A 68,183-nucleotide genomic window follows, 5' to 3' on the forward strand; every position below is an offset into this window, starting at 1 on the left:
AATGTATACCAACATAGAGATGATGGAAGAGCATGACATGCTGGCATGATTTCTTGGGGCCAATAACAATGATATTGATGAAATAACATGGCATTTAACTATTACAGAATTCTCAAATCATCTTTATAAACTAAAAGATATCCTTATTGAGGTAATAATCTAACAAATGCCCGACTGTTAATAACCTGTATATATTTGGGAAAATGTTCCCATATTCTATGTGTGTGTATGTGTATATGTGTGTGTGTGTGTGTGTATGTTTGTTGAGTATTCTGTTACTTAATTATATAATTACATAACCGTGATGTTTTGAGGATCTTCGGACCTATCTGGAGGACATTCATTCATTCATTCATTCATTCAGCGAGTCTGACCACCTGGTCCCGTTAGTCGTCTCAACGTTTCAGCTGGTGTCCAAAAGCACATTTGTATTAGTTCCGATAACTTCACCCCGCAGATCGTAGTCCAGCGTGTCTTTTGATGATAAGTACATTGTAGAGGAGGAGTGCTGCTACAAGTCTAATACTTTTGCTACATTGTTATCCAAATGTAATGTACAGTATGTTTTGTTGTCAAATGGACATAAACACATACATGTATAAGCGCCGATACCACGCATGGACGCTTTCAACATATTCTACGAGAGCTTCGTAAAGTATTCCCATTGCACCTTTGTATGCGATCAAAAACTCTTAATAAGAGAGCGGAATATGTCGTCACAGTCACCATTGCTTTGTTTATAAACTCTTCATTTAAGTTGTGGAGTTCCTTAATTAACTGGCACATCAGTCTAACAAGAAAGGGCATTTCACTCCAGGCGGTAAATCTCAAGGTACGTTCAGACAGAGCGGCTGAACGAAGTGTATTGGATTGAGTCTAACTGCACAACGGACTAACTGCATTAGACCCAATTGATTAATGCAATCTTGATGAGGCCCTTCCTCTCTGACATCCTGAAGAGAGCGGGGTAGTCCCGTAAGTTCGACCTTTGGGTCGAGGTAAAAATCCTTTGATGTTCGTGTTGTGACATTAGTGTTGTTTTAAGGGATTAAGACACTGGTTTTCTACAAAATGTAAAATGTGTTCACTCAGGCAACGAAATATGAATATGTATACTAGCGGGTTTGACATGTGTACCAGCGGGTCTAGTGAGTGAGTTTAGTTCACTCAGTTCACTAGTAGAGAGTTATTCAATTTCTTACATAAAATTGCATGCTATAAGAATGTTGGAACTGACAGTTTTCATCATCAATCCACAACTTCTCGTGATGGAAGATGTGTAAATGGTTATATGTTCATTGTGAACAAGAGGAAAATGGATCTCGTGGGGATGTATTCAGAAAGGCTGCAGATCATTAGTCTCAACAGTGAACGACATAATTTCCAAAATACCTGGAGACCACAACCACGGAGCTGTACACAGCAGAGGCAATGTACGTCTTTAGACTGTACATAACGATTACATTCATATTTATTAGTCAATGTACGCACGAACAACAACCTGGAGGGTTCGCATTTCAAGACGATTGTGGGAGGTGGCCAAGTTCTTGGCAGATGAACAAAGACTCAACGAGGCAAAGATGCTTCAGTACAATGCCGGCTAAAGACCTGTCCCCAAAAAGAAGTACAAACTTGAGAGACACAGTATTTAAGTCCGATTATATCATTAGATTATGTATGTATGTTATTAATTTACTTATTTTAGTGCTCTAAATCTTAGTGCTATATGTATATATTATGTTTTATGAATGTGTTTTATTTGTTATGTAGACAATAGTACTTACGGTTCCAATAAATGCTTCCATATTTTACAACATTATCCTTGTTCAGTTATTTTCAGGTGACCATTTTAGCAGTAACCATACCGTTGTAAAAACATTGACTGCCTATTGTCTTGAATCACACCGCTATACCACGTCACACACTGCCTCGCGTAGTCACACCGCTATACCACGTCACACATTGCCTCGCGTAGTCACACCGCTATACCACGTCACACATTGCCTCGCGTAGTCACCATACCGTATAAAACATCACACACTGCCTATTGTCTAGAATCACACCGCTATACCACGTCACACACTGCCTCGCGTAGTCACACCGCTATACCACGTCACACATTGCCTCGCGTAGTCACACCGCTATACCACGTCACACACTGCCTCGCGTAGTCACACCGCTATACCACGTCACACATTGCCTCGCGTAGTCACACCGCTATACCACGTCACACACTGCCCGCGTAGTCACCCGCTATACCACGTCACATTGCCTCGCTCACACCGCTATACCACGTCACACATTGCCTCGCGTAGTCACACCGCTATACCACGTCACACATTGCCTCGCGTAGTCACACCGCTATACCACGTCACACACTGCCGCACGGAGTCACCATACCGTTGTACAAACATTGACTGCTATTGTCTAGAATCACACCGCTATACCACGTCACACATTGCCTCGCGTAGTCACACCGCTATACCACGTCACACACTGCCGCACGGAGTCACCATACCGTTGTAAAAACATTGACTGCCTATTGTCTGGAATCATACCGCTATACCACGTCATTGTGAGGTGAAATATTCACACCCTCGCGTAGTCACGCCGCTATACCACGTCACGTGCCGCACGTAGTCACCATACCGTTGCAAACCGCTATTACATGTGCCTATTGTCTGGAATCAGTCACCGGTCTCTAAGACTGCCCGTACCAGTCAAAACATTGACATATGCTTTCGCGTAGTTGTCTAGCTAATCACGTCGGCCTTTAAGACATACCGTTGCAAAACCGTCCAGCGCTCCACAGGTTGGACTTTCGGGACTGCCGCACGGAGTCACCGGCCACCTTAGTAACGCCGTATAGTATTAGCCCACTGAGATACCAATAACGTTTCGTCACACCGCTATCGTTGAAGCATGAAGTTACCTTTCATATGTGTGATAATTCTTAATGTTTTAATGTTATATTTTATACATTTTATGCACATATTGTCTAGTGTGTCTCATTGGCCATCTGGCCTGGTGTTTGTATTTTTCTATGTTCTTTTACCACTGCCATTTTTGACATGTACATTCACGTGACACATAAATAAACTATTTTGTCTGTCTGTCTGTCCTAACCAAGAGAGCGACACTTTACAGCGGACAAGGACAATGACTTGCATGATGCAAGTTACTGAAGCCACTCACCTCACTGACCAACTGTGTCGGTAAAACCTAGTGATGGCACAGCTTCGACGTCATTCCCAAACTGAAATAAAAAAAGAAATCACACACTGTCAACCACGGATTCATTTGTTTCTTTCACTGACAATTCAGCCTGTGGATTGGAGACATTGTTTGTGCGTACAAACAAATGAGTCAGAGAAACGTCTACTAGTACATATGATAATCTATATTAATCTTAAGATTATTCCATATTCACAAATTTACAACTTCATGTATATCAAAAGCCTGTTCATTACTATAGAATCGTGTTGATACCGGGTTACCGCAACAGGTATTATCTATATATCGCATAACCGTACGCCTGTGGATCTGTCAAAACACATGCATGGGCAAGTCAAGTGCTCACCTGAACAAAGACGGGAACATTATGGTACGAGTCAAAATAGCTAATTTCATCACTTTGGTCCATGGGGATTGGAGCTGCCGTAATGTTTCTCGACATTAAGACAACGTGGGCTTTGGAAAGATGACGTTATTTAATACATGTTCTCATTGGTCTCCGTTATTCCACGTTTGGTTGAAAGAAATTGGCTATTCGACCATCAATGAAAGGTGTCAGATAATCGATGTAACCAATGCTTGATTTGAATTCTTGGCCACGTTCCCCTGGTTTTATTTTGCCAATTTTGAATCTTATGCAAAAACATATCAGCAAAGAGAGTAACATAATTGGTGCTCATATGGGTGGCTACTTCTTGCCTAAATGTCTTATGCTCAAATGGTCAGGAAGATATTTTCTATGAAGAAGTCACGAATTCCACACATTGCGACCACTCTCTGCAGGGAAGATTCCACATGTTCAGACCCGGATCTAGAATTATGAATATTTCATCAGATCTGTGACATAAAACGCTTTTAAGATAAAATTTCCATAACTGGACCTAATGAAGCATTAAGTGAAAACTTCTACATTCATTTTAACATTCAATAAAGATTTATTATCCATGCGAATTAGAAGGCACATCTACATAATGACGGCTTTTCTTTCCCTGAAATTCGTAATATCAGTCACATATAGCTTTTATAGTGGTTGCCAAGAGTGCCGTTGCATATGAATATGTCAGTTCCTTTCATTCTGCCAAATGAATATTCAAACTCTACCAAATGTACGGTTACATTTTGGGAATTATACTCGATGTTTCTTGTCCAACTGAGTAGAAGATACAAGGAAATGCCATAATGAAACTATGTGTTGACACTCGTCTTCATGATGCAATGCTCCCCTGAGAGAGTAAGAGACATAGTTTCATGCATTCCTGTGAGTGTGCCATCTCTCGGCATCCGATAAGCTATTCTTCCCACGCTGCACCTCAAACCTTCAGCTCGATCTGCTACGACTGCCGACCCTGACCGATTCGAGATCCAATTCTAGGGTAGTTTTTCTCTTTGTCGAACATCCCTGAATCAGTCGCGTTTTTGATTGGTATGGTTTTGCTATCAATATGATAATATGTATATATATAATTTTATGTTTTTTTTCTTTTCTTGTTTTTTTTCTATTCTCTTCTTTTTTAATTTGGGGGAGTTGGGAGGGTGTGTGTGTATGGTTGAGTAAGTAAAACATATGGTGTGTGTTATTGTATCTCTGATAGCCCAGTACAGTGAGATCGAAACATGACGTAACATCGACGGCAGGGGGGGTCTGTTGCGGCGTTACTTACTCAACCGTTCGTTGGTTTATTTTTGTAAATGGAATTTACATCTGTTATAGCCAGTGTTTAAAATCGGCCTCCATGTAAAATGACTCAGACAGACTATTTGAGACGTTCTTCGAAATGTGTTATGGATTTCTTGTTTACTAAAGATACCAAGATGTTTAAAGGGATTAGAGTTTCAGAAGCATGATAGGCTTTTTCGGTTTTTGGTTTAGTTTTTGTTTGTTTTGTTTTCTTGTTTTTGTTTTGTTTTGGTTTTCTTTTTTGTACATCTATATCTCAATAAAATAAAAACTCTTATCACATGTGTATAATTTGTGAAGCCAATTCTTGGTGCTCCCGCCATGATTCTGCTAATAACGGTGTAAAACCATACTTCCTCTCAAGCATGACAAATGTAATAATATTATACCATAAAGACAGGCGTACAAGAATAAGACGATTCCACAAACAGGAAAAAGACATCTGGGAATATCTCTTGGATTTATTTTCTAACATTATATCCTAGTAACGGGAAACGTTTAGTGATTTTTGCTTCTTAATGGAAAATGACTTCAACACGACGCGGCTTTTGAAACAACCACCTACGCGGCGCAAGAATAGATAATTATCTAGAGAAAGGTATGACAATCACAATGTTCATCCGGAATGAAATTGCAATTTCACATAAAGGACTCTGTCTATTCAATGTGGAAAGTGACTGTACGAATGAGGCCATCTCAGAGTTGGTTCATCGATTGTCAATTAGTTTACTAGTCTTTGGTTCCACATTAACTACGAAGCAATGTCAGGAGTGTAAAACTCCCTCACCTGTTATATTCTTAAGAACCATTATAAGCACCTCACTCAAACATATAATTATGGTTTCTACTTCAACTCTCAGTAATATATTTAATGCTTGTCATTTGCGCTAATTTCTATTTTTGTTTTCTTGATCAATGTTTCGAAACTAAAGATCATATTTTTCATAATTCATAAGTGGTGGGGGTGGGGGTGGGGTCGAACTGGCTTAGGCGCCAGCCAGGCTAGTGATCCAGCGAGGTTGAGGTGTCGGGATTGAGCCCACCTGTGGCCTGTAAACCTGTAAACACCTTCGAGTCAACTTTGTGTGCAGACTCTTTCAGTGTTGTCACAACCCCTAGTGTACAGTACACAACCCTGTGCACTTAAAGGAACCCACGAATCCGTTGGTATATGACCAGATGGTGGCCACATGAATACGTGCAAACACCTAGTTGCGGGTACTGCAACGTGCAGTGAACTTGGACAAAGTACTGTGACTATGTGTCCCAGTCTACCCAGCTGTGAATGGGTACCTCGTTAGAATGAGAAAGCCACAATAACTCGGTGCGCCTAGTGGCTGCAAGAGTTGTATACTCCCCAGGGAGTTGAGATTGATAATACGATGTGCCGTTGAGATTGACATCCAAAGATCGAGGGAAAAATACCAGCGCCTTGAGCATGCACTAGTTGCGTGGATATGTGCGCTATATAAATATCCTATAATAAATAATGACTGTCTGGAAATTTATAGTCATTGATGATCGAACAATATGCATGGAGACTTCAGTGAGCATGATGCATTATAGATTGCTTGTTTGCAAGTGAATTATCTTTTGTGGAAAAAGCCTGAAATACCATATTGGCGTCCCCCTTGAACATGGTCATGGTCTACAGTAACGACGTTTCATTATGATGCCTGACATCAGTTCGCAAATGAAGTTGGAAAGACTTCCACCCGTAACTCCCGCTTATTATTATCATTCTATGCGTAAGAATAGATGGGGGTTTTTTTTATAAAAAGCCTAACCCTAACCCTAAACTCTCAAAATAATTCTAATAAATAGAATACATTTCAAGCGGGGTTTACGGGCGGAACTCTTGCCTTTAAGGTGACCTTAGTTATCAGTGTCGAGATAGTAGACCTACGCTCATCACAACACCGAGTGACCTCACTATCTGGATTATTCCACAGCAGCAAAGAAGTGTCGTGATTTGACTAACAAAGGTAAGCAAACACACCGGCGGAACCTTGGAAAGGGACTGCTTCAGGTCTTCCACAGCCATGGCGTTTCATGAACGTTACAAAGGGACAACACAAGACACCTGGCTAGCTATTCTCGAGGTTTTCGTAGTCCTACGAACTTCTTAAGCCCTTCCTTAACACATTGGCTACGATCAAAGTTAAGAATTCTTAGGGTTACGGACGTTTCAACAATAAGGGCCCAGCTGCCATCACCGAATTCTGTGGTTTCATGTTTATAATGTTCTCAGCTTTTTTGCCTTTCACATGAAATGGATTTTGTTTTCAGAGGCTAATGTTATATTACGAGCGAGTCCACTTTACGATCTCTCTAACTAAGAGAGCACAGCAGTTTAAGAACAGTTCAATACTGGCAGACTAACTATATTTTACATGTGATACAATAATAATATTGAACAAACTTTATGGATAGCAAAGCATTATATGTCATGAGTGCGACAACGGTACAAGAATCTTTATCGAAACGTCGCACTCACAAAATAAAAGAAGTGGTTATCCATGAAGTCTGTTCAATATTGTACTTCCCATCTGCTAAAATGCCAGTCAAAGAAGTTGGTACAAAAATAATAATAATAATAATAAGCAGTAAAAGTTCTTACTTCCTGATTTACTGATAAAATCACCTTCCATGTGCCAACAAGATCCACTGAATATCAACACATAAATTCATCATACGCAATGTGAAGCACAAAGTACTTCATTCACATAATACCAGCATATTCAATTTAAGCTTCATTCCCTGTCGACATTGCAGAGCACATCTTAACATTCAAGACCTGTGAACTGAACACTTTGTGCTCAACGAGCTTGCAAAAGACAAATAGCCAAGCTGCAATTAGGTAACTCCCCTTTGTTGACAGGTTACCACAGCTTAATCATGAACAATGGAAAAGTGTGTCACTGGTAAACAGAGCGTCTGTGTTAATCGCTGACAATCTCCGCACATGTAACATGACATATATAGAGAAAGGGTATATATAACAGATTCTCATTAAAATAGTAATGAGTGAATGAGTGGGTTAAAATTTAACGTCACACAGGCCATATTTCAGCCATATCGTGACGAGAACATATTTGACATTGAAATGGAATATATGTATATCATAAAAAACCTGTCGACGAAAGAGAGTAAAACAACTAGAATATCACAGTTAGAATTAAAATTAGCGTGGAAAGTTAAAACAAATAGCACTATTTGGACAATACAATATAAAAACAGGCTATATAGAACGCCAACAACAGAAGGTAGATCACCATACTAGGGACCATGGGGACTTACGGTACCTTTGCTACCTGCATGGACCCTAGTTTGATTTAGACCATCCCTTCAGCTGCTGGCGATGGTAAGAAATGTTAGCCAAAAATAAATAAACAAGTATGCTACGTTTAAAAATCCTGGTAAGTTTAAATTGACTTTGAAAATTTTGGGACTTACGTACCCTCTCAAAAAAATAGTAATAATCAAGATTGGTTATTGCACTTTTTACATTTCCCACATCCTGAAGACCGTACCGTGTATCAGTTACTATTGATTATGAATATTAGATACCATCTGTCTGCCTCTTGAGAGACTTTCCACAGCGAACGGGAATCTGCCATGTAGGCTGGGCCATCTCATCGTCATTGCAAATGTTCTTTTATTCCCTTTACGAATTTTAATCGAGAACTTTGTCAAAATACAAACAGTAATCCAGAAAGGAAGTCGCCATTTTGAAACTACTGAAAACTGCTTCTTGATTGGCTAATTCCTGCCAAATTGGTCGGTCAAAGTTCGCAAAGGTCGTTTTTTCATGACCTGAAATAAGACGTCCTCATATCTTGACAGATGCTGTTTGAAGACTTTCGATAAGACATGTCCACATCGTTGCCTAGTGGCAAGCGTAGTAACGTGTGTCAAATGTTAACATTCTGATGTTTTTGGCACATCCGTTAAATATCTCCGTCAAACGCCACACAAAAATGCATTTGCGTTTCTTTTCGTGCAGAGCACATTCTTTCGTTAGTTAGCCAAGGTTCATTTTATGAGGGCTTCTCTTACAAACCGAACCCTATCACCGAGTCTTTGTCTGACAAGGTGTTGTGTAGAAATGTATGGCGGTAACCCAAGAGGGTCAACATAGTAGACGTGTCTACAGAAAAGCACAGGACACAGGTTCGTGAACAAAAGCATACATATGGGGAGGGTCATGGAATTATTTACGTAAACTTCAATTTTTCACAACAACAGTAACATGTAATTCTCCCCATAAAGGTAAGTGGTTATAAACAATTATGTATGTAATTGGAGATTGTGGGTTTTATGTTACTCACAAATTGCCATTTCAACCAAACTTCATGAGATAACATAAGTAAAATGTGAATCTTTAAACGTAATTCTCTATTTCCATGTCAATTCTCCCAATAATGGTAGGTTGAAATAAACAATGTATATCCTTAGATGTTGTAGATTTTATGTTAAGCTCAAAGTTCCATTTCAACCAAACTTCATGAGATAACCATCAGTTAAATGTGAATCTTTAAAAGCAATTCTCTATTTCCCATATTGATAAGTACATAGTAAATGCGTTGTCTGTGTAAAGTTCACTGTTATTCTATCCTGGTCTGTGTAACTGTAGAAGTATTGTATTCACACGACTGCAGATTGCACAGTGATAAAAATATAATGACTCACTGAAATCAATACTTTTTCTAGATAACCCACGGCATCAATATGGGGACGTTTTCCGCCTACACCCTTCGTGTTGAATACATGACACGTTTGTACGGATAACAACATCTTTTACTCTTTATACGACGTATCAGAGCTAATTCTTTCTCCTTCATCAGGCTCTCCACCTTGAAGGAGCAATAATTAGCTCTAAACGTCGTATAAAGAACAAGAAGAAGTTGTTATCCATACAAAACGTGTCATGTATTCATGTTCGTCCAACTTCTAAATGCCTTTCAAGAGCTTCACCCTTCGTGTTGACATCCTGTTTATCGTCGATTACCGTTAATAGAAATGTGTCTGTACATGTTGGATGGAGTTGGTATAGACCTTTTGGACATTGTTGTACCCGTGAAGATCCAAGTGGGAACTGATCTTCAGCAGCCTTTTCTTGCCGTACTGAGTTAATCGACGAACACGATGGTTTGCTAAGTCATGCATGTCATAGTATCCCAATTGCGTAGATCGATTCTCCAAGATTTAACTCAATGGAGAATCTGTTCCTTTTATTGAGTTCGGTGTAAAACGACAAACAAATAAAACAAACAAACAAATCTTAACCATTGTAGTATAGTACGTTCACTTTTATCTTCAAATTGTATTCAATGGCATCCTATTCCCGTTCTCATAATTGTCATGGCGTTTATGCTATCTTGCTAGTGACAGTTTCCTTGATGCCCCTTTTCATGCAAAGTCGCCAGTGTTAAAAGTGTCACATTTTAAGCATGTTCTTTAGTTTTCTTTTCTTTTAGTTTTCAAGTCAGTGTTATCATTTATCCTTTATTCCCCTTGCCATCCATACCATCCATACATAATGTCACATGTCATTTTCCTCATCCTTATGAATATTTATATAAAACGTTAATGCCAGAGAATAACCGGTCTCGATTTCCCGCCGACGTTACCGTCTGTAAACATTAGTTTCAGCAACAACAGCAGAACCATCACATTGCAGCAAAACAGAAATCACACACTAGTTCTACAGTATTTATTACCAAACATAATTGAATTCTCTTGGAGACATATATACGGAAAAAAAATATATAATGATTCTATTACAATATCTGTCAGCGCATTTACAGGGGGCGAGTAGAACTGTCTGTAACGTCATCTGGGTTTCTCGAACTCAAGCCAACTCAACTATACCTTGAGATCTATCAAGGTATAATGGATTCGTATGACTGATAAATACCAGCAAAAGAACACCAATTCCATTGTAATGATATTTCAAACAAAAAGCAGATTCTAATATACTATTCTGACTATATAACGTGTCATTGATAAGTAAATAGTTATTCTAATTACAGAGAGGCAGTTCGTAACAAGCCCAAATTACAACTGAGTTAAAAGCCAATGTCACTGTTTCTATATTTCAGTACGTCTATCACTTGCAAAGATATTTTTTAAACTACACTTTCTTATTGTTCCTTACCCCTTTGGGAGGGCTGTCAACTTGGAGGTATCAAAATGTCAACCTTATTGTGAAAATTATTTTAAGTTAGGCCAGTATTATCCGTTGTAACAAATTGAATCCATATACGTCTTAGTGCTGGTTAAAATGGAGTATCTAATAGTTAAAATGCTTGTTTCTCTCTATATTCCTAGTCATTGTCTGTATTCAGTTTCTAACCGCTGCACCATACAAAACAGCCTTTCATTTCAGTTCACCGTTTACAAATCTTATATTCAAAGCAAAATCTTGACATTACTGTGTTTGAATAATGCATTGTATATTTGAAAGGATTTGGTTTCTTATATCTTACAAGAAGGATAGCAAATCGATTTCTTTCCCTGAAATAGGAAAACTAAAACCGTGGGTTTCAGTTTTCATACCATGCTAAACCCTCACCATGGAAAGTGCCTTTTAGTGTTTTCAGATAAAGATTATCTTTTCATTTGTTTTACAGGCAAGGTTTAAAAGGAAATTAGTAAATCGGATTTTCACCGAAAGAGAGATCAAACGACTTATATGTTCTTTGTGCCTGTTGTTTAGCAGACGGATGCCATAGTAATTCAATCAACAGAGAACACAATTAAGTTGTAAATACACATAGAGACGAGACACAAGCATTGTACAGAGAAACAGTAATTGGAAAATACAATAGACGCTAGTAGTGCTCTAAGTTGGAAACTTTAGTTTGTACGTAAATCTCAAAATGATGTTTATGAACAAACGTATCTGTTCGACAATGAAAAGAACTACAAAGAAAAACAACACTTATGATGACGTTGAAAATTTGCAAATACTTGTAGTCTGGTTCATTTAAAGCACTCCAACATAAGAGGATGTACATACTGACGAGAAAGTGTGGGATATATGAGTGGGATAAAAAAATCATATCTAAGTGGCTTCAATGGAAGATAGCCCATGTCACGAGATAACTGTGATGAGACATTTTAAAATGATAAAGAGTTGGGACACATGCAATTAGAACGGATGATGCTTTACTTAGGTATATACGAAGCTCTGGGGATATAAATCACATGTTAATCCCCTGTCAATGTGCCAGTTAGCCCACCCCATCTCTTCACATACGTAGACAGAAATATGAAGGAATGTAACTGTCTATGTGTTCGCACATTAATGAAGATCAGAATATGAATTTTTGTTATCATTTATGGCATTTTTATCTTCACTATGAAAGTTTCTGTTCTGGTGAAACTTATCTGCCTTTGTAGCAGCAATCTGGAATGTTTAATAATACATGGACGGAATATTCCAAGAAAAAAATATCAAAAGCCCCTGATCAATGTGTCTGTTTCGGGTTCAGGATAGTGTTACAAACATAAATGCAAACATTTCGGACAAGCATACAAGTATCAATTGTCCACAGTTATATGTCTGGCAGTCTTCTTCTCATGATCAGCTTGGCAGTCTTGTATTTTGTATAATGTTATAAATGTAAATGCAAACATCATTTTAAGGAAATAACTGTCAACATTCAAGGAAAAACATACATGTTTTTCTTCTACTGTTTATCAGTGTCTCTGTCCTGGCTTTAGAATAGTGTTACAAATATATTGCAAACATTGAGGAAAACAGGAAACAATTTCTCACGCAGAAAGTAAAAATACATACCTGTGTGCGCGCGTGTATGTGTCTTGGTTTCAAAATATTGTTACAACTTCAAATGCTAACAGTGAACAATTTCCTAACCTTAAAGTCTAGTGTAAAGAATTCATAAAAGAGTACAACTTCGACATGGTGATTCTACTCTGGGTTGGTATTTGAATAACACCCGTTAAGATCCGGGTTAGACTTTGTCTTCAGTAACCGATGCTTGCCGTAAGAGGTGACTAACGGGATCGGAGAGGTCATGCTCGCTGACTTAGTTGACATATGTCATCGTATCCCAGTTGTGTAGGACTGTTTAATTTGGTCCAGACTTGATCATTTACAGAGACTTTTGCCATATAGCTGGAATATTGCTGAGTGCGATTTTAAACAACAATATTTGCAATAATATAATGATAAGGATACATACAGTTACAACCATCACGGCATAACGTAATATGTAACATATAAAATTTAACATCAGACGGAAAGGGTACACAATGAAGGGAAATCACTTCCATGTTTTTCCCCAGGAATTGTTTGCTCATGAACAAAAACGCTGTTCATTCGTTACAGATCACAATAAACAATTATTTACAGTTCCTCCACTTCCTGTATTCTTTGGTGCTTCTTCAATGTGCAAAAGGTGTCCGGACACTTCGGATTTCAAGCTTCTAAACGTTATCAATAGTGATACTAAATTCGAATTATCTTTCTGTAATTTACACCAAAATGCTCTTATTTTATCACATTATTCCTTGCAGTAATATATACAATAGTTCAAGTTTCTATCTTCATCTTTATTCACACATCTTCTCATTGTGTGTTCACATTGATAGAATAACAAGTTTTATTTATTAAGGTAAAAATAAATAAACAAATCTTATAGAGAAATATATATCCTGTATGGTTGGTAAATATATCAAGTTGATTAATAATTGATGTGAGTACGTGGCAGTATATCAGTGATGGCAAATAACACATTGACGTCGTCATTATTACATAAGCATATAAACGCAAGTATTTGAGCAAAATAATCAAACATCTCTGAATATAATTGACTCAGGGTCAGATAAAATTTACCAAAATTACTTTTTGTATACTGTGTAAATGCACAATGATGTAGCTTGTGTTTCCATTCATTTCCACAACGATCAACAATTCCATCGATGTCTAAAAAATCATGTATTTGCCACAAGGTTGTAATCAATCCAACACTCTTCCACTGTTTCCCTCATCGCCTTTACGCGTACAACTTAAACCTCATCCTGTTGGCCGAATCGTCAGAGGCGCCACACTTCACCGTGCAGGCCAGAAATCTGTTATCATGGCTTCTTATGCCGGCTCGGATTGTCAGCACCAAACCCTGTTTATGGGTTTCTCCAAATTGGCAAACATCTAACAACAGCATCTCTTCTGGTTTTCTTCCTACATGAAACTGCCAGGGTATAACAGAGATACTGTTCAAAGCGGTGTGAAACCCAGTTCATTCACTCATTCACTTCTTCCAAAAAAGGTAAGTGGTGATTCAATAACATGAATACAAGCTCGGAAAGAAGCCATTGTGTCACGTTATTAGGTTGTAATATGTCCAGTAAAAGGCGTTGAACAACACAAAAGCCAGAGGAAAGCCATGGCGCGAGATTTTATCAATCTTTACTCCAAGGTCTTTAGATCCATCAAGCTTTAAGGAGATGATTGATTTTGACCTTGACCTTGATGCAGGGATACGACCTGTAGTGAACATCTCGTCATTGTCAAATGCATTGTTGAACACACCAGAACTAGTGCTCTGAAAATAAAAAATACCTTAGGTATACATTCTGTTTTCAATGTTTCTTATTGAACATTCCATGTCAAGAAGTTTCCACATGTACACCCAATTGGGCAGATCGATGCTCATGCTGTTGATCACTGGATTGTCTGATCCAGACTAGATATTTACAATTGAGAAATTTGCGGCATAAACTCACTTGTACACAAGTTTCGAGATATTTTGTCTCATAATCTCTACTTGTCTACGGGTTCTTGGATTCAACGGTTATTGATCAATATATTGAACATTATAATAATAATTGCCTATTGATAAATATCGTTTGTTGCATGAGATCCAAACAACACTGATTAGACATCATTAAATGATCAATGAAGCTGTACTTTTCCGTACATCCTGACCATTACACTTATTGACATGTTACGGCTATGTTTTAGGCCCAACAAAATATTTGTATGTTTAATTTGGTATTTTAGGGGTATATCATTCTTGTAATAGTGTACATCTTCATTCATAAGAGTGCATTATATATAGGCTGAGCATTTTCAAACTATGTACGTTATTTGTCATAAGTAGTTTCTTAAAGTTATACATATTCGTTTTGGAGTCACTTGGTAAATATTTACGACATAAGCTATCATATCTAGGACAAATGAAAGTAAAATGGCATTCGTCTTCTAGACCTCCGTAACAGATGACATGTTCTCAGATTTGTGTTAATTTTACAACATCGTCCTTCATAAAATTTCAACCTTAACAATCCAGCTCTAAATCTAACTATTAGTGGTAAATATTTACGTAATTTATACTCTGCAATTTCAAAAAGGTATTTTTCAGGGTTTAATAAGCTTTTTGAATTCTGTGTACAAAACATAACGTGTGCTATTGTCAAGATCGGATCTCCAAGTTTGTTTAAAAACACCTGCTAAACGCGTTTTAAATATTCTGATAAAACCTACGCGATTTCCAACAGTTTGTGACAGCCAAACAAATCCAAATCCATAAGAAAAGAGCAAATAGCAATTTTTGTTGCTCATGTCTCATAGCCAAAATTATCGAGATTAAGTAACATTTCATAAGCTTTCTTTGGTATGCGATCTTTATGCATTGTTGTTATTTTAATCCAGTAGTTAAGACAACGAACAGCTGCATTTACAAGGAAAACGGCCACATTCACCATACTCCATAGCATTAGGTGTCTGAGATCCAACATTTGGGTATAACTTACAAGCCGAAAGATGTATTTTCTCAATGCTTTTATATTTTTTTATATCCCCACATTTCTGAAGCATATAATTGGATAGATTGTATTTGACTGTCTAATATTTTGAAAAAGATATCCGGTGATAACGAACCGATTTTTCTAAGGTTACCAGTTAATTCCATTAATGCATTTTTGCCACGTAAGGAGAGATCGGATAATGCTTTGCCCAGGCTAACATTACACGTGAATAGAAAACCGAGATACTTATAGCTCTTGACTATCTTTAAGTTATTACCTTTAAAGTACCATGCATCAGTCCTTTTAAGTCTGCCTCCACTCATGAATACAACAATATTAGATTTATCAAGATTAACATTTATACGCCACTTATCTAAATACAATGCTAAAATATGTAATTGGTTATGAAGTCAAATGCTTGGTAATCATTTCTGAACATTTTCTCTGGGCCTTTATTGAATTGTTTTTTTCAGCACTATCACGCTGTGTGGCGCTGAATGAACTTCGTCTTCACGACGAAAATATACAAATGCGACAGCACTTACCCCGTTCTGTTTTGACGTGTCTTTATGCCTTGTGCTCATGCTCAGTTTGCGATGTCTCCGTGCGAGGACAGTAACAACAGCATACTCCATATAAGCAGCAAATACGAAGATAAGACAGGCAGACATCCAGACATCGATAGACTTGACGTATGGAACCCGGGGTAGTTGTGTCATGGCTCCGGAGCTCTGTGTGGTGATGGTGAGCACTGTAAGGAGCCCGACAGAGATGCGAGCAGGGATCGCTTGATGGTCAATCCAGAAGGAGATCCAAGAGAGGCTGACGATGAGGATGCTGGGGATGTAGGTCTGGGTGAGGTAGAACCCGATCTGACGTTTCAGAGTCAGCTTGGCGTAAAGGCAAGGGAAGGTTCCTTGATAGAACAACAATAATAATAAATAATAATAATGGATATTTATATAGCGCCAGTTCCACGCACTTGTGCATGCTCAAAGCGCTTAAACATTATTACCCTTGATAACCCAAGCTGCCTGTGAGGCGCTAGAAGGTTAATAGTCACATGACTTATCTCACCGAGTACCCATTTTCTGCTGGGTGGCAATTTTGAACAAACTCACTTGCCTAAGGTGAGACCACGTGTGTCACATGTGCTTCGTTGTGAAGCAGGACTGAAGTCCTACAAATTCTCAGGAGTGAAGCTGCCAAACACGGTCACCCATCCAAGGACTCTAAGCGCTCAGTGTCGCTTAACTTCAACTGAATTGTGACCTGAGCTTATGCACAGGACCATACACCACCACACTACACTCAAAGGTTATTGCCTGTTTATATATAGGATTCTCATCATAAGCAGGGCACCAGGCGTTTTGGTTTGGTTTTCCCAGACGGCAAATCTAATTAGCAGTCACAGTCGCATAGTTAGAAAAGGGAAGATAACTCTACTGTTAAATTCCGGACAATAGTGGTATTCATAAATCTATTTATTACCGAACAGAAACTAGTATTACTGAAAACATCCGGCCCCGATTTCTCGAAACAAACTTAAGTCTTTACTCAAATTTCAAACTGAGTTTGACAATTTGAAACAGCTGAATTTTTAACTCAAATGCATTTTTTGAAATAGAAACGCCCAAGCCACCTATCCACCAAACTCAGATTGTTTACTATGTTTGAGTTTGATATCGATTTCAGTTCATTCTGGTAAATGCGTTTTCTCAAATTTAAGTAAAAACTCTAACTTAATTCAAAACTCAGACTTAAGTTTGTTTCGAGAAATCGGGGCCTGGTCGCTTGGCATGTTTTAACTTGCCTGCAAGATGATAAGATCGAGTTGCGTGGTCTTACAAATGTCATGGAAAATTTCTGTACGCATACATGTAGTATCCCAGAAGAAGTATCATTGTCACTTTAGCATTTATGCATGGATATTTCCCCAGCAATATCCGTTCCCTGGTGGAATAATGTTTGCAAAATGATTGCTTTCAGAAACGCAAGAGGTTTGTGGAGTGACGTGAATGTCGTAACCAATACCACTGTGTGTTGCAAACACTCGGTTCTAACGGAGACACATAAATAACGGTTTTGCATCAACAGCGAAAGAACTCATACAATCAAAACATGTAATGTATACAGGTTGGTCACATGTCTAGCAATGCCTTCATATTGCGATATATATGTTGGAGTCACGACATCCTGGTTGGAGCAACAAAGATTTTAAACGATTTACAAGAAGACAATTCTTTATAAGAAACTTGACAACAACGGATTTAAAAATATTTATTATTATTTAGAAATAATTCGCAAAAGGATTTGGATATTCAGCAAGTGAGTGAACTGTGTGTCACACGCTGGTTGCAATATATACAGAGGCAGTACCAGGCAAACCAATAACGATATAATGCAAACGGGACATGAATAGATTCACGCAATTGCAATCACCATTGTAACTAGACAACACCGTGAGCAGTACCTGTAGCGTATGTGGCAGTGCAGTCGTGTGTGGTAACGGAGAGCAGCTCAAAGTCGGGCATGTTGGCGTTCGGGAGAACATTGAGGGACTGGCGCCCCGAGGACCACTGCATCTGTATGTCATCAGTTGTAAATGCATCTGAAACAGTTTACGTGTTCATGAATGAATGAAGAGTCACCCAAAACAGACATTACGTCCCAAGACTGAGTGGTTATGATTGATCATGAATGAGTCAGGTTTCAATGCCGCTTCGAACAGTTATCAATATAGAATTAAGACGTGTCAGCCTAATGTGGGCCCAAATTGACGCAGGTCTCACACGTTGCCATTTAGGAGATAACCATCATGTGTTGGCCAATTTCCGGGTGTTATTGAGTATTTGAAGCACGGGAATTCATTTGGAACCGACGGTGTTAGCCGGAAGTTTCAAATCAAATATTCCCGTGCTTCAAATACTCAATAACACCCGGAAATTGGCCTACACATGATATTTATCGACATTGTAAACACAAAAGTAAACCAAAAGACCCACATGGGTTTTACTGTCTGCACTCATTGACATCGAGTGAAGTGTCATCAGCTGGCCGTTTCAGCTGGTTCCCATGGTAGCATCTGGAACTGCTCATTTGTGACGTCATTCCGACTTTACGTCACAATATGATTTGAATGACGTCACCACTGCTGACGACGCAACAATACAATTGTTTGCGATATTTGTACGTGTCAATACGCAGTGAATAGTCTTGCAATTTCCGGGAATCAAATACCATTCGATCTTGTTTTTCAACCAATCAGATTAAAGAACACGATGACTTTTGGTTTACAATGGGTGAAACCGGGAGCATGACGTGATGCTGACAAACCTAGACGGGCGATCACGGATTCGAACCCATGATCACAGGATTCCGGCGTGCCCAACAGCGCAACCCTGCACAGGGAACTGTGTACATATACATCCAAAGAACCAGATTGGACTCCTAAATGTAATTCAAAACTTCATCGGATATTTTGAGTGTGCAAACATCTTTGACTATTTTGTCTCAGTTCCATCATGCGATGACAATCAGATGGAAGGAGGCAAAGCGAAGGTAATTTGTAAGGCATGGCATATATTCAAGATCCCTAACTTTATTTGTTCAGTATATGTCCAGACAACTGAGCTATATGGGAATTAATTTTGTATTAAGTAAGTTAATACTGTATTCATTTGTATATATATTAAACAAAGTGATTTAAGACTTTATGCATTATGAACTACTTTCAACCTGAATTAATGACACCATTGCGTTAAGAGTAGGATTACAAATACGATGCATAATGAATAGGGCATTTGTCTTTTTCCTTTCAAACAAAATGTTGACATTGCACTCGTGACAGCGCCACCCATCAAAATACATACATAATTCACTCGATAAGAGGAGCATACAATCTGACTGGAAATGCAAATATTTAATTCAATTAAGTTGTTCTATGGCGAGTGGGTTTTTTTGTTTTGTTTTGTTTTGTTTGTTTTTTGCATATGGTATTTAAACATAATACGCGCGTCGTTTATGGTTCATGTTTCTTCCGGTGTGTTTCGAGACGTACCTGAGCACAAAAACACACAGATCTAATCCTTTAAAATTAGATTGTGGGTTTTCATTGGGTGTCAGTATATAACATACACATGGCATATAGTGATATGCGCTATAAAAGTCTGGAAGAAGATCAGAACGATTGGATATGGCATTCTTACAACTTTCCATCCTGATTTCACAAGTTTGTTGATCCATTGGAAACTTCCTCAGGTCCATCACACAGTGAAATTCCACAGAAACCCTGGAACAGAAATATGATTATAGACATGTGAACTCTGTTAGTGTAGCTTTAATCACTTACTGAACAGAGTATATAAGTGCATTGCTGTGTGGACAAACTAATATTACACCTGTGAAGATCCGGGTTAGAATTGGTCTTGTCGTAAGAAGCGACTACGAGATCCGGTGGTCAAGCTCGCTGACTTGGTTGACACATGTCATCGTATTACAGATACCAAGATCGTTGCTCATCCTGTTGATCTCAGGATTGTCTGGTCCAAACTCGATTATTTACAGACATAATATGGCTGCAGTATTGCTGAGTGAAGCGTTAAACAACAAACGAACAAAATAACTATTAGGACCACATGACGACACACATGTGATAAATAGAATTAACATAAATATAATTTTTTATTGAAATCAGCTCGATTTATGAGCTGGCGCGTACACACAATAGCAACAGAACATGATGTACAAGTTATCCATTTGTATGTTAAGTGGGTCTACATATGATGGACGTGACGATTGCAATTTAAGAAAGATTCACGGCGAAATATGCTGTTCGAAAGAGACGACCAAAATAATGCTGAGTACTGCGATATTCAACAGACAATACAATAGAACACATGCTGTAATTTCTGGCAGCTACCCGCCAACGCTTCACTGAGATAACAGTCTGGCATCATAGTTAACTAATCTGCCAGACGTGCACATATCAGCTACATGTGTATCGGTGTGGTTGTAATGGAACAGCAGAAATAGAGACACGTACAGTCCGAGTCAAAAGTATCAACCTGTCCGGATTTCTCCACAACGATCTATATGACAAATAGCTCCACAACCATTAAGTGAACCAACCCATTTAATAGTTTTTAACGCCTGAAAAGAACGTGTTTATTATTGGACATATACAAAACGTACAGTAAGCATCACATGGTACACATTCATACCTAATTTTCAACCAAATTCAGTAATGAAAAAATTAATTAACTGAGCTTCATAGAATAAAACTCATGGATTTGATCTCTCTTTCCTTAAAATATTTATAACCATAACTTCAACTCCAACAGAGGATGCACGTCAGATTTTGTGAGCTATGATCCGATATCAGATAAAGACGGCATTCTGAATAAACGACCTAATAGTCGCAGCAATCGTGTTATGTGCTGACACAATTCAAGTTCTCAAGAAAAAAATACTCTACCACGTTTTAAATATTTGATAAAATGCGACAAAAATTAAATTAACTAAAAGTTGTTCTGGTATAGGTATCAGATAATCAAACACAGTCGTAGTTCGGGTTCGAATCTCATTCCATGTGTATTGAGATGGACATCAAAGCACATCTTATGTGATTTTAAGTTCAGGTTAAGTATGTGTTTTATTGTGTTTCAGTAAATGTCAGTATGCTACTCAAATGAAAATCGATCGAGTTTGACCAAATCATTATTATTATATACAATGCCGTCCGGTGATTCCGCGCACATCGATCGCAACACGGCAACTAACGTCTCTTATTTTTGTGGTTTACGTGACTGAACATGCTGGTATGCATCATATTTACCTAGAAATATAAGTTTTATTGACGACTATAAGATTCTAACGTTGCATTATGGTTGACCTAACCGGCGTTTTGACGACATCGCTTGCTGTCCGGTAAATCTGCGCAGCAACTGATGCGCATAACACCCGGCTGGAGATCCGAAGTATGGAAGCGTATTAGGGCAAGATTATGTTCAATAATCACTTCATCGATGTAAGGAAGAGTGTTTCATATTAAATCCAATTATGAATAATGAAGAAAAAGGTTTAAAAGTCTGAAGAAAACGAATTTTCATAAAACTGTCAATTTATCTGTCAATTACTGTTATTTACTTACCTTTAGTGATTAAAAGCCAGTCCCTTGTAGAAATGTCCCGATTTCAAGCATAAATATGGTAGCAGACGATGTTTACCGCGATACGGAAGTGCGCTATTGCAGCTGCGTGGAATTACCGGACTCGCTTGTACAGGCTTTGACAGAGTTCTACAAGTCCCTTCCCTTTCTAAAGTTAATCGTATATTAATTGTAACACTACCTAATAGTGTACCCAGAATGGATATGAAGAATATAAAAAACATAAAATGAAGCTATGTACTTTTCTGGATTGTTTTAACTGATATATGATAATGTCTCAAAAACTGTTAAAACGTAAACTTGAATATTGCGTACAAAGTACCTTTGACTATAGAATACCATCCCGTCTGGGGATAGGCGTAGTAATACATTTGGTGTGGTGATGTCATGACGCAGCTCCGTCTCTGACTGCGGAAAGAAAACGTCCGGTACCCATATCATTGACAGCTTCTTGTAGCTGAGCACGATACTGGTGTTTAATTCGTTGTACTTGAGGCGGGAGTCTAACCATTCCTGGCGGAGGTAGAAGCTGGCACCGAATTTCTGGAAGAGAACCAGTGTTATATCACCTACCACTTTTTAATATACTGAGTAAAGTATCAATGGCAAAGTGAGATCGTGAGTAAGTGGGTGAGAGTGTTTGAAAATATTGCAAATATATCGCAGCGTGCCAGCGTCAAAAGGATGCATGTCACTGACGGCACGTGACATCAATGATCAAACAAAGGATAGAAAAAAAGTGCATCTTGTATTAGAAACCTGAGATTCCGATATGGTTCAGCCCGAAACAAGTTGGTACAGCTATTTACACCACTGATTCATCTCTTCTGGGAATCGAACTCTGATGAACATTTCAACAAGGCTACACTAACGCTGACCCTTCTTCCAGTCACCACAGAGCAAAGAGCCATCACATAATACATACCAGTGTAGGCATACTACACGTTATTACCGATAAGAGCATACCCGTCAAGATCCAGGTTAGAATTGGTCTTCAGTACCCCATAATTGTCGAAGAGGCGACTAACGGGATCGGGTAGTCAGGCTCACTGACTTGGTTGACACATGTCATCGTATCCCAACAACGTAGATTGATGCTCATGCTGTTGACCTCTGGATTGTCTGGTCCAGACTCGATTATTTACATACCGCCGCCATATAGCTGGAATATTGCTGAGTGCGGCGTAAAACAACTCACTCACTGATAACCGCAAAGGTCATGATTACTGTTTTAACACTCAAACTATTTTAAGAATTACACTTTCAGACCATTTATTGTGTATCGCACATCACCATTTGTCTGCACGTTATTGCAGAAGGAGTATGAACTAAATTGACTATCAACAACACTCACCATGTCTCTGTCATTGACAGGGCCTAGAGCGTTCAGAGCAATATCTATATACACCATTGTAGCTGAACCTGGAACCAACAGAAATTGAAACCTTTGAGGCGTTATATTCTGATTATGAAATATAGATGCACGTAGGGCTGTCTCGTACGGAAAGGACCTGCATGATGAAGTTAAACCTTGATATCAATCACCATTAAAACACCAGAAACACGCTTTATCCATTTCACGTTCATGATGGATGTAGTGTAACAGTAAATTGATCAAATGAATTCAATGTCACTGAGTTTCGATAGAGCAAGGGATTAACCGTCATGACTTACTTTCTAAACCTCACCGACACCATAGGTCCCCTTAGTCTCCAGGAAGGTAATTTTGCTTTAGGCGCTAGTGGTGTATGGCCTAGTGTTAAATTATACTAACAGAAAACTGTGATACTGAACATACTGCTTTACTGTTCATTGCAGACAGACCTTTAATATTATTGAACTTGTTATATAGCTGAAATATTGCCGATGCTATGTAAAATTGTAACTCACTCACTAAAATTCATCGAAATTATGGATTGTTTAGGGTTGCGTTGTATCACTGCACTATAATCGCAATGTTTTTCATCTTCTACGTAGGACTTGATATCGACTTTTATATCTTCTTACGTTTGACTTTATCAAGTAGAACATTTTATCCCCCACGTAGGATTTTCGATTCCCTCCGTAGAACTTAAATCGCCTACATTGGACACCTTTCGCCAACATTGGACACCTTTCGCCAACATTTTGCCTTACATATACTGCTGTCAACGTGACGCGGCCTGACAGGACCATTGATGACATATATATATGCTGTACGTCAGTATCAAGTGGTTTAAGTATCGTTTACTTTGATGGCTAGACAGAGATTGGGGAAACCTTTAGCCAGTGTGGGTTCTGCATTACATGTTCCATACTCAAGCACGGTAGAACAGAAATAAAATTGTGCGTGGTTTATGAAATATTAATGATTTTTCTAAAGTGCAAAACTTGGCGTCTACGTGGCATGACCTCAAACTAGTAACAGATCGATATGATAAAAAAAATCTCCCAATGTTTCAACATTACAAAAAGAGTGTATTTCGTGTGAGGGGAACATAAGATACAAAAGTAAATGGTGTTTGATATTACTTAAAAACTATTTGTATTACAATTTTAAAAGGCAGACATCACATCGTTTGAGAGAAAACACAAACGCAATTACACACACACACACACACTCGCAGGGATTTAGGATTGCAACAGTGCAATTAAACATAGAAACAGTATAAAATCGTTCGATACATGTGATTTGTTTTCACACAGAAGCTCAAAAAGCAGTTAAGTTACTCATCCACAAAACTCGTACATATCATGTATCCAAAATGTCCATTAGTATTCATTGGCACTGACGCTCAGGGAGCATTTTCATGTTTTGTTAGAAACTCATATTATCACCGCACATGTTTAACTGACGATTGGTGAAATTGGACAAATGTCTGATCCACAGGCATACACAATCCATCCATCCTTCATCCTGACTTACTGCTAGGCCGAATGCTGGAGTCGTACGTCTTTCCTTCCAGGAGCGTGTCAATCAGCAGCTTCACGGAGGCTTCCACAGTATCATTGTTACATCTTCTGGAAACCAATAAAGTCGTGAATGAGTCTAACATATCAGTCACAGAATAGACGTTATGAATAATACTCGTGTGGCAATAACTCAATGTTGTATCACGATGGAAAGGCGTGTAAGAGAACGTGATCACAAAAGAACATTATGCATGTTTTCATCCTTAAGAAGATGAAGACGATGGAAACCCAGCATCAGTTTCATGTGCTACAGAAGTACTGCATTTCTGATGACAAGTGAGCAATGAACCTGTTATGCATGCATTATTCAGTTTCGAAACTAAAATCTTTTTTAGTAATAATGGCCTGTTAAACTGACAATTTGTTCTCGAAAAACACAAGGTAATTGTATAGACAGTGGATATTGGTGGAATGGTGATTGATGGTGGCAGTTGTAGAAATGGGTCGCTGAAACCGGTGATGGCACGCGAAGAATTCATTGTAAAACTCATTCTTCACCAAATCATCTACTGAGTTAAACTGATCACACAAAGTGTTTGCAAACGGGTCATTCTTCACCAAGTCATCTACTGAGTTTAACTGATCACACAAAGTGTTCGCGAAAAGGCTCATGATGTCATGCTCACAATTTAACACATCTATTCGTTCCAACAGAGTTGGCATGGTCGGGGGAAGTTTTAATGTTTGGGGACAAAAAGTTTCTTTTTCGGCATAACTGATAAATGTTACTGAGCGTATGGTGAAATTCGGTGATTTTAGTCCAGAAGCAGTAACATGTCCAATGTGTATATATGACAATGTTTTCTTTGTTCAATTTATTTTGCATGGGGGTGCGCGGGTCATTTTGAGACAACTGACAACAACATAAAAAAGTGGTGCACCACTGCTCCACACAGTCCTGGGACTATGAATCCGAAAAGATTCTTCACTTTTGTTTGAGAATGTGCGCGTCATTGTCCCTTTAAAAACGCAAAACGAGCTTCCAGATTGCCAAAAGCAAGCAAAACGTCCACGACATATTCTAGCTATATTTCCCGATTCCTCGTTATCATGCACAGTGAGGTCTGACGATGTGAATCAAGCACATGGACATGATAAAGGTTTAAGAATTGATTTAGAGGTACTAAATCTGTGGATGTCATCAGGCGAATACTGCTTCCTCATTGCACGAATGAGCGTGGAACCATCCGTATCACGTACCTTGATACGCAAAGAAATATCTGGATTTTTACAACATTTATGCGATAGTCCTTGGCCCCGCTGGTTGGTTGGTTTGTTGATTAACGCCGCACTCAGCAATATTCCAGCTATATGGCGGCGGTCTGTAAATAATCGAGTCTGAGCCAGACAGTCCCGTGATCAACAGCATGAGCATCGATCTACGTTGTTGGAATACGAGCGAGCCTGATCTACTGATCCCGTTAGTTAGTGCAGGGACTTATGTAGCAAAAATGCTTCCCGTGGGAAGTGCATGTTAATTTTTAGAACCACTAATAATTGTGATCAGTATTGCATATGGATTCAGAAAAACCATGGTTCCATTTTATGCTGATGATTATAAGTGTCATTCCGGGGTAACTGAACATCGGAGCCCATAATCGAGCTGCAACACCAATGTGGGAAAAACATATTTGTATAAACCTTTCACAACATAGGTATGTAGTACGTCAAAATGTACGATGTGTGTTTTACAACTACCATTATGTATCATGAATCTCAAATATATATATGCATAATAATCACTATGATCATAAGTGCTTCTGCCAAAACCGAAGGTTTGTTGCAGAGGGTATGCATTCAACCCTCTGTGTGTGTGTGCGTGCGTGCGTGCGTGCGTACGTGTGTGTGTGCGTGTGTGTGTGTGTTCGCATCTTTACTTAAATACTACTTGATGGATTTCAATGAAATTATCTGGATCTCTTGAGTATGACCCCAGGACAAATCAATGAGATGTTGAAAAAGTACACTCTTCAAAAATAGAAACGCAAAAGCAAACTATCATTGAAAAAATTGGTCTTCTTCAATTATGTAAATCAACGAAAATAAACGGTACAGCATTGAAATTATGTAGAGCAACACATTGGCATCTCGTGCACATTTAGCAAGAATGATAGTCATCATAGTCATTACTGTTGTCCACGAGGTGACGTTGACGTTACTACCTTGTATGACCACCTCTTACCTACTAGAACTGCACGACACCTCCTTGACACAGATTGAATCAGTTGTGGAATCCTTCTCCATTCCTCCTGCAGCATGTTAAACAACATTTACTGCTAACGCCTTATGGCGGATTACGACGTTGACGTACACGTTTATCTATCTGATCCCACAGGTAATCAATTGGTTTCAGATCCAGGGATCTGGAGGGCCAGGGGGAGGACATTGATGTGTTATTGTCCAGGTAGTCCACTGTAGCACGTGCTGTGTGAGGTATGACGTTGTCCTGTTGGTACGGATCCCTTTGGCGGTCGACAAGACGATGCACTTGAGGACAGAGAATCTGGTCAGTATATCTCGCGACCGTACGATTGCCTTGGACGAGCACCAATTCCGATCTGCAGGTGTATGAGATGGCTCCCCACATCATCACACCAGCCCCACCAAATCTGTCCACTTGCCTGATGCAGTTGGATGCAAAACGTTCATTGTGTGGTCTGGACACACGTTGTCTTCCGTCACGTCGCTTGAGGGATACCGCGATTCATCCTTGAACCATATGTGCCTCCAGTTTCCAAGGTTCCATGGCTGCACCGCGTTACACCACCTGACTCACGGACGTTGATGTAATCGTGTCAGAGAGGGGGCAACTTCTGGACGTCTGGCACGCATACCTACCTTTCGGAGACGGTTCCTGATTGTCTGGTCGGACATTCTCCGGGCTCCAAACCGTTCTTGTGCTGTGTCCCGGGCAGAACGATGGCAGTCACGTAGGTGGGTTACCCGGATGTAGCGATCTTGGGCTGTGTGGTGACTCACGGTCTTCCTGGTCTTGGATGGTCATTTGTCAAAATGGAATGCACAAAACGATCCCACAAACGAGTTATTGTGCTGGGATGAATGATGAAGGTCCTCGCCACGACACTCTTGGATTCGCCAGCTTGTAATCGTCCAATGGCAATATTTCGGTGGGCACAGTTGAGACGTCCCATTTTCTCATCAAGTATTTGCAAGGGTCTTGGATGAATTTGCGAGATGCATTTGGGTCTTTTATAGTCATAGGTTGCACGCGAAAAGCAATAATTGCGGCTTTTGGTTGTGTTCCATACCAGTCAAGCTCACCATGACAATCATGATCGATAAAACCATTCAAAATCGTTTATGGTTGCATTCGCTCACTCTTTCTTTTTGAAGAGTGTATGTTAAAGTAAGTACATGTACACAGAGGTACTTTGGAAATAATTGCAATGTTAAATAAATGGAGAATATGAATAATATCTCAAAAAGTTATTGATGGATTTGAATGAATCTTGGTGGTTATGTTAGGTATGACACAAGGGCTATCTGCGTACGGTTTGGTGAAAGTATATTTAAGTACACAGTAGTACTTTAAACATGTAACAGTGAAAGGAAATTGCTGTGCAAGGCGGAGGTATGTTCTCTAACGAGGGCCCTTCAAGTTTCCAAATTAAGATAAAAAAAAGATTTCATGCTTGTGTTTGCATGACAAATAATGTCGAAGCTTTTATTTCAACAGCATACATTGTTCTTGCAGGTTAATGACAGATGGATTGACAATGCAAGTTACTTAAATTTAAAATAAATATACAAGTGCACATTATATATTGCACTTGCATACCCCACTTGAAATATGTAGTTATCTGTTTACTGTGATATAATTTGTCACTGATGTATTAATACATTCAGTTTGTATAGACTGCAGATTTGACTTTATGTCATTTGTCATTTAATTACCCAGACACGAGTGTCAGTGTGTCATTTCTCACTGTACTGGTAGGCCTGATTTGACACTTGTGCACGACTATATGATAGTCACATTAGCCTTATCTGGGTACTATTATTACTACGTACATAAGTGTGTCATGGTAGTATATGTTATGAAATGGGAGAATACATTAATTGAATAAATGGTTTCCATTAATATAGGCCAATACTTACAATGTTGGTGTCCGATGAAGGAAAGACAATATTTGATTAAATTATATCATTATGTCATATTTTATATCACCAACTTGAAATTAGAAACATATCATGTGGTTAACTCTATGTCATACATCATAAGCCGCCTTTTGATATGCTACATGACTATGCTGTGATAGGTTTACGAAAACATGTTTTTCTCAAAATGGTGTCGCCAGCAATTTTGGGAACTCATATTCAATCACCCTACAATGACACTTATAGCAAACAGAAAAATGGAACCATGTTTTTCTGAATCAATACACAACAGTGATTACAATTAGTATTGTTTGGTTCCAAAAATTAACATGTAATTCCCACGGAATTAGACAAGCCCCTGCACTAAGTCGCCTCTTACGACAAACATGGGTTGCTGAAAGCGACCACATGGTATAATAATAGTAATTTTATGGTAAAGGATGGACATTGTGACACCCGCAGCTCTAAGGTCGTTTTATGAAATATGAACCCGATTGTGTTTTGTGTTCTGAATATTTTGTCTCTAGTCTTCAGTGCTAACAGACCTAAAAGGAGATTATATGTAGACTCGGATAAATAGATAGTCCTGGCAGAGAGTCCCTTTTTAACAGCAAGTAATTGTATACCTGGGAGCAATTGTGAGAGAGATGAGGGATCCGAACCCGAAGTACTCTCCAGGATTGCACAGGCGACAGCAGCGCTCATAAAACTGAGGTACATCTGGAACAACCGATGCGTACCCTGGTGACATCAGTACTCTTGTATGCATGTGAATCGTGGACCTTAACAGCTGAGATAGAAAAGAGAATACAGTCCACTGAGATGAGATGCTTTCGAAGACTCCTGGGCATCTCCTACAAAGATCATTTCACGAACGAAGAAGTTCGGAACAGAATCAGGCAAGTCGTTGGGCCCTACGAAGACCTGTTGACCTTGGTCAAGAGACGCAAGCTCAAATGGTATGGCCATGTCATGAGATCATCAGGACTTGCCAAGACATTCCTGCAGGGCACAGTGCAAGGAGGGAGAAGGAGAGGCAGACAGAGGAAGAGATGGGAGGACAACATCCCAGAATGGACGGGCTTGAGGTTGAGAGATACAATCAGGAGGTCAGAAAACCGAGAGGATTGGAGGATGCTGGTTGCCAGATCACCTGTGGCGCCCCAACGGTCCACAAGACTACGGGATAGATAGATAGAATTGCATTGCTTGTGGGTGAAAGAAAAGCAAAACTCAACATTGAAATTGTGTTCTCAGAAGTTGTTCGATCAAGAAGTTGTTCGATTTACGGCCTTGGTAAATCTTTCTGAAAGTGTTTAATGGTAGACGAATCAGTGACAAAGTGAGTGAGTGAATACTGCTTAACGCCAAATCACCAATTTGTAGCTATTTGCAGATCTGTGATAAAAATCTAGGTCCCTCTTCTGATCTGTACCACACGTTACCGATTCTTTTGTTTCAGATGAACAATTTACTAGCCTTTGCATGTGTTTATGACAGTGCCACCAGTACGGCAGCCTAGTGGTTAAAGCGCTCGCTCGTCACGCCGAAGCCCCGGTTCGATTCCAAACATGGGTACATTGTGTGAAGCCTATTTCTGGTGTCCCCCACCGTGATATTGCTTGAATATTGCTAAAAGCGGCGTAAAACCTAACTCACTCACTCACTGTAAGAGGCGACCAACAGCATCGGTTGGTCAGCCTCCCTGGTTTCGTTGATGCATGTCAACGTATCTGAATGGTAGATCAATGCTTATGATGCCAATGCTAAACAAACAGAGAAACAAACATATATGATCGAAATGATCTGTAATGATTACCTTTAGGATATATCCAGAGAAAAAGTGAAACACACGTTTTCCGTTTTCAATTAATGCCTCTTATTTCCGTTGTTCTTACGATCAATACTGTACAATATTTGGTATCAGAAATGAGACACCTAATTAGTGGGGGAAGTTACATTTTCTTGCAAAATGCACTTGTTTAAACAATCGAATATTCGATAAGTTCAGTGCGGCGTGATTGTCTCTTGTCCCGGAATATCGATTGAGGTAATTAAACCATTGTTATTGTAAATTAGTAACAGTGAAATAAATCATTACGGAATATTTTGGAAAACGAATTAATATTTTTCATATAATATGTATGACACAATCGAAAAAACACTTGTTAGGACGTCAGCACTGAAATTGTGTTAAAGGTTGCAATCAATAGTAAAAGGCTTGGCGGGTATCGAGGTCTATAAACATGAATATTTGATTGCACATTGAATATGAGAATTTTAATATGAAGGGCGGAGAAATATGGTAAACTAATGTACAGTGTAAATCAATATGACGAAAACATGTCAATAATCAAGAAAAATCCCAGAATTCAGTGTGGCATCACAAACACATACAAAGGCAAACCAACTGTTCTGTTTGAGAAGCATTCTAGAAGTTGTAAGTAATAGGAATGACAAGTCTATATGGATGATCAACTTCTTTATTCTACAATGGCGACGTTTCGGTAAAGACACTTATACCGTTTTCAAGCATCGTTTCCAGTGCTTGAAAACGGTATAAGTATCTGTACTGAAACGTCGCCATTGTACAATAAAGAAGTTGATCATCCATAAAGACATTTCGTTTCTAAGTCAATTGTTCACATAAAGACAAAAACACAAGAATATGTAGTAGAAGTGGAAAAACGGAATCACAGAGAAATGATAAATTATTATTTATCCCTGTTTCGTTAATTTAGAAATGTCCCCACAAAAAAATTAAGTGGTTAAAGCATTCGCTCGTCACGCGTGAGATCCGAGTTCCAGTCATCATGGGGCTCCCGTAGTGATATTGCTGGACTTTGCTCAAGTGGCGTAAAAATCTTCCATTCCGAGGGTCAGTAGGAATAAAAGAACTCCAGCTTGGATTCAGAGCAAATTTATGGTCTGTTAAAAGCGGAATTAATGGACTTTTTGGGTATGAGAGGTATTAATCTTACATGTTTGGGTATCTTTGTACTTCTACACAGCAGTCGTAATTCCCAATTATCTAACTGGATTTTCCGGTCTACCGATCACTTGACTGTACTGAGTCAGAGACAAAATTACTTTGTTTACCAATTTGGTGAATTGCGGGTGCTATTGGTACCTGAAGGCCAGGAAATGCTTACCATTTCAGAAAAACACCTGGTGTCATCACTGATTTTCACTGATTCATCCATATATTTTTCATAACTACTTTTCCCTTTTCCCCAAACGGTATTTGTTTCCGAGGATAGACAAGACTGTATTTTACTGCATGTGATCTGAACATGTTGTGTTCGTTGTAGATGGAGTCGATGATACGACGTCGTCCCCACAAGACATGTAACCTGGCAACGTGCTGAATACATGATTCCATATCGCCTAAAAGCATCCATATCTTAGATAATTTTTTATCATTCAAGACTGGCATAAAAATTTAAAGATTTAAGCATTTGACCTTTCAAACATGGCTCAGCCTGCTTCCACCCTTTATGATCCTCATACCAAGTTTCCGAATATAGACATTCCACATCCTCAGATTATTCCGTATTTGCAGTAGTATACTGGATCAGTTTAGACAAAAAGGTTACCGCCTTCTTAACGCATCATCTTGTCACTGAATCAGTTGAGGCATGAAGGTTACCTCCTTTTTAGCCTATCATGTTGTCACTGGATCAGTTTAGGCATGAAGGTTACCTCCTTTATAACCTATCATGTTGTCACTGGATCAGTTTAGGCATTAAGGTTACCTCCTTTATAACCTATCATGTTGTCACTGGATCAGTTTAGGCATTAAGGTTACCTCCTTTATAACCTATCATGTTGTCACTGGATCAGTTCAGGAATAGCGGTTACCTCCTTTTTAACCTATCATGTTGTCACTGGATCAGTTTAGGCATGAAGGTTACCTCGTTTTAACTCTTGTCACTGGATCAGTTTAGGCATGAAGGTTACCTCGTTTTAACCTATCATGTTGTCACTGGATCAGTTTAGGCATGAAGGTTACCTCGTTTTAACCTATCATGTTGTCACTGGATCAGTTTAGGCATGAAGGTTACCTCGTTTTAACCTATCATGTTGTCACTGGATCAGTTTAGGCATGAAGGTTACCTCCTTTTTAACCTATCATGTTGTCACTGGATCAGTTTAGGCATGAAGGTTACCTCCTTTTTAACCTATCATGTTGTCACTGGATCAGTTTAGGCATGAAGGTTACCTCGTTTTAACCTATCATGTTGTCACTGGATCAGTTTAGGCATGAAGGTTACCTCGTTTTAACCTATCATGTTGTCACTGGATCAGTTTAGGCATGAAGGTTACCTCGTTTTAACCTATCATGTTGTCACTAGATCAGTTTAGGCATGAAGGTTACCTCGTTTTAACCTATCATGTTGTCACTGGATCAGTTTAGGCATGAAGGTTACCTCGTTTTAACCTATCATGTTGTCACTGGATCAGTTTAGGCATGAAGGTTACCTCGTTTTAACGTATCATGTTGTCACGACAGTGTTTCTTTTATTACTTACATGTACATTACATATGTTGGGTTTGTCATTCGCTAATGACGCACCCACCCTCTGAAACAGTATCAGATAATACTATTTCAGACATTTCTGTAGATGACAATACAGCTTTTTTATCTCGGTTACATACACGTAGGAACACACTGACATACAATGCTGCGTTAAGTCACGACTAGTCCATAAGTTATGTGCAAACAAACATAAAAAAGCTTTTGTCAGACGCACGGGTGTCCTTAATAATCCCAGCGAAACTTGGTGTTTGCATAACAAATGGCAATCGATGGCTTTGCTTTACTTTGCTTCATAGATTTAATATACTTCCCGGTAGTCCCACTGCCATTCACTTTGTTTAGATTTGCCAGCATGACGTCCGTTATCGATTGGATAATATACATACTATTTTTTAAACAATATTCTTTCAAACTTTAACATTAACATGCGTTTGCGTTCGTCCTTCAACGCGACTTATTGTCATCAGCGTCTGATTGCACAAGGCATTCAATAAAACCATGATCAATGACTTCAAGATGGAATTACAGAGGAGTTAGGTATAAAGGGTATTTTTAAAATACATATATTTGATTTAAGTCAGCTAATTGCATGCACATTAGCCTGGAAAGATAAAGAAGTTTGTTCAGTTTGAAAAACCGATGGATCATGTAGCTATGCCGTCAAACGAGTCAGTTTATCCGCAATAAGAAATGCACCTTTAATCAAGTAAAGGTTAATTCTGAGACATGTAAACAGACGTTTTAATAACATTCGACATGCAACTTGTCAACAGGCATCGTTTCTGCACGCAAGTTATAAATCAGGCAAGGTTATGGTAGAAAAACATGTCGTGGGTGGGTATTGGATTCCTGGGAGTATCCCTGGTTCCATCCATCTCCTCAGTGAAACACGGTTTACGTGTGTGTGTCTCCTCAGATCCAGGCGTTAATGGGTACCCGGTACGAGTTGATGATAATATGACAGTAAACCTTTAAACGCCTCTTACCACATCTTGGTTTTTATACTCCCCATAGCGTTGAGAAAGAATTTTGAGTGCCCAGTGACGGTTTCAAGAATAGATCGACACGAGTATTCAATTGGTGGGTGAAATTTGACGCATTATAAACTGACCAGTTAAGAAAACCTAACGGTCCGATTGGTCTGAGGCTATCATTAAGTCATAGTTTTTCACGTGATGTCTCTTGAAAAGACGAGATGGCTCGAGATAGGTTCGTATGGTCAAGGTTTGATCTAAACATATTTTATTGCAAATAAACAAAGGGTTGGGTACAAGGGACACATTTACGAGGCCTTCTCCAAATGGTTAAGTGAATCAGTGTGTGTGAAGGAGATTTGTTTAAGCAGATATATCTGTTCTGGCACGGTTTGTCATTCCCCAAATCGTAGGCATTTACAAATTCAATAAGCTCGGGAATCATAAGTATGTACTTATTCAATAATCCGGAAACTTTTAGCCAAAGGATCATAACAGATGAGAATCTGTAATTTGGATCCTCAAACAGTTTAATCTCGTACTAAGAAAAGACCAAGGTCTGTACATAGTACATAAGGCTACTCATGTACGACACACTTATAGTGTACCACCTCTTGAGCAGCTTCATATAGTATTATCTGTACCAGAGTACATACATATACATGTATGTGCATACTAATTGTTTGTTTGGTTTAACACAGCACTCAACAATACTCAATCTAACTGACATCTGAGACTGAGGTCTGATCATAATGCAGTTGAGAAACTAGTGGTTGATGTTATGAACAACTATAAAACGTCTGTGTTGTCTGCATTGCATTCCATTGGGCGTAATTGACAAAATAGTGAGGGAAGATTACATGAACAGATTCCTAATAATCAGTGATGACACCAGGTGTTCGCGAAAAGGAAACATTATGTTCGTGAAAATGTAATGACAAAGGTGTTCTGGAAAAGGGTAAGCACATCCTGCTCCACCTGTAGCACCTTCCAACTACACAACTGATATTTTGCATAAGAGTGAGAGAGCGGTTTGCATAAGAAAAAGAACGTCTGTTGTCTCAGGCCACACAGCCACCTAGGGACTGTACAAAAACCCAGCCTTGACGAGAGTGAGTGAGTGAGTTTAGTTTTACACCGCTGTTTGCAATATGTATGCAATATCACGGCTGGGGACACATCATTGTACCCATGTGGGGAATCGAATCTGGGCCTTCGGCGTGACGATCGAACGCTATAACCACTAGGCTACCCCACAGCCACGCCATGACCAGATAATCCAGGCACGCGGAAGTACAATTGCCGAGATATCATTACAGCAGAACAATAACTCATGTTTTGTGAAGTTATCACAACATATGTCATTGTATAAGTCTTGTTTAACTAACAAAAAAAACCTGTGATAAATGTTTTACGTTATTTTCAGCACAGATCGCCCGGCCATTATTCAGTTTTACAATGCATCACTTTATGCTATCAGTTACTATGTGCTGTTTGACCTAGTCTGAATTCACCCAGCCAAAAATGGGTACCCGATGGGATAAGTCATGTGACTATTAACCTTCTAGCGCCTCACGGGCAGCTTGGGTTATCCGGGGTAATAATAATCAGATTTGTGTTAGCGCTTTGAGCATGTGCCTTGTACATGGAAAAGGCGGATTACATATTATTAATTGATAAAAACACCTCCAGTTTGTCCGATAGTTTCAAAACTGTCACATTTGGCCATGGTTGATGTTCCTCTAATGATATATCAAGAAAATGTAAAGCGCAATTACTAATCATATACTGCTCAAAACAATTTAAGAATAACGGTATGATGACACGTAATCAACAAAACCGCGAAACTGACCATCCGATACCCATTTTATCCCTCCTCTTGCCTTAGAGGGGAATGTTCACATGTATTAGACGGAGACGCGAGTGTTCCTTAGTTCCATGGGCATGTCACAAACCTATGATCGTGGGTTCGAATCTCTGCTAGCCACGGTTATCTATTTATGTTTATATGAAAAACACCCCTGCCATGACGTATGTGGAATATTGGTATTTTATGAAAACAGAAAAAATCCAGATTTCTGTCAACGCAGATGTTGCTACTTCCATTCCAACAAATAAGCATGTTGACAAAAAAAAAATTCTCAGAGTTGGACAAAGTTGTGTGTAACATAATGTGTAAGACACATGTTACAATACACGTGCACGTGCTTGCGTGTTTCACCAAAGTGATAGCCGACAAAGACCTTGTACGTATAGTGCCTCGGATCGATAGTCACTGTATACTGTGGAGCCGAACAACGCCCGTTTATAGCGCTTAATGCAGACGTCATGTTTGTTGGATCTCCCACATCACACCTGGACTAAAATTGCGCTCGATACTTAGACAAGGAATGTATCTTCCTCACGTTAATGTGTAGTGTTTCATTTAAGCCAGAGTTCTCAGAAACATTTAAGATTCACGCTATCTTGCATTTTTGTAATTAAGGTTGCTATTTGTTAAATTTCCAATTTTATGTCCAAACTAGAGGTCAAATGATTTACTCAAAACGTCAGTGCTAGCTTCAGATTTCCTATTTCCTGGGTGTCACAGTTTCGTTTCCGCTTAGAGAGTTGGCTTGCCATGCTGACTGAGATGCAATGAATCGTGCAGACACCCGATCCCGTGATTGCTACTGATGGGATCTTCTCATACCTCATCTCATCTCTAATGGAATGACTGTTCTACGAACAGAACAAAGCTGACCTATAATACTCTCAAAGCAATGTGTACACAGAATATTCAGGATTTACAGATACGGGTTATAATGGCTACTGGGTTATTTACTTGGATGTATCCATTACTCGTGAACAATGTTTGTTTAGTTTCACGGGCTAAGGGTACTAAGGACAATGTGGTGTTGTCTGTTGGAATTCATTTAAACACACGGAAAAAAGTATCGCAACGCCCATATTTTTAGTAGAATCAATATATTACCAATAACTATAGCAAATCAATTCGCAGGCTGTCTGGATAAATTGACCCTCGGGGAATAATGAAATGGTAAATCTATATTCGAAGCAGAAAACATGGCAAAATAATTGCTGATTTTGTAGTGCTGATAACTACCAATAACCTGTAGATATAAGTATTAATAAACGAGCACAAACCAAATGTCTGGGGTATCATCCCTGACCCTCCTCCCTATTGGCTGTATCAGACGTTGAATTTGACGTTAAAGCATTGCGTTCCATGCTTGATGTAGGACTACATCAGGATTTTGTACTGGAGAATCTCCAGTCCCAAACATGCTCAATGGGTTTGAGATCAGGACTGGTCAAGGTAAAGGTGCTACTGCCTCTAGATGTAAGAAATCAGCAATGTCATGTACACGATGTGAACCAGTATTGTCGTCCATGGGCGTCCATGTCCATCGGAATGTGGTGCGACCCTGTCTTGGATGTCATGTGATGTTCCGTTGTCCATTCAGATTTTGTCTGATCCTCACTAACTCAAGTTTACAGTCACCTAAGAGGCATTCCCACACCATAAGGGAACCCCAAAGATATTCCGTTGTGCATGTGCAGTGTTTCTGCGGCGCCAAGCACGAGCTCAGCCATCTGTCATGAACAAAGGGAATGGACCTTCGTCCGACCAGTAGACCCTTCCTTTTGACGTTAAATTCCCGTGACGTCGAGCTTGACACCAAGCTTTGTGCTTCTGTTGGACAAACGACAATGTATATTCTCCCCAGAAGTTGTCCCTCAGGTCAACCTGAACGCTGATGGTCCTTAACGTCGTTAGTTTGTTGACGTTGTTTTGCCATTCGGCTGATAGCCAATGCGTCACCAAACAACATCTCATCCAAAAGCCTTTAATGACGTACCGTCATTCCGCATACAAATAACTTGCCATCTTTGAGCAGTTGTCAGTTGAGGAGGCCCCATATTTGCTTATTAACTGTGAAATTAGTTGATTTTCAAAATAATCGAGCTGTGAGAACAATTTACTGAAACTTGATATTTGCTTAATGACGGATATACGTATTGCAGCTGTTGCTCGCCTTTGTTCGTAGCATTATCTACAATCAATGTATGGTGCGCCCAAAGGGTCAGAATAATCATACAAACAAACACAATTATGATATGAATAAAAATGGGTATATGGGATTTAGAAATCATAGTTGTTGCGATACATTTCCCTATGTGCATACTTATATTTGAAATACAACCTCGTCAGCAATATCCTGAACATTACATAGCATGTTTGCTGTCCACGAACGGGGTAATACTTTATGTTCCGGATTCGTTGACTAAATAATGACTATAATACCTAAACAATATCTAAGACATGCATTTAAAATGCTTCCAGTGAAATATCATTCTTTGTGGCTCTATAGAAGTTTGCAAGACTTAAGATATCTCATTTCCATTTTTGCAGAAAAAATGGCTTCATTGCTTGATTTTATCAGGTGTTTTACTGACTGACTGACTGAGTTTAGTTTTACGCCGCTTTGAGCAATATTCCAGCAACATCACGGCGGGGGACACCAGAAATGGGCTTAACACATTGTGCCCATGTGGGGAATCGAACCCGGGTCTTCGGTGTGACGAGCCAACGCTTTAACCACTAGGCTACCCCACCGCCCCCATCAGGTGTTTTAGCCACTTACAGACATTCAGTTCAGTCAAGATATTCTTATTTACGATAAAAGTAAGAACATGTTTCGCAAACTTTTCGTGCATATTACACAATTAAATTATGAATATATAATGGTATTATATAAAGGAACGATTTTGAGCATTTTCCAACTAGTAATGACTCTCATAATGCAATGTACAGGATGATCCGTCCTGTTTCACCATAAAACACCATTTTGAAAGATATTTTAAGGAACGATAAATTAAAATCTTAATCACAGACGACTCTCTGGTGTGAATATATAATGGTATTATATAAAGGAATAATGCAATGTACAGGATGATCCGTCCTGTTTCACCATAAAACACCATTTTGAAAGATATTTTAAGGAACGATAAATTAAAATCTTCAATCACAGACGTATCGACACATACTAATTAACTGAGTGGCCACATGTTAAATCCCCCTTTTGACGCTAGCTGCTGGATGATATGATAATAGCCGAACAAATGTGGTCAAGCAAGGTGATCGGGACACAAGGGTCTATTCCGGATTGCTCGTAATTAAAATTCACGATACGGATCCAAAATCAGATTTACGGGTCCTTTTTGTGGTGTTCATTAGTTTGAGTTATAATTAGTCCGATATTATACAAAAATATACCAGACAGATGACACAATAAAGTCCATCGCTGACGTATAAACGTCAAATACACCTGATATTAACTGAACATAATGTCTGTATGTCTGTATGTCTGTATGTATGTGTGTATGTGTGTGTATGTATGTATGTGTGTGTGTGTGCGTGCGTGCGTGCGTGTGTGCGTGCGTGCGTGCGTGCGTGTGTGTGTGTGTATGTATGTATTTATTTATTACATTTTTGTTCAGGGTCTAAACGACAAAAAGCAAACACAAAAATCTACGTGCGGGGAACCGTTTGTGTTAAGTAGACTTATGCTGACATCTGTGGACGACTTTTTGCCTGGTGTTGAAAGAAACAACATCGAACAAGATCATCGTGAAGCACAACATATTTTCCTATTACTCTTACATTCACAAAATCTTTGCTCTGTTCTTTATTTAGAATACACCTCATTGTTAGATCCTTTAGAGCAAAACGACACTCCGAAACACCATACACAGGTGCTTCACAAACAACAGGTACCTAATTTCCCCATCAGTCCTATATCTCAACCTTCCATATAAGCATCATCTGTTCGTACTGATGCAGCACTTATGTTCCTTCGTGGTATCGAACGGTAAAGTGTTTGGACAAAGTACACTATCCCTTCAGTGTACAAGATCCCTTCAGAATAATGTGTATGTTTGGATGGCCTCAAGATCTCAGTGTTTTTATATCAAATCGATTATAAGCCATTAATGAGATCGGGCGAACATCAGCATGCATGTGTGATCCATTGACCATGATCAGATGGTTCTGGAGTAGATGGACAGAATCGACAACAAGATTCACATATCATCACGCCTTCCATTCATGATCACGATGGGACGTGTCCAAATGGGACTGTTGTCCAATGGGTCATGCCTTCTCGAAAGTGATGTGTGTCAGTGATGCCGTAAAACTTCATTGGCATACACAAAATTCATCTCTAAATGCCTAGATCTATTTCTTATATTGAGCGGTGACATTTTTCAAACATGTCATGCGACTGCATTTGTTTAACAATACTGGTGTCGTCCAGGAATGTGAGGCTGCGACAAGCCGATATTGTTTCTTAATGCCAATAAACGCTCCTAAATGTTATATCTATTGAGCGATGACATTTCAAAGAATGTTGGGTTCCCTTGAGAAGTATTTGCCAAAATGGACGATAATCCTTGTTCCTTGCGAGTTAGGTTTTATGCCATTATTTAGCTAAATACTAGCAACATCACGGCGGGGGAAATAAGATATGATATTCAAAGATTGTGCTCATGGTGTGTATCGACCCAATGCCTTTTGCGTGACATATGAACGCTTATTACCACAAATCTACTCTATCCTCCTTGTCGATAGACCGTACGATACTTCATGAAAAACGCCCGTTACTCTAGTGAATTGAAAAAAAACGCCTAATACTCGTTGACATGAGAAGGTACAAATGCATGAAGATCATCATAGCTGATAACCAGATGTCACCATACATAGTAGATATGAATCACGACTGGACAAATGAGACACTTGGTCATCGATTACAAGGTCATTGATTACTGATCGATCATCCAACAAGCTATCACTTCAAACCTTAGGGCCATTCATAGTTGCTAAAACACATCCATGAATTACATCACTGTAGTACCACTTACGCTAAGTAGGCCTTATTAAACAATATTATTACTAAATATTGATTAAATTTATGCCACAATATCGGTACCCTGAACAGAGCTACCGGTTGCTTATAGCTTTAGAATAGTCCAGTCATCCTGGTTAGATTCTGACCTAACCCACCACAAATTGCAACAGAAATATTTTCAACTGTTTTAAGACCCCTAACCATACCTTTATGACATATAGAAAGTCTAGGAAATTCTCAGTGCTGGAACAAGGTCAAATTCGCCCCTCAAGGTCATAGGGGTCATCTTCGCTTTTGAAATCTTAGATGGAAATGCAAACTTTTTTTGTAATCTACTCAATTGTGTCATGTTATATATCAAATTAAAGCTCAGATTACAGGCTTTTCAAAAATAGAGGTTTGATAGGGATTAGCCTCATCATATTTGTTCAATTTAAAAAAACGTTCTTAAAAATAAGAAAATCGTATCCCGACATCCACATGTAAATGTATGCTACGATTATGCCAAAAGTATCATTTTTCAATTGGGTTACAATTTTTAACATGAAGAAATATTGTGGTGAATATGTATCAACCAATAGTCATTCCAAATAAGAATGAAATAGCATGAACGATCAATATTTTATATCAACACATTTTCATCAGGTGCAAGGGTAGGATCCTTTTGCCACCTCTTTTCCATCCCCAATCTGTCAAAAAGCGGATGAAAAACAATGTGTCACACCTAACGTCACTTAATTTTGATCAACCTCTCTGATGGAAAGCTTCAATGATAATTTCCAGTAAACCTTCATCAAGTGTTTTGAAGAACGTCGTCCTAAGGCTTGGAGGACTTCACACTCCGATGAGCTTTTTGGGATGCATTGGAATCATCATGTCTGGATCTGGTCTGTTTGAACTTCTGGATGTGATATATACCAGTAACACAGTTAGTCAGATACTAACAGGGAAAACTGTTACCAGAGCTATTCGAGCTAACTTTCTTGTAAACCCAGCTCTTAATGGACTGTTGGTATCAAGAGCTTTGAACGTGAGCGTTCCTACCTTTTGTAAGACTTCTGATGAAGCTGACCTTGCCACTCCCCTTCAAAACACTGATGATAAGGATCTCAACATGGCGGCAGTGCTGTACTATGAGCTGGTGAGTGAGCCCTTGACTGTTGGTGAAGTATCTTCTTTAAACACATTAGAAAGCATTCGCCATCGTATTAACCAAGAAAAAGAAAAAGCAACATGAGGACAGCAAAACGTTGGATCCAGTACATGAACATGGTGTATATCTTACGGAATTTCATTAAAGCTGAACGATTAGGAAATTGGAAGATGCACCTGACATACATCCCAAGATCTTTGAACTCTTCAGCTCAGGTCATCATGTTATCCGCCGCTCCAACTGTTATGGGGGAGGATTTCCAACAGATCTAGTTGATTGAACAGGTGCTCATGCAGAGCATGAAGACAAATGGACGACTTACAAGGGGACAGGCATGTCTCAAACGCAGTGACGTGTATGGCTTATGTCAATGCCATCATGCACGGAAGTCAGCAATGCCATGAGTGATCTTATAAGTAGTGGAAACAGAAACTCTGAACTACACAAGGACATGTCTCATGCAAGACAGGGGGGAGACAAGAATGATGCCATGAAACTTATCCATTTCCTTCAAGACAAAGACCCATTCAAATAAGTTCCTGACCTCAGAAACATTGCAAATGGAGTTGTCGCAAGTGCAACTGTGAATGCAGATGATGCATGTTGTGTTGGTAGCTCTATTTTGGACTCTATGACAAGCACTACCATTGGCGACTTTAAATTTAAAAGGAAAGATCAAGTTGTACAAATGAACGAGAAAACTGTTACACCACAAGATGAAGAAATCTGCAACATTGATCCAGTTTTATTGTTTCAAAGGTTTCTGATTGCCGATAGCCAGTCAACACACTACCTCCAATCTTTGCTAAAGTTTGAACTTTGCACGTGTTTGATTCTCCCTCTTTCCTGAAGGGAGCAAACAAACCTGCCCTGGCTTCATTCATATCAACACTGGATGATGGTGTTTACCCTGGTCCAGCTTTTGATGCTATGTATGACAGAGCTACTGTTGTGTTCGATGGATACTCAAGTTCATCGACAAAGTATACAACACTAAATGAGACGGTCTGGTGGACCTGTCGGACCAACAGTTAAATGTGATGGGAGTATGATTTTACAATCAAAGAAAGAGTCATTCCATGCCAATGGTCAGAACAAACAACAGTTCATCACGATGATGTGCTCCTATCTAGAAAGTGACACAAATCTGGAATCGCATGATATCTTCTTGCAGTCAACCCCCAAGAAAAGTTCCTTGAAAAGAATTCCATTTTGGAACATCAGCGAAACCAAGAAGAAGCATGAAGCATTGATGTTCATACATCCTGCCTTAGGCTGTGATACATCAAGAATCCATGGAATTGGAAAAGCTGTTGTCATGAACAGCAGAACAAATCATGCAAGCTGGAGAGAAGGTCATGGTTTGTCTCCTGTATGGAGAAACAGGTGAAAATCTGACCTTACTCAGACACAGACGTTTTTGTGAGAAAATAGCCTCAAGCCAGATGCATGTTTATCCTCAGAATCTTCCGCCAATATCAACAGCAGTCAGTTGTCACAGTCGCGGGTTTACTTTCAGATTCAAGAGTTGAAAGGATATTACCATCCGCTTAGTTTGACAGATTGGGGATGGAAAAGAGATGACAAAAGGATCCTACCTTTGCAGATCTTCCCCCAGCTCCAAAGGAACTGTTGACAATTATCATATGCAACTGGAAAACAAATATGTGCAATTCTCAAAGATGCACATGTAAGAGACATGGACTGAGATGCACTCTCTTGTGCAGTGTGTGCCCTGGTCGTGTATGTCTGAATGCTCTAAGGCTTGACTTCAGTGATTAATGATGCAATCAGAAAACTGTTGTGACTTAATTTGGAAAAGGACATTGCCATTCTGTCAAGGAAGATTAGCTAATGAATGCTGGAAATCCATAATGAAATACCATTTATGAAGTTGAGTAATAGACAAAATCTTACATAACTTTCAATCTACAAAATGACTTGTTTTTCATCGACTTTACCTGATGAAAATGTGTTGATATAAAAAATTGATCGTTCATTCTACTTCATTATTATTTTGAATGACAATTGGTTGAAATATATCCACCACAATATCTCTTCATGTTAATAATCCCTTTTAAACCCTATATTTAAAAAAAGCCTGTAATCTGAGCTTTAATTTGATATATAACATGACACAATTGAGTAGATTACAAAAGTTTGTTCCATCCAAGATTTCAAAAGCGAAGATGACCCCTATGACCTTGAGGGTCGAATTTGACCTTGTTCCAGCACTGAGATTTTCCTAGACATTTTATATGTTATAAAGGAATGGTTCGGGATCTTAAATCAGTTAAAATCATTTCTGTTGCAAATTGTGGTGGGTATTCTCATAAATTGACCTGACTATAACAAACATACATGAGCATGAGCATCTGATATCGACGGCTAGACACTGTTCACCCTGATTATTATCACGCAAGTTCCGTCAAAGTCGTACTTGTAAACATCTTTCACCGCTAACCTGTTATCTTATGATGTACAATAGGTATATTATGTTTCCATGATAAGATTGTAGATTTGAATTTCCGTATAATGAAATCTGAAAAGGTTATTGGGCTACAAAGCTAAATAAGTAAATGAAAATGCATTTAATATTTATTGAAAATTCAGCAATAAGCACAGATAAACTGCCATCTATAAGTCAAAGTCAGATATATAATTGTATATATCCATAACACTATCCATACAGATATATTTAAAGAATGAACTCAGAACAGCGAAATATTCCTTCCTGGCATATGCATATTAGCAAGTTTGAAAGGAATGCAATATCGATTTAATCAAATAGTCTATGTAGATGTTTAACCAAAAATACTTATATAGAGAAGGTACCTGGTGCCATTTGTGGCGGCGAATGGCCTTCTTGGCTATTTTAACGAAGCTTAGGTGGCTGAGTTGGTGTGATTGCCGATTCTGTGTTTTTGAGCACGTGGGTTCGAATCCCAGATGGGACTCAAATCCAATAAGCACTGGGTTCCTGTGTTTTACTAAGAAGGTGTTTGTTGTTTGGTTCCAGCTATATGGTGGCAGTCTGTTAATAATCGAGTCTTGGCCAGACATCTCAGAGATTGACAACATGAGCATCAATAAACGCAAGTTGGATACGACGATATGTGTCAACCAAGACAGCGAGCCTGACCACCCGATCCCGTTATTCACTCTACAAGCATTGGTTACTGAAGACCAATTCTAACCGCATTAGCATCGATAAATGTTTTATAATCAATTACGTTTAATGAAAATACATTTTTAAAGCAATGACCTAAGACTGCTACAGTTTCACATCGTCGAAGGTGCAATTATCGTTACTGTTGGTGCCTTTATGAACTTTAAGCAATTTAATTACTTCAAATTTATAACACTTTGAATGCAATTTATCAAAATTGAATTGATGCATGAAGGTTTTTACGATCATTATACTTCACGTATACATAAGCAGCAATTATTATTTTGTGATATATTTTAATCATTATGTAATTTTATTTCTAGTATGAATTTTACATTTTTACACTTCACATAGATGTCATGCTCCAAATCCTCCAATGTCCGATTTATTACTCCAAGTTTATTTCACTACAATTAGGATCAGACGTATGGTTCTTCCTGTAAATCAGCTGCTAATGAGAAATTGTTGCCAATACCATCACCATGTCTAAGGAATTAATCATCCCTGTCAAGGTTCAAGCTCAAGTGCATGACAAATCGACCTGGGGGATGCAATATGACCTGTTGGACAGGAACACATCAAGATGCCATCACCATGTGTAAGGAATTAATAATCCATGCCAAGGTTCAAGTGCATGACAAGTCGACCTGGGGATGCAATATTACCTATTGGGCTGGAAAGCATTAATATGCTTGTGCTGCTCCTCGGAACTCTGCAGGTGTTCGAGCACCATTTTCTTTAGTCTCCTTTGTTCAGACACGTCGTTTCATGAATAACTGACAAAATGTTACTAAACAAACTAAGTGATATTAATGCAGCTGTTGTGATGAGTTTATGGCTCAGGTGTAATCTTAGTCTGTCTCACAATCCCTGAACCACATCATTTTCCCTGTCGACCTCCCTTTCTGCAATGCTAACGATCTAAAGAAAGCAGATTTCCACAAATTCAGGTTCTGAAACGTCCATCTCATTGGCTATTTTGGTCTCACTGAGTTTCTATCAACACCATACATATTCAGAGACAAAGAGTCAGTCTAGTGTAATCTGATTAAACATTAAACATATTCTGTGAACAGATATTGGCAACCAACTATACTCAATATCACATGTGTACAATATCTTGACACATCAGCAGAATTTCAAGACATTACAGGAACCTTTGCAGTCCATTCAGACTCTTGACTTCAGTATCTAGTGTGACCACCACGAGCGGCAATAACTGCAGCACAGCGTCTATGCATGGAGTGCACCAATCGAATGATGAAGGCCATTGGCACCTGGAACCACACTCTGAGAAAGGCCTGGCGCAATAAATCGGCTGTGTTCGGCCTTGGTATGATATTCAGTCTCCTCTGAATTTCATCCCAAAGATGTTCAATTGGATTTAAATCAAGACTAAGGGCTGACCACTGTATAATGTTGACAGCGTTCTGCTGTAGAAAGTCCCGTGTAGCTCTGGCAGTATGGGACCGGGCGTTATCATGCTGGAAAATGTTGTTCCGGTGACATGCGAAATGTGGTATGCTTGCACCTCCCCATAAGTCCCTTTCCATAACACATTGGTCTGAGTAACGCTGGCGACATCGTCGCCATATTCTTGTTGTGCTATCTGCAGTTGATACGCAGTACCGACTCTTATCTGTGAACAGAACAGTTCTCCATTGCCTGTATCGCCAGTTTTGGTGTTGTAGGGCAAACTGTAGACGTTCACGCCGATGACGAGGGGTGAGGATAGGTCCACGGTAAGGTCTACGGCAATGGAGGTTACCGCTGTTAAGACGTCGGGGTACTCTATCAGTACTGATTGGTCTTCCGTGTGTTTCCATTGTCTGGCGTGCTGTTTCGGATGCCTGCATGAAGGGATTCTGTACATGCTGTCGCACAACATGGCTGTCTTGTCGTCTTGTGGTCACCCTTGGTCTGCCAGTACGGGGGCGATCATTTGTGGTGTTGGTGGCCCGGAAACGTTGCTGCAGACTGTAGATGGTCCGAACGTTGACCTGGAAGTGATTGGCAACGGCTTGTGCAGTGTGGCCAGCTTCAAGTCTTCCTAGCGCCTGGTTCCTCTGAGCTGTCGTGAGTCGCGGCATCCTGCTGACGTTGTAATGTGAATGTTTCAACCAGGTTTGGGGGTGCGTTTTATAGGGCTGATCCTCGTGAACCGAGATCAGGTTGCGTTTTTGAGACCATTTCCTGGGAACAATGCAGCATGAAGGAATGTCTTTGCTCAGGTAAAGTTGGAGATGTTGTCAAAAATATACAATCAAAACATTAAATGACTTTACAGTTATCCGTTTCTGCGAAAGAAAATTCCGAACTGACGTTTCTTTTGCTGCTTAGTATATAAATGACCTGAAATAAGGTTAAAGTCGTGCACTGTTTTTTACCATGCTGTATATATATTGTTGGGGATGAAATTTGGTTTAGCGTTGTATCGGTTATTCGAATGTGAACTTCAGTACCGTAGTATGCCTTTTTATGCATAAATATGGTTTTATTTAGAGGTTAAACATCTTCGTTTGGAAAAAAAGTGCTTTAAATCAACGATCGATAGCAATCGTAAGCTTCAAAGTCCCAGCACCCGTTAGTGACTTTCTGCAATATTCAAACATGATCAACATGATGACATAGCATGAATTTCAGAAATAAGACTGATCGATCGAGGTAATGATTACAAGTACGGTTACAAAATAAAGATATAAAAACATACTGTATATTCATTGTCTTGGGTATGTTCTCTGGTAAATTTGCATCAATATTTGCATTTTGATTTCTTGATGTCATTTGGTAGTCTGAGTAAATGTGATATTACTTGGATATCCAAAGTGTTGAAAATAAGATCAATAATTCATTGCCGTATTTGCAAACGGAAATATAGTTGGCACACGGCTCCATCGATTTCTGGCACCTGAAACTGTCAGTTATTTTGTAGTATACACAATACGAGCAATTGTAACATCCTCAGCACCATCAGTTCCATGCATGTATTTCCGTAACGGATGATATGGCATTTTCCAATGTCAATATATTGTCAAACTGAAAGGATTACACCAAAGCCATTAGTACAGGCATTGTAACACACGTTATATTTAGGTAGGTGCAATCCCAAATATAATGTGTTACATTTGACCACTTTCTAAATGGCATTGTGTATTTACAGTTTTCGGTGATGGGAGCCGTGCCAATTCACACTTATCAGAGGGTACACAAAGTTCGTTGTCTAGACAACAAGGTGCCCGACTTCCATTTTTGTGGAAGTGGGTGGGTTAGACGGCTGTCTTTGTGTACTGGCGATTAGGTGGCTGACTCTGAGGGTATTGGGTTCGAATCCCAACTCAACCCAACAAAAGTACAAGAATCTGTACTTTACTGAAAGAAGGGTAATAATTCCAAGCATAACACGTGTTACAGTTTACAACTTTGTGTATTTATGAAACAGGCATTACCACTGTTTCCTTTGCTCCTTCACTGTCTCACAAGATATATAGATTTCTTAACGTTATGACAACGCTAAACACGTCCACCTAATTGCGCTGATAAGTTGTTAGGTCAGTATGATTGTACCTTCAATAATAGATATTGTTATCAATATAGAACAGTCAACATTTCTGAACTGATTCCTATTAATTTCAAACAATGTATATTTCGGATCAAAGCGAATGAAATGCATGCAAATACGTACATCATGTATCTTTCTGTTACGTGTATCAATACCAGACCACATTCCCGCGAGACATGAAAGACATTAATTGTCATCGATTGAATTTACCACTCCAGAAGGTAGGAGCTGAATAAATAATATTTTATTCAACACCCAGCGTTAGACTACAGCATGAGACGGGATCTTGAGTTATACCTGGAATATTGGGTCGTTATTTGTAAAATCTTGTTGTGTCATACTTATATGTTTTGAGTCCGAGGTACCAATGTGGTTCCCAAGCAACCAATGAGTGTGTGAGTGAGTGAGTTTAGTTTTACGCCGCTTTTAGCAATATTCCATCAATATCACAGCGGGGGAACACCAGAAATGGGTTTCACACATTCTACCCATGAGGGGAATCGAACCCTGGCCTTCGGCGTGACGAGCGAACGCTTCAACCACAAGGCTTCCCCACCGGCCAATGATGCTGCCGTTATAATATTTGCGTATTATATATTCATATCAATCGAATATCATTATTTGATAAATAAGTGTCTGGAGACATAACTACATAGACCAGGCAAACCAATGACATTAGGAGCAACGTCCCATGCTGCCGTGGTCGCCTCCAACGACAAGCAGTCCAGTACTAGACCCGTGAAGACCCGGGCTGGAATTGGTCTTCAGCAACCCATACTTGTAAGAGGCGACTAACGGGATCGGCTGGTCAGGCTCGCTGACTTGGATGGCACATGTCATCGTATATCAATTGCGTGGATTGATGATCATGATGGTTAATCACTGGATTGTCTGGACCAGAGTCGATTATTTACAGACCGCCGCCACATAGCTGGAATATTGCTGTGTACGGCGTTATGCCACAAACACACAAACAAGTACTGGGCCCCGTTCCACAAAACAACTTCAAGGCTACGACCATGACAAGTCCATGTTGAAGTATGGGAGTTACGATCACCTTAGTGCTCACGTGAATTGGGTCCTTGGGGAACAAAGTTAACGTATGCCCACTCGGCGGTCTCTGGACAAATATCTCTAGGCTACGTCCCCGCAATGAGGTAATAAAAAGGCTACAAAGAATGACTAAAGGACAGCAAACTTTGGATGTTGATAGTAACAACTAAGTGTATCAATCAAAACAGTCAAAATAACATGCACTGAGACTATAGAATGTTTGTTGATCAATATAAGCAGGCTCACATTCAGACCAGCGCAACTAATAAAACAAATTAATGGTTTCCAAACGGACCTACCGCAACATTTATAGTTTTCTTAAAAAGTATTCCGTGTTTAGAATATCGCAAGGGAAAATTAATAGTGAATTCTATAAACGAGATAAGAAACAAATCACCCAGTTTATTGTATCTTATCCATATCACTTGAAATTATCCTAATATAGCGTTTTCGCCAAAACTAACTGTAGTCAAGACCCAAAGAACACCTCTGCGTGTGTTGTTTTTAGTGTAATTTAATTTCAGACATTAAAAATTCAGTTAGTACAAAGCTGCTGACAGGTGTCCTTGCTTTTCAAAATTTTATTCATTGAATATTGCATGGCATGGTCTGAATCATATGGTTGGAACTATCCCACATCAAAATATTGACACAAAAATACCTAGCCACAGATTTATTGCAGGAATGAGCGCTGGTTAAATAGACATAACCGATTTTCAAAGACAAAGGTGGCATATATGTCATTGCACAAGGTTGGTTCGGTATGAAAGAACGACGAGGACAGAGCTCTGTCGCATCTAGTGTTTTGTTAATTTTTGTTATTTTCCTTTCTTTATTACATCGTTCTTGTTAATCAATAGATCCATTTACATATTTCTCAACTTAAATGCACGTCATGTTTGTGTGACGTTCCATATAATCTCTTCGTGACGTTTGCATCTTTACATTTCTATGTACTGTTTTCTTTGTCAATCCACCGGGATCGTTAATATTTTCATTCCTTACAATTCCCTCATCAAATATTTAACGTGCAAAATACTGGCTATTAATATTCGAACCCAACTCCTCACATGGGACATAAATATATACTCTCCCAAAACAGAAACGCATATAGGAATTTCAACTGTATTTTTATATCGTGTAGGCTTTATGAGTCAATGAAATATAGCGAAATTGCACACTGGGAATGCAGACTTATCCGTCTTTGGCACCAACTCGAGGAAAGTCAGTTTGAGTGTCACATGGAGACGTGTGGTGGCGCTGAAGTCAATACCTCGTGTGACCACCGTGGGTATCCAGAACTGCACGGCATCGCCTCGGCATCGAACGAATAAGTCTTAGAATCTCGTGTTGCCCAATCGCAGCCCACTCTGCCTGTAGTGCCTGTCGAGTTGCTGAAGTGTCTGGGGCTGAGGGTTACGGCGTCGCACCCGTCTGACCAGGGCATCCCACAGATGTTCGATCGGGTTTAAGTCCGGTGATCTTGAGGGCCAGGGGAGCACATTGATGTTGTGGGTCTGGAGGAAGTCTCTAGTGTGACGTGCTGTGTGGGGCCTGGCATTGTCCTGTTGAAACAACTCCCTCTGGCGATCAATGATTGGAAGGGGGTGTGAGCGTAGGATTTCGTCACAGTACCGTTGAGCAGTCAGGTTGCCCTGGATCATCACCAAATCACTTCTCCTACGGCAGGTGATCGCTCCCCACATCATAACACTGCCCCGGCCGAATCTGTCCACCTGGGGAACGCAAGCGTCGGCGAAACGTTCACATCGACGTCTGTACACCCGCATTCTCTCCATCGCGTCGTTCCAATAGAAATCGTGATTCATCACTGAACCAGATCTTACGCCAATTCGGTAGGTTCCAGGCCTGAACGTTGGTGCACCATTGAACTCGATGTCGACGATGTTGTTGTCGAAGCACAGGGCCAAAATAAGGTCTTCTGGCACGTAAACCAGCCTCACTCAACCTGTTCCTGACGGTCTGTGCAGAAAGCCTCCTCAATCCGGGTATTTGTCGAGCGGTACTGGTCGCCGTAGCTGTTCGATGACGCAGGTGATGTACCCGGATGTAGCGTTCCTGCGCCGCAGTGGTCGCTCGAGGTCGCCCACTACGAGGGGCATCTGCTACCGCATTCTGCCGGCGATATCTCTGCCAGAGCCGTGAAATGGTGCTTTGGTGAACATTCATGCGTCGGGCAACTGCACGTTGAGACTGGCCAGCTTCAAGCAAACCAATGGCGATATGACGGTTGGCTTCACTTAGACGTGGCATTTTGCGTTCGTCAACAATATTCCAAATACAGTGAATAATCGACAGACAGCGATCAACCTTTTATACCCATCATTGAGACTATCTGATCCCCAACTTTCACGTGCATTACATGTGAATTGTGTATTCTGTGACACTACACGCCGAAATTGAAAATCATGCTGTTACATACGGGTATTTTACGGATGGTGCGTTTTGTTGTGATGTTTCAAAACATAAACACCATAGGACTCATAAACAGAGAAAAACCTTTTGTAAAATGAATCACGTTTTAATTCATTGCTACATGAAATTGCTATTTTCATGATGAGTTTCTTTTGGGAGAGTGTATATCAATGTATGACAATATACAAAGTCAGTTTACTCAGAACGCTTACATTAATGTATTAAAGCAACACTGTCCTAAAGCATTAAAGCAACACTGTCCTTTCCACAATTTCAAGAAATCTGTAATAAAAGACTGGTAGAGTATATGTTTCCGACAATATCATAAGCATGTGTTTATTAAATTCTTTGAAGCAATGATGAAGTCATGGCTTGGTGTTCGCGCAATGGTGAAGCGTGTCCTACACTACCTATGGCACCCGTCACAATTTAGAGAATGCCCAGTCTTGTGTATCCGCCCAAACAGATTTTTTGGCGTAAAGAGCAGGAAGATGTGAAACATTATAGGACGGAACACAGGTGAAGTGAGGTGAAACTGGGTTTAACGTCATGCTTGAGAATATTTTGCTCATATGACGACGTGCATGCGTGTGTATGTGTATGTGCGGCTGCTTGTACAAGCCCAGACTGAGCTGGTTTTATAGTGCTAGCTCACTGAGATACCATGCCGCAGTGAAGCATGAATACCCCACTCAGACACATTATACTGACTCCGAGCCTACCAGTCCTTGATGTACCCATTAATGCTGAGCGCCAGGCAGGGACCAACAAGTACCATATTTTAACATCTTTTAGTATGACGCGGTCGGGGATCGAACCCGCGACCTTCCGCTCTCCGGGCGGACGCTCTAACCACTACACCACGGAGGCGGTCCAGGACGGAATACATTAATTCAGTGATGACACCATGTTTTCGCGAAGGGAAATACATGCATAGGCAAATACGTTGTGGTACAAGTCTTTGAATGACAGTCAGAAGTGATACACATAAGGGGGAGAAGTTTATGGATGTGTAACTTCTCTATTATGAGGTACACAACGTTTCGGAGTATATGCTTACTCCTCCATCACCATAATAAACATTCTGAAGTTGACAGCCTTATCATTCTCATGTTTGTATGGTACAAGTCAAAGCAGGGATTTGCGTCGGACGTTATTTCGATCACATACTAGTGTTGTGAATTGGTTGAAATCTCACAATTGATGATTGCTTCATTACCAACGATCAATCATCGAGAAAAACTGGTTAGCGTCATTTTTCAGATTTTCCTATCCAGGTTGTTACTGCAGAAAAGTATAACATGTTGCAACTTGCTACATTAAAGTGATGACTAATATATCATGAACATAAACTTCCTGGAGTCTTAGAGATTATATTTAGTCATGACTTTTCAGTTAGTGGAGTGAGTTTTCTAAGAAATAAACATGTTTTCAAGCCCTGACAACTTCTAAGATATGTTCCATTGTCAAGTATTTCAAAGACTAAAATAGTAGTTCCAAAATCGTTTATTTTCGATTATGCGAAAATGTGATCGATATTGCTTGGTCGTTTGGTCACTGCGACCAATCTTCGATTATTTCAATTAATCGGAACACCACTAACGGTTGTTAAAACTTTGAATGATCTCCCCCAGCGAGAAAAACAACAACTTTTAAGCAGGATCCGTAAGGTGTTCTTTGAAATCTACGTGGAACAAGATAATCGAATGTGCGTCTGAACTTGAGATGTGAGCTGCCGGAATATTGCTCGACATCAAGGGAACGTGATGTGACATTGTGATGATTGTCAATTTAGGATTACATGATAACCCTGTACATCAAATACCCAACTTCAACACATATAGCATATTAAACTGTAAATCATTAAAATTACGTAGAGAAGATTTTGAAAAATCTCTAAGTCTGTCTGAAGCTGGAAAGTATGAAGATGCCCCTGGTTGGAGTATATGACAATTAATACACTCTCATTGATCACAACTAAAACGTCCTGCGGTAGAAATACATTATTAACAATACTGTTGTTAATGACTGCAAAATCGTCAAGGAGTATATAAACTGACTACTGCCCCGCGGAAGCGATTAATCAAGGATGCCGGTGGATGTATTTCAAAAAGCTTTTAGATGCCAAATGTGTTATAATTTGTAACTTGATAGTGTGCTAAGCTGGCATTAGTATACACCTGAGCCCTGTAGTATATAGATAAATCGGTATAGGTCCATGAGTGATGGGAAACAGATTCATCAATTTACATCTACGTTTTAATTAATTACTGGCACACCGAGACGCGAGATCACTAAGTTCAGTACATCGACCCAAATCTGGAATGGCCCTGATTGTTTCCAAAGGAACACGTCCATTTGGAAATTTCTAAAAATATTTGAAATTTACACATGTAAACTGAATCAGGATTACTGATTAGTCTTCATAAAGGTAAAATTCTTCAAGCGTTTATCAAATACATTTAACACATTTAACGACGTAATTTATAACATACGTAATTCCTTAAAAGCTTCTGAAAATAGGTTAAATGTTCTTCTTCATCATATGAATAGACGATGAAGATTTTAGTCTGGAAACGAACGTGGTTTTGTTTTGTTTTTCTCGTCTTATGATTTAATGGCTAAAAGAACATACATCATAAAACTTGTAGTTGACCCCACAATTACATGTCATTTATAACGTTACGGGGGTAAGACCCAAAATATAACTATGATATCTTATTAAATATATCACCATTGAATCATCCTTTTTTGTGTGCTATATTTCTGCCAATATTGAACATGGGGGTATACTTTATTGTTCAAATATGGCTTCTCGTATGTTTTTTTTAAAGAGTTGGCTCGTCACGTCGAAGACACGGGTTCGAATCCCCACATGGGCAAAATGTGTGAAGCCCATTTCTGGTGTCCCCTGCCGTGATGTTGCTGGAATATTGCTAAAAGCGGCGTAAAACCAAACTCAGTCAGTCAGTCAGTATGCTTGGTTCAACAAAGATGTAGGTAATAGAGAATTGTTTATGTGCATATTCAAACAATGATGTAAAGGTATTTATTATCAAGAGTGGTCAGCTACTGTGGCCACTGCCAAATAGTTGCACACATATTCAACCTATAAACTTGATATAATGCCTGAAACGTACTGACGAGTGTTACCTTCTGTTGATCTACGTAGAGCACTGAAGAAATTTTGATGTGGTATTTCTGCTTTTAACATACAATTATACAAAAGATCGAAAAGTGTAGATATCGCAATTGCCATGTGCCCTCATTGTCTTAATAAGTTAGAAAATGAATCATTTTATGTCATGTACTATTAAGTTCACAACTTTTTTGAATTCAAAATCAGCTAATATATTACTACGTTTATCTGTGTATTGTACAAAAGTAATGCCTTCACATATAATCCATTTGTGAATCAATGTCCAGGCGCTCCGGACTCTATATTATTATGAATATCGATGTACTGCTGGCCTCATGGCCGTTAATACAAATATAATCTTCTGTCTGGTGTATATTTTCTTTTATTACTCACCAGTTGAAAATGTCACTGTTTAATAATTTTACAATGTTATTACACATTGTGTAATAACATAGCGTGATGCCGTACGTATGACGTCAAAGTGGTTTACAGTTATGACGCCACAATGCTAATACCTCTGTCACAATAGTATGAGACGGTTCATTCTCAGGACGTGGACAACCTGAAATTTTGCATTCGCAGGACGTGGACAGACGGTGTACCTTTGATGTCGTCTGGGAAGTGTTAAAATGTGAACTGTTATCCGGGATTGTTAAGGTTTCATGAACTCTGTTCACTCTGGTAAGCATGTGACTATGATAGGTGAGTGAGTTCACTCAGAAATTGTTTGGTTTAAACATATTTGTATATGAAATATCTGGTTTGGTAAACAAGCAGAACTTTGCTTATATCCATACCTCACCAGTACATATATCATTTAAACAAAATACACAAGAACTGGATACACAAAACGACAAATTAAATCATATATGTGCGTTGTAGGTGCTTATAAACCTTGAGCCTGCAGTTACACTTCATTAATTGTTTACATATATTAGTCTAGAATAATTTATCAAATCGTTTAGACTTAAAGATGTATTGATGCAGGGACTCTATTATGTTCTTATTGGCATCGTTGTTTGACGGAGGTATTCCGTATAACACAGTTTGGAGACTATGGCCATTTACATAGAAAGAGGTATTATTTCTAACAGCAGTGTATAACTTACATGTAAAAAGATAATGAACAGTATCTTCATTGTGGTATCCACAAGCGCATTCAGGGTTGTTAGAAATGTGTCTATTTACTTTATCCGCATTCAAATCACTACAGCCGAGCTTAAGTCGACAGTGTACGATCTGACAGAACCGACTGCCATAATTCAGATCTAGATAATTATTTGATTCATCATTTTTAAGCAGAGATTTGAATTCACCGATTGAATTAGCGAATACGAAATTATCAGGTAATGAATTCCAAATTCTACTTGTGTCAGGAAGGAACGATTGTTCATATATTTTAGCCCTACAATTTATTGTTTGTAGCTTAGATTTATTACGGAGATTATATTGACTGTTTTCAGAGACAAATTTAGGAACAAGGTCACAGAGGTAGTCAGATTGGACCGTGGGGACATCAGCGTCATTGTGTTTGCCGACACAGTGTCTTATTTATTAAAACTGAAAAAAAGAAACTTGTTTCGTTTCCTTATAATTTCACAATCTAGTATTGCCCGAAGTCTTGCAATCACACACTCTGTCTATTGTCTGGCGTTAATTAGCTCAGTAACCCATTCGCACGAAGTGGACACTTTTTTCTTGACTTTGTTTTTTACACGACACAGGGTGTCCACGTCCCGAGAATACCCCTATGAGACCTTGCTTGACTCGCGGAAAGCTGAATGTCATCACACTCGTTGAATTTTCAGGAAAGAAGTACTTTGCTCGATATTATTTTGCTAATGGTGGGCGAGTAATAAATAAATACTAAACTATGTCCCGTGTAATACCATATTTATGAAACTCGTGTATGGTATTGGTATCTAAACTCGCTTTCGCTCGTTAGATACCAAACCATTCACTCGTTTCGATAAATATGGTATTACACGAGACATCGTTTAGTATTCTCTATCTTTCCGGTAGTATATTCGACAAATGCACGGCGTTAAGGGGACAGCAGTTTCAGCAACATTCCGGCGTACCATTGTATTAATAGATGTAATGAGTTAAATCAAATTATTTCCAGTCAAAACCTGTTGTGTGCTGACAGAATTTGCTTCTATATTTGCCCACATTGACACCTGGCGCAACAGGAATTTTCTGCGTTGAGCTTGTATGCTATCTAACTGACTGGTTCACAAACGACCACTTTTGACATCTGAATGGCGTTACAAACGGCCACTTCGACATCTGAATGACATCACAGACACCTTAGTCTGATGGTGGTTAAAACGAACACGGTATGGCTATTAGAAGGCGATGTACCCGAGAAGATCTTGATTAGAATTGGTCTTCAGTAAACCATGTGTGTCGTAAGAGTGAATAACGGGATCGGATGGTCAGGCTCGCTGACTTGGCTGACACATGTCATCGTATCCTAATTGCGCTGATTGATGTTCATTTTGCCAATCAGTGGATTGTTTGGTCCACTATAGACCGCCATCATATAGGTGGAAAATTGCTGGGTGCGATGGTAAACAACAAACAAACAAGGCGATGTATGTGAGATGGGTGTCGTTTCTGGACATGAAGCTCGAAGTGTTTTATTTACAAAGTTCTGTTGAAGTTTGTAGTTTTGTAGCCAAATGCAATTTTCAGGTGAACACTTTCTACATCACCTAGGACACCAACTAAAGGAACACCCAAGACGATCTTCTCTGAGATGCCATTACATTGTTTCCAAGTTATTACATTTCTCTAATATAGCGTATTTAAATGAAAGCGTTAAAGCTGTTTACAATGCTACACCATTCAAAATACAACACAGTATCGTAAAAACATAATACCGCTATATCATGTTGATGTCTGAGAAATGAAAAATCGTAATACTATACTTTAACCATTTATTTAATCTAATCGCAATTCTTATAGTTAAATTTCTTTTTTTTTTTCGTTTTTCTTTCGTTTCACGTTTTCAATACATGTATTTATTTGCGTCTCGCTCATAATTCGTACCACTTCTTGATTGTTCCCGATCGGGCAGTCGCCTATTGAACACCTTACATTGTAAAGCATATTGTATAACCGCCACACGCAAAGTCGAGTTACCAACAAAGACGACAATGGCGCCCCTTACCTGTGTATAAATGGAGTGGTCATAGGCTCACTGGAGCGGAAGAGGGCAATAGTATTCACAGGGTAGCTCGTATAGCACGCTTACACACGCTGTCATGTTTCCTACAGTTGTAAAACCATGTCAGATTGAAACTTCGAGGTTTACAGTAAAACATGTCACTACACATGCTTCTATCATACATTATATACATGTATATGTATATGTATATGTATATGTTTGTGTTTGAGCATGTGTATGTATGTGTGTGTGTGTGTGTGTGTGTGTGTGTGTGTGTGTGTTTTCTTGCATATGATATCCATACAAGGTATTTGCTGAGTGCGGCGTTAAACAACAAACCATATAAGGTATAAAACTGAATCTATTGTCTCACGTTAAATCTGAAATCAGAAACTATTCAATTGTTCATAGCAAGAAACATTTTCAACGAATTCGCAGGAAAATATTCATACAATATGCAGCGGAATACGAATATAAAATTACCATTGTTCTAAATGTTTTGATGTGTCAACTGAATGAGATGCGTTGACGGCGAGCAAGCCATATGTTCAGAGCAAACCTGTAGCCGACATCGATATCAATCCACGTATAGGAAATAGCGTGTAGCGGCAATGTTGTTGTTTGTACTTACCCATTGTGTATTGATCCAAGCGCGACTATAGCCAGTAACCACATGTATATCACCCGTCGCTTCACGTCGTCGACTGATGTCCCGAGCCAAGTCCTTGCTTTTACCTGAAGGCTGTTCGGGAGGTTTTCATAACAAGGCATTCGATTGGTTGATAATCCCAGGTGGGAGAACTGTAAGTAGTCTACAACTCTAGGCCTTGGTTTTGGCCATTACCCAACTAACTGTGTATACAAGTTAGAGTTAATGAAATGGAGATTTGAGATGGTGCTGCTGGCGAGGGTGAAAGCCGGATGCTAGTATCCCCTTGGGGAGGACGTAACGGATGTTTCACGCCTGACGTTGAAGGCATTTGTCATCCCAGACAGAACGAAGCTAATGGTCGTTGCTGTCGCAGTTTGTAGACAGCTACGCTTTCTAGGACGATGTGTTAGTTCCGATATTATCTTGATGTTGTGGCGACTGAAGCTGCATTAGTTTGGTTAACGTTGTGATTAGTTTGGGTCAGTGATTGTGACGTCATATTTCACAATTCCCCATAATGCGCTTATTTTATTTACCGACATTGTATAATATTGTTGAAATCAGTTTTAAGATACGAAGACACAGACTCTTTCTCTTTCGATTAAGTGACCGTGGGGTAGCCTAGTAGTTAAAACGTTCGCTCGTCACACCGAAGACCCAGGTTCGAGTCCCCACATGGGTACATGGTGTGAAGCTCATTCCTCGTGTCTCCTGTTGTGATATTGCTGGAATATTGCTAAAAGCGGCGCAAAACTAAACTCGCTCAATCTCTTTCGATTGTCTTAAATTGTTAAAAGTTAGAGAGAGTGACAAAGTGCGAGGAGAGAGTGCGAGAGACAAAGAGGGGTTGGGTGAGCGAGTGAGAGAGTTAGGTAGGCACAGGCAGAAAAAGTGGGTGAGTGAGTAGAGTTAGAATTAAATTAGTAAGAGGTGAAAGAGAGATAGATTGAAAAGAGTGAGAGAAATAAAGAGACCGAAAAAGTGGATGAGTGAGGGAAAGTGAGAGTTATATTAGGTAGAGGTGAAAAGAAGGAAGAGTGAATAGGGTGAGGGAGGCAAATAGACAGAAAGAATGGGTGAATGAGGGAGAGTAAAAGTAACATTAGTTAGAGGTGAAAGAAAGGTAGAATCTGAGAGGGAATGAGAGAGGCTCACAGAGACAGAAAGAGTAGTGAGTGAGGGAGTCGACAGTTAAAATTAGCAAAAGATTGAGAAATAGAAAGGGTAAGAGAGAGTGAGAGAAAGGGTGAATGAGAGGCAGGACGTTGGACGGCGACACCATTAGTTGTTAGCAACCACAGAACCATACGTTTAATGTAAATGCAGTTCGATGTGAAAATGCGCAACACACTCCGTTAGCACATACATGTCTAATGTTATTTCAACTATTTCAGAGTTAACAAGGAAACTCAAACTGCGAATGCATCGTAACAAAAGAGCAATAAATGCCTCCTTCGATGCTACTTTCAAGTTGCTTCCAGTTACCGTTTACCATAATCACTACAATATTATATGATAGTATTTGTTTGTGTACAGTATTACATTGCAATATCCCTATGATAAACAAACTTCATGTTGATGAAAGTGACACACAATCCACGAGAATGCATGAAAGCACATGCTTGTCTAGTAAATGGATTATTCAAAAATTATTTCAGTGTTAACAAGGACCCTTAAAATGCATCTAAACAAAAGTCTTAGATCTTAGAGCAAATGATGCTTTCAAGTTGTTTCCAGTTACCCTTTACCATACTCACTACAAGACTATGTGGTATTATTTATTTGTGTGAAGTATTACATTGCACCTGATAAAAATTAATTTTGATGAGAGTGACACAAAATGAAAGTGTGTTACCGGTCTTTGCATGGTGTGTGATGTATGTTTGTCAATTCAAGGTGAATAACATATCAATTTATGTTCCGATAAATGTACTTCATGCTGTTTGGGATTTAGAGAATTACTCGAAGTACATTATCAGGCGGGAAAGGTCCTGATGCATGGGAACCTAACGGCTTCGTTTACGATAATGTCAGCGGCAGTAACTTACACCCAGACAATGTACCACCATTCATCATCAGTGGATTACCGTAAAGACATCAGCCTCACATGTAATTTCGGCATTCACAGATGACAACTGAACCGTACAATACGTGATCGTCATAAGTATGGGAAACGTCCGATGTAATTTAACTTACACTTATTGTTAATGGGGAATCATTTGACAATGTTCGTGGTATTAGAAACAAGGGAGAATGTACAATGACATGACGTAAATAAATCGAGATGATGGAAATATGATTTGCCCTGAATTAGTGAAAGGTTACATCGTAAAAATAAGCGTTGGAGAACATGGTACTACCGAAATGGTAATCCTGTTTGTTATCAATTTCTTTTGTTCGTGTTAAGTTTTATTTAAGTGTTGTTTTGAATCATGCTAAATATTAGACAATATAATGTCTCCCAAATATATATTGAGCTATGGTGACAGTGAAACGAGGCCTGTGGAACACCTGGTGTCAGAACTGTTTTTTAGTGATTCTTAACCGTTTCGAAGCTATTTAATTTGCATTTTATTACAAATTGACTTTTTACGTCGTTTTCGCTGGCATGATGCGGCGGATAACAAAATAGGCAAGACAGAACCATGTGCATCCGTACACATGAATTTCTTCAGGAATGTTGTCAGACATGTACAACATACATGTAAGGTTGGTGTCATTGTGGGTGTGTGGTTGGGTAGCCTAATGGTTAAGGCTTCCGCTCGTCACGCTGAAGACCTAGGTTCGATTCCCTACATGAGCAAAATGTGATATTGTCGGAATATTGCCAAAAGCGGCGTAAAACCATACTCAGTCATTCATGTCATTGCCTCGTGTACATGGTGCCAAGTTGTCTTAGAAACTCTCACTTAGAACTTCTTTCCTCCGTGATCCTGAAAAATCGATGCTTACAACAGTGTGATTCTGCCAATACAATCATTAGATCCCTCCAGGAATACAATAATTAGTTTCCTATAGGAAGTCATTTGAGAAATTAAGTATGATGGGCATCACCAATGATATCTGCATCCATTGATCTTGTCCTCGGTCTTGATTGAAATCATTTACTACCGTTATCGACGGGGAACCAGCATCGTTGTACGGAAGAAAAAGCAAATGAAAGGTGAGGCATGCTAGCATCCCCTCTGAGCTCAAAGATGCACTGGGTTCAACAAAGCATTCAGTCTGAACGGAAGTCTTCAGTACTCATTAAGTTATCGGGTATCCGAGATCCTTGGATGGCGTGAACCCTAATGAAGAACGTGTACATTGTCATCAATAGATGATGAGTTCGGAACAAAAGACTGGGTGTGGTGGAAAACAAACATGCTGTTTATGTCGTGTTAAACTTTGAGTGAGCGTGGTTGTAAATTGGCGTGGTTGTCAGTAATCTTTTGTTGTTGGTTTTTAATCCGCGCTGAAAAATTTCATGCTTCTAACGACGGCCTGTAAATAAGTCTGGAATAGACAAACTTGTTGTTGATAGTTAAGTTACGATCCTTTCTTTTGATAACATGCAATCAACCAGGCCACCGGGTCTGACAACACATTAAGTCGCATCTAACGACATGCAAAGGTTGCCGGGAACTACAAGTGGATCCCGGAACGCGTTGTTTCAAGACAAGTTTGGGTTGTTGGATTGTTTGTTGTTTAATGCTGCACTCTACAATATTCCAGCTATATGGTGGCGGTCTGTAAATGATCGAGTCTGGACTAGACAATCCAGTGATCAACATCAGGAGCATCAATCTACGTAATTGGGATACGATGACATTTGTCAACCAAGTCAGCAAACCTGACCACCCGATCCCGTTAGTCGTCTTTTACGACAAGCATGGGTTACTGAAGATCAATTATAACCCGGATCTTCACGTGTGTTTCAAGATAAGATATGAACAGATAAGCATCATGGGATTCGATCTACATGCGTTTCCTGACTGTAGGTCCAACTTTTTTTCATTTAAAAGCACCTGGAACCGGAAATTCTGTTACACACTCATTGCCAAGGTGACAAGTGCCTTTTCTGTCAAAGTCTGATGTACGGACTTACGTACATGCGTCTGTGTCAGCGAGGTGGGTCTCTTTGGAACATTTTGTTCTTGCTGATTTGTAAAACTAGGTGTGGTTCAAAGAGGGGCCAAGTGGACTGTCCTTTTGCGGGGAAAATACCGTTCAAATTTACCGTTCATTTGTAAGAAACAACCAGCACCTAAAAGCATAGATGACATACACATTTTAAATCCTCTTGAACACATCACAATTACAGGATAAAGACCTAATGATCAGACCTACCGCAGCGCCGTCGTTCGTGGTGGTTGGGTGAGTTTGTGCGACATGGGAGAAAATGTATAGCGAAATTTGTATATGTTGTAGTATCCACAATCTGGCTTCACTGATGTACCACACAAAGGTACTTGACCTGAGATACCCCATCGTACAAACACTACTGTGTGGTGACAGCAATATAGAGGTCCTTCTTTCCTATTGGTTATTGATTATTGATCGACTTTCAAGTCTCGGGGCAAACAGGGCAATTAGAGCAATTCTCTTCTTCCCTTTTGACTCACGAGGTAGTTTGTGTCTTACTTCCGCCGGATCGTGTTCAGTTGGGCGTGTATTGGTTGTTTCGCATTCAAGGGTTTACACGAACCAAAGCATGTGTTTGTTGTGTTGATTGTTATAGTGACTCTAGGGACAACTGAAGAGGTCAGGCAGGCTACAATGTTTGACTTGGCCAATTGTGCAGTCAATCTCTGAAATGGCACAGGGTCGATTAATTGTTCACCGTTAAAGCGTCATAAAATTACTTAAAGCGTTGATGTTTTTATTATTATTCATATACATATCATCGTTGTCGTTGTTGTTATCATCGTCGTTGTTGTTGTTGTTGTCATTGTCGTCATCATCGCCGTGTTGATGATGATGATCACGACTACTATGACGCCGACGTCGACGACGACGACGACGACGATCACGATAATGTACTACGACGGTGATGACGATGATCACGATGGTACTACTGATGACGACGACGGTGGTGGTGGTGGTGGTGGTGATGATGATGATGATGATGATGATGATGATGATAGTGGTGGTGGTGGTGGTGGTGGTGGTGGTAGGGTGGTGGTGATAATATGTTATATAGTTCCAGAAAGCATTAATGGATTGTAGCTCGAAGTATAATACATGGAGATTAAATGGGTAATAATTATTGCCGTCTAGATCTAGAGTCATTAGGAATTCCTTTGTGGTGCTGTAAAGATCCATCAAATGAAGCTAAGCTACAGGAATCTGAAGCGCACAAAGTCAACGTCCTTCTCACAGATGTTCTATGGATATAAGGTCAGGTCTTGTAGCTAGTTAATTAATGAAGTATGCTCCCATTCTTTAACAAATCCGTTGATGCACGGATTTACGGGAGTGATCCTGGTGGAATGAAACGACCAATCCTACATGTAAAAGGTACAATGGATGTCCTCCTCACGACACAAATCCCTTGTGCGCAAATTCATGAGCAGATTTCTATATGCTAAAAGCGGCGTAAAACAATACTCACTCACTTTCATCTCGACTGTTTGCCTTTACTGATATCGGTATGAGTCACTCGTATGATCAGGACTATTGCAAGTAATTTGTTTGACATATCTGTCACGTATTAACTCGACACCGATACAGTGCAGCGATTTTCCATTATTTCCACACGATAGCGCACAGGTAATAACGTCATGTTACAGTAGCTGTTACGATTTGGTATATTCTACCGGAACCAATTCCTTGGAGTTATCACTGAACATGACCAGTGTGTATGTGGACACTTCCTGGTCCTGGGTTATGTGATCCGTGGTTTCATTCGTTACTGAAAATAAAACACGAGCTCACAGGTTGCTTAATGTGACTGCTAAACTGCAAGTGCATCACTGGGAATTTGGGTTGTATACTCCTTATGAAGCTGGGACTGAAAAACGAGTAAAACTAATAGTAAGGTAAAATCGAGAACAAATAATGATAAAGTTGCGTTTTAAGCATGCTTTTCTGTGGTGTGGAAATATGGCGAAATAAAAAATGCCAATAGTAGTGGCAGAATGAGAAACAGCAGTAGTAGCATCCGGGGGATGATGAGGGATCATAGCCAGTAGCAGTAGCAACAGAGAGACGAGGGGTGCACGTAGTAGTGAAAGTAACACTAGTAGCAACAGAAACACGGGGGTGGTGCTAGTGATAGTAACAGTAGTAGCAGCAGAAAGACGAGGGGTGGTAGTAGTGATAGTAACAGTAGTAGCAGCAGAAAGACGAGGGGTAGTAGTAGTGATAGTAACAGTAGTAGCAGCAGAAAGACGAGGGGTGCACGTAGTAGTGATAGTAACAGTAGTAGCAACAGGAAGACGAGGGGTGCACGTAGTAGTGATAGTAACACTAGTAGCAGCAGAAAGACGAGGGGTGGTAGTAGTGATAGTAACAGTAGTAGCAGCAGAAAGACGAGGGGTAGTAGTAGTGATAGTAACAGTAGTAGCAGCAGAAAGACGAGGGGGGTGCAGTACGTAGTAGTGATAGTAACAGTAGTAGTGAAGAGTAACAACAGTGATAGTAACAGCAACAGAAAGACGAGGGGTGCACGTAGTAGTGATAGTAACAGTAGTAGCAGCAGAAAGACGAGGGTGGTAGTAGTGGTAACAGTGGCAAGTAGCAGCAGAAAGAGTAGTAGAGTGATAGTAACAGTAGTAGCAGCAGAAAGAGGAGGGGTGGTAGTAGTGATAGTAACAGTAGTAGCAGCAGAAAGAGGAGGGGTGGTAGTAGTGATAGTAACAGTAGCAGCAGCAGAATGAGGAGGGGTGGTAGTATTGATAGTAACAGTAGTAGCAGCAGAAAGAGGAGGGGTGGAAGTAGTGACAGTAACAGTAGTAGCAGCAGAAAGAGGAGGGGTAGAAGTAGTGATAGTAACATTAGTAGCAGCAGAAAGAGGAGGGGTGGTAGTAGTGCTAGTAACAGTAGTAGCAGCAGAAAGAGGAGGGGTGGTAGTAGTGCTAGTAACAGTAGCAGCAGCAGAAAGAGGAGGGGTGGTAGTAGTGATAGTAACAGTAGCAGCAGCAGAAAGAGGAGGGGTTGTAGTAGTGATAGTAACAGTAGTAGCAGCAGAAAGAGGAGGCATGGTAGTAGTGCTAGTAACAGTAGTAGCAGCAGAAAGAGGAGGGGTGGTAGTAGTGATAGTAACAGTAGTAGCAGCAGAAAGGGGAGGGTCGGTAGAAGTGATAGTAACAGTAGCAGCAGCAGAAAGAGGAGGGGTGGTAGTAGTGATAGTAACAGTAGTAGCAGCAGAAAGACGAGGGGTGGTAGTAGTGATAGTAACAGTAGTAGCAGCAGAAAGAGGAGGGGTGGTAGTAGTGATAGTAACAGTAGTAGCAACAGAAAGACGAGGGGTGGTAGTAGTATACTAAACAATAGGATATGCTGTTTATCTTATGCCACTACCCGTCACCTTCCTCTTTCCGCCGCTACTAATGTTGCCACAACCCGTGATCTCCCCCCTTGTGGCAACATTAGTAACAGCAGAAGGAGAATGATGGCGGGGTTGTGGCAGCATTAGTAGCAACAGAAGGATGATGATGACTGGTTGTGGCATCATTAATAGTAGTGGCATCATTAATAGTAGCAGCAGGAGGAGGATGACGGTTTGTGGCAGCATTAGTAGCAGCATAAGGAAGATGACGGGCGGTGGCATCATTAGTAGTAGCAGCAGGGGGAAGATGACGACTTGTGGCATAAGATAAACAGCATATCCGATTAATGGTCTTGAACGTTAGCACTATGCCAATCCCACTGAGAACTCCAGACACTTTGTGCCTTGCCCTTTTACCAATACTGGTTAAGCGTTCTTTCTTTGTATCACTTTCCTTAAATACATTCCCGTGTGAAGTATGTGTGTGTATACAAACGTTTCGAAAGAATCGTTTCAAAAGACATTGCAAAACTGTACATTTGTAAGGAGATTTTCGACCAGAACTATTGATATCATTTGTAATTGTGTTACTTATAAAAAGTTTTCATGGCGTTTGATTTACTATATTGAAACTAAGTGCTGGAAGTAGTAAGATTAACAGGTGTTCTTGATTATTGCCGGAATATCAGCAGGAGCATGTTTTGGTTCATTTCGATGTTCATTGTTCCGCAGCATGTGGTAGAGGATATAGAGGCTATGGTTGTGTGCTCGGACAGACGTGTGGTAATGTATTCTACACACGGAGCTGTCGCTCAACCGACGCCATACAGAGCTGTAAAAACAATTACTGTTATACTGCCATCGAATATGTACATACAGTGTTATAACTGAGGTAGAATAACTGTAAGTCGTTACAGTAATGTAGTCGTTGTAATAGTAGCAGTTGTGGTTTGTCTGTTGTGTTTGCCTACTTGCATAACGCCGTACGTCATATTACAACTATATTAGATAAGTTAGTTG

General features: G+C 39.6%; 1 protein-coding gene across 1 annotated transcript; it reads right to left on the bottom strand.

The window, feature by feature from the left end:
• Positions 1-13,002: 13,002 nt before the first annotated feature.
• LOC124283798 (glycine receptor subunit alpha-2-like) lies at positions 13,003-59,976 on the bottom strand. Its single transcript, XM_046719827.1, has 8 exons — positions 59,669-59,976; positions 24,766-24,860; positions 23,215-23,282; positions 22,183-22,403; positions 19,900-19,982; positions 18,165-18,302; positions 16,237-16,607; positions 13,003-14,487 (listed from the first exon to the last, which is right to left on the bottom strand). The coding sequence occupies exons 1-8, from the start codon at positions 59,806-59,808 to the stop codon at positions 14,263-14,265; spliced, it is 1,341 nt and encodes a 446-aa protein (XP_046575783.1). The 5' UTR covers positions 59,809-59,976; the 3' UTR covers positions 13,003-14,262.
• Positions 59,977-68,183: the final 8,207 nt, after the last annotated feature.

The sequence above is a fragment of the Haliotis rubra genome, unplaced genomic scaffold (genome assembly GCF_003918875.1).
Source record: "Haliotis rubra isolate DU_JTF1 unplaced genomic scaffold, ASM391887v1 Scf321, whole genome shotgun sequence".
Taxonomy (NCBI): domain Eukaryota; kingdom Metazoa; phylum Mollusca; class Gastropoda; order Lepetellida; family Haliotidae; genus Haliotis; species Haliotis rubra.

Excerpts from the sequence above, each read along its gene's own strand:
- LOC124283798 (XM_046719827.1), bottom strand. The coding sequence starts at position 59,808 with ATGCCTTGTTATGAAAACCTCCCGAACAGCCTTCAGGTAAAAGCAAGG. Across the intron at positions 23,283-24,765 it reads CTCCAGCATTCGGCCTAGCA|GTTCAGCTACAATGGTGTAT; the intron begins GTAAGTCAGGAT and ends TGTTGGTTCCAG. Across the intron at positions 22,404-23,214 it reads CTGTCAATGACAGAGACATG|AAATTCGGTGCCAGCTTCTA; the intron begins GTGAGTGTTGTT and ends GTTCTCTTCCAG.